At 41.8% G+C, this 72089-nt stretch overlaps 1 protein-coding gene and 1 pseudogene across 4 annotated transcripts; both read left to right on the top strand.

Moving 5' to 3' along the window:
• TMEM192 (transmembrane protein 192) lies at positions 34649-69678 on the top strand. 3 transcript variants are annotated; one of them, XM_018061630.1, is made up of 6 exons: positions 34649-34750; positions 44137-44283; positions 49185-49449; positions 58941-59075; positions 65074-65176; positions 65495-69678. In XM_018061630.1, the coding sequence occupies exons 1-6, from the start codon at positions 34742-34744 to the stop codon at positions 65631-65633; spliced, it is 798 nt and encodes a 265-aa protein (XP_017917119.1). In that variant the 5' UTR covers positions 34649-34741; the 3' UTR covers positions 65634-69678. The 3 variants fall into 3 exon arrangements, with proteins under 3 accessions (XP_017917119.1, XP_017917120.1, XP_017917118.1); XM_018061629.1 differs by lacking the exon at positions 34649-34750 and adding an exon at positions 35965-36467; XM_018061631.1 differs by lacking the exons at positions 34649-34750; positions 58941-59075 and adding an exon at positions 35962-36467.
• Positions 54581-57606, top strand: LOC102179121 (annotated as a pseudogene). Its single transcript, XR_001296679.2, has one exon. The product of XR_001296679.2 is annotated as a serine/arginine repetitive matrix protein 1 pseudogene (transcript).

Genomic DNA, 72089 nt, shown 5'->3' with positions numbered 1-72089 from the left:
AGTGACTTAGCAACAGGTTTGTCATAGCTCTTCTTCCAAGGAGCAAGAGTCTTTTAATTTGATGGCTGCAGTCACCACCTGCAGTGATTTTGGAGCCCAAGAAAAGAAAGCCTGTCACTGTTTCCATTGCTTCCCCATCTACTTGCCATGAAGTGATGGGGCCAGATGCCATGATCTTCATTTTGTGAATGTTGAATTTTAAGCCAGCTTTTTCACTCTTGTCTTTCTACCCTCCTAATATCTGCTGATGAGTCTGCAATAGATTTATATTGCTTTGCATTTAGTTTAAATCCTCAGTCATCTAAGATTTCTATAAAGGCAATCTATATTGAAGAAAATGGCTTAAAAAGAGAATGAATGTACAACACTGATTTTCTAGAAAACATAAACTTAAGTTTCCTAATTTTGCAATTTTTTAAAATAATTTCAAAGATTTGAAAACACTCAGTTCCATCAGAAATATCTGCCTTCTGTTTGTTGTTGCAGTGTGTATGTTTAGGCTAAAAAGTCATCACTCTGCTGTCATATATTTGAGTTTGGGCTTCCCAGGTGGCTCAGTGGGTAAAATCCTTGTCTGCAGTGCAGAAGACACCAGAGATATGGGGTTTGATTCCTGGATCAGGAAGATACCCCAGAGAAGGGCATGGCAAACCACTCCAGTATTCTTGCCTGGAGAATCCCAGGGACAGAGGAGTCTGGCAGGCTATAGTCCATTGGTAGCAAAGAGTCAGACAGGACTGAAGTGACTGAACACAGCACAGCACATATTTGAGTTTATACATTGGTGTAGGTATGTGACTTTAGCAAAGTCGTCTGGCTTGGTTTTCTTTTCTGTAAACTGAGCAAGCTGAAATCAAGATTGCCAGGAAAATATCAATAACCTCAGATATGCAAATGACACTACCCTTATGGCAGAAGGTAAAGAGGAACTAAAGAGCCTCTTGATGTAGGTAAAAAAAGTGAGTGGAAAAGCTGGCTTAAATCTTTTTTTTTTTTTTTAATTTGCAATATGCAAGTTTTCATTTGAATATGCAAATGTTTGCTTTTCTTCTCGAGCTGATATCATTTTTTTTACAATTTAATTTATTTTTTATTGAAGGATAATTGCTTTACAGAATTTTGCTGTTTTCTGTCAAACCTCAACATGAATCAGCCACAGGTATGCATATATCCCCTCCCTTTTGGAACTCAAAAAACAAAGATCATGGCATATGGTCCTATCACTTCATGGCAAATAGATGGAAAAAACAATGAAAACAGTGAGAGACTTTATTTTCTTGGGCTCCAAAATCACTACAGATGGTGACTTCAGCCATGAAATTAAAAGACCCTTGCTCTTTGGAGAAAAAAAAACTATGACAAACCTAGACAGCATATTAAAAAGCAGAGACATTACTTTCCCAACAAAGGTCCGTGTAGTCAAAGGTATGGTTTTTCCAGTAGTCATGTGTGGATGTGAGTTGGACCATAAAGAAGCGTGAGTCCCAAAGAATTGATGCTCTTTAACTGTGGTGTTTGAGAAGATTCTTGAGAGTTCCTTGGACTGCAAGGTGATCAAACCAGTCAATCCCAAATGAAATCAATCCTGAATATTCATTGGAAGGACTGATGTTGAAGCTGAAGCTACAATACTTTGGCCACCTGATGTGAAGAGTTGACTTATTGGAAAAGACCCTGATGCTAGGAAAGATTGAAGGCAGGAGAAAGGGATGAGAGAGGATGAGATGCTTGGACGGCATCACTGGCTCAGTGGACATGAGTTTGAGCAAACTCAGGAGATGGTGAAAGACAGGGAAGACTGGTGTGCTGCAATCCATGGAGTAACAAAGAGTCAGACATGACTGAGTGACTGAACAACAAAACTCAGCATAATATCACTTACCTCATAAGGTTATGAGGTTTAGTGAGGTAATTTTATAGAAATAACAACATAATACATAATGTACAGTGGTCATTTAATAAATATTAATCTCATTTCCCTGCTCTCCTTCTCAAGAAGAAAAGATTAAGACACCTGAATGCCTCTTCCAAAACTCACAGGTAAAGAATTTTGGTTCTGTTATCCGGTTCATGTTCCTGCCACCTGCACAAAGACAAGAGTATCCAAGTACATGGCAACAGCTTAATATAGAACTAAAGACTCCAGCCTTAGCGATAATGAAAATGATGATGATCATCATCACAGATGAGGTATGTTATTAAGGTCTCACATTTTAAAACTCTATCTTTAGATATTCTAGTATGTCAGTCTTTTAGCACAATGCCTGATGCATGCTAAGTGCTATTCAAATAATAGTTTGCTGTACTTATTTAGTGCCCACTAAAGAGCCTCTTCATGCATGTCATGAAAAGGAAACAAAATCTATCTTTCAACAATTAGCTAGAAACATTAAATATTTATCCATTTGATGAGAAAGATTACATTTTTAAGGGACGATTGCCCATTTACTAGTGGAGGAGCAGCACTGCTCAGCGGCCTGGATAAGAACTGCATCTCTAATTACAGGGGTGGACAGAGAACTTACAACTAGATTGCTTAGCTTTTGCGAAGCAAGTCAGTTCAGTAAGCTTCTGGATAGTGTTCAGTCTTTAATGCAATGAGATGAGTACTCCATCCTTCACAAACTTCACTGCTTGCTGCTAGGGGATAGCCACCTGAGTAGTGCAGAGGAGGGGTAGGAATTAAAGAGGAGGAGGAGGAGTGGTGAGGTAGAGAAGATTCCACACCACAGAATTTCTCCTAGGGAGTCCTGAGTTCAGAAGCTGCTAGGGAAGGAGGGCAGGGTCTTAAGAGCTTGATTGGACAACAAAAGATGTAAGCAAGGGTATACATGGAGCAAGAATGAGGGAAAGGGGCTGAGCCAGTAGGATGGCAGAAAGCCCACACTTCCTCAAAACCTCAGAGAATTCTACAACCTACAAACACCTGGTATAAATTGGTTTCTTGCAGAAAACAGTGAAGGGAGAAGGGCCAGGAGACCCCAGCTAACATCTGATTTGCTACTGAAAGCCTCGTCTCACCCTCCTGACCTCAAAGGAGCACTCCTGACCTTCGAAGGGGTGGCGACAATGAACAAGAGACAAGGAATTTCATCAGTCTAAGTAGACTTCAGCTTAACCTCTTTGTATCTATCTTATAACTACGTGGTCTAAGGGCAGGCCCTCAAGTTCTAGACATCTGACTGCACAGTGACATAGAAACAAAGTTGTGAGACTGGTGTGAGAAGTATCAGCCCATCTTGGGGAGAAATGAATTGAAGTATCATTATGTGACTTGCCAAAACAACACTTTGAATTAGCATTGGTGCCATTTGAATTTCTGCCCAGGAAAAACAGCTAATCAAGGTGATAGACAAAGTGCTTTTCACCTGCTATGATGCTGCTAAACTTAATAAAAAAGCATATGTGAAGTACTTAATTATGGGAGTTGCTATGCCCACAGACAGAACTATGTGCTCCTGGTCCCACCTTCAGCAGTTTACAGTATAGAGAAGTGGCCAGGATGGAGGGTGAGACATGAAGGAAGCTGTTGCTGCTGCTAAGTCACTTCAGTCGTGTCCGACTCTGTGCAACCCCAGAGATGGCAGCTCCCCCGTCCCTGGGATTCTCCAGGCAAGAACACTGGAGTGGGTTGCCATTTCCTTCTCCAATGCATGAAAGTGAAAAGTGAAAGTGAAGTCGCTCAGTCACATCCGATTGTTTGCGACCCCATGGACTGCAGCCTACCAGGCTTTTCCATCCATGGGATTTTCCAGGTAAGAGTGCTGTAGTGGGGTGCCATTGCCTTCTTCGAAGGAAGCTGTTAGGTAGTTAGAATAGGAAAAAGGAGTCCAAAGTGGTGGTGGCTAAAAGACTCTGAACTGTAACATTGGTCCACCATTTCAAATCTTTGCTGCAGTGAGACCAAACCGAGGAAATTACACACTCTCCGGACATATCTGGTGCCAAGACTCTGATGTAACCTGGCTGAAGCAACCTTGCTTTGGCCCCAGTGAGACAGAGATCAAGCACAGCAGAAGCCCAGCTTTGCAAAAGTTCATGCTGTGTAAGCTGAACACCAAGGAAACCCAGTGCAGTGGAAGAAACCCAGAGTGCTGGAAACCAGGACAGCAGAGACAAACTCAGCAGAAAGCTCACACGGCTCAGTCTCAGATTCCAGGAAGTCCTTGCCCCTATGGCTGGAAGGACATATGACTAACAAAATCTTAATTCCTTTACAGTTTCCTTACAATCCTTTACAATTCTTGAAATGTATGGTTAGTTTTTGTGAGCTGGGTGATTTCATATGCTAATCAGTGGGCAGATCATTCCAACAATTGGGGAGCCACCCATTCCTTGGTCTTTTGATAGTTGCTTGGAACAGTCATGGGTGTGTCATTTAGCTTGCAGACTGAGAATCAAGGTTTACCTGAATTTGCCATTTCTACTCATTTGATTTTAATCAGTTTATGTTATGCCCTTGGGCTATGTCATTCTTTCAAAGTTATGCCCTGTACTCTTCCCTCCTGCTTCATGCTCTTTTCATGAGCCCCATCTGGGACCACAGTGTTGTCTCTACAATCTTCTTGCAGGACAACCAGAAAATACCTGTCCCTTGGGAGGGAAATACTTTATAATATATAATCGCTGTAGAGATTCAGGCCTTCATCTTCCATGTTTCCTACAACATGTCTGACAACAGCACCTCTCAGTGCATGCACTAGGGCAGGTGACAGGCACACAATGCCTGCTAGAAATCCATCTGTTGGTGGTATCCCTTCAAGGGCAATTGGACTACCAGGGACAATGTTTGACACTTTGGGAGTTAGCCATGCAGGCCATTTGGGCCCAAACCCTTCCCACCCTTCTCCTAAAGCCGCAAACATATCCCCCCAGACTGAATCTGTTGCCTTATCATTTTTTTTTCCTTAACCCCTTATTAACTCCTACAACCACGACCCTGCTCCCTCTGTAGACAGCATCGCTCTACCCAGCCTAATACTAAGTACTCTTAACTCCCTTAACAGGACCAGATAACCCTCTCCTTTGCCATTACTTCTATTACTACCTAGAATGGGTCTATGACAATGGAATATTTACCATTGGAGACACCCTAAACTACTCTTATGGAGGATTAGGGGAGGAAATCAGTGACTTACATTATCTCAGAGCAATAAGTTCAATTCAGTTCAGTCACTCAGTCATGTCTGACTCTTTGCAAACCCCATGGACTGCAGCATACCAGCCTTCTCTGTCCATCACCAACTCCTGGAGTTTACTCAAACTCATGCCCATTGAGTCAGTGATGACATCCAACCATCTCATCCTCTGTCATCCCCTTCTCCTGCCACCTTTAAACTTTCCCAGCATCAGGGTCTTTTCCAATGAGTCAGCTCTTTGCATCAGGTGGCCAAAGTATTGGAGTTTCAGCTTCAACATCAGTATTTCCAATGAATATTCAATACTGATTTCCTTTAGGATTGACTGGTTTGGATCTTGCAGTGCAAGGAACTCTCAAGAGTCTTCTCCAACACCACAGTTCAAAAGCATCAGTCCTTCAGTGACCACTTTTCTTTATAGTCCAACTCTCACATGCATACATGATTACTTTAAAAACCATAGCCTTGACTAGACGGACCTTTGTTGGCAAAGCAATGTGTCTGCTTTTTAATATGCTGTCTAGGTTGGTCATAACGTTTCTTCCAAGGAGTACGTGTCTTTTAATTTCATGGCCGCAGTCACCATCTGCAGTGATTTTGGAGCATCCAAAAATGAAGTCAGAGCAATAAGAGGATAAGGCTTTTATGGCTATTTCTCCAGGTTCTCAGTTTCAGGGCACAGACTTGGATTGCTTTACGTCATGGTATCTATTCCCATTCATGGTGGACAAACAAGCAATGTGTTAAGATTCAGTTCAGTTTAGTTCAGTTCAGTTCATTCGCTCAGTCCTGTTCGACTCTTTGCGACCCCGTGGATCGCAGCACGCCAGGCCTCCCTGTTCATCACCATCTCCCGGACTTCACTCAGACTCATGTCCATCAAGTCCGTGATGCCATCCAGCCATCTCATCCTCGGTCGTCCCCTTCTCCTCCTGGCCCCAATCCGTCCCAGCATCAGAGTCTTTTCCAATGAGTCAGCTCTTCGCATGAGGTGGCCAAAGTACTGGAGCTTCAGCTTTAGCATCATTCCTTCCAAAGAAATCCCAGGGCTGATCTCCTTCAGAATGGACAGGTTGGATATCCTTGCAGTCCAAGGGACTCTCAAGAGTCTTCTCCAACGCCACAGTTCAAAAGCATCATTATTCAGCGCTCAGCCTTCTTCACAGTCCAACTCTCACATCCATACATGACCACTGGAAAAACCATAGCCTTGACTCGACGGACCTTAGTAGGCAAAGTATGTCTCTGCTTTTAAATATACTATCTAGGTTGGTCATAACTTTTCTTCCAAGGAGTAAGTATGTCCGTCTTTTAATTTCATGGCTGCAATCACCATCTGCAGTGATTTTGGAGACCCCCAAAATAAAGTCTGACACTGTTTTCCCTGTTTCCCCATCTATTTCCCATGAAGTGATGGGACCAGATGCCATGATCTTTGTTTTCTGAATGTGGAGCTTTAAGCCAACTTTTTCACTCTCCACTTTCACTTTCATCAAGAGGCTTTTTAGCTCCTCTTCACTTTCTGCCATAAGAGTGGTGTCATCTGCATATCTGAGGTTATTGATATTTCTCCTGACAATCTTGATTCCAGCTTGTGTTTCTTCCAGTCCAGTGTTTCTCATGATGTACTCGAGTTAAGATTACCACCCTCTAATCCTACCCAGCACAAGTCATGCTGGAGAACTTGGGGATGGCTAACTCCTGTCTGGGGATCCCAGGAGGTCAACCTGCCTTGACCTGCCTAAGGATCTGGTCTCCAGGAGGTTGTCATGCCTCAATCTACTCAGTGATCCGCCAGTCCATGGATCTCAGGAGGTCAACATGCCTTGACCTGTCCAGGGACCCAATTCTCTGGAAGGCAACATGCCTCAACCTGCACAGGATTCGATCTCTTGGAGGATGTCATACCTCAGACTGCCTGGGGAATCTGCACCTAGACCCAGGGACACCCAGTTCTCAGGTGCAACAGTACTCTGTAGGGTAAATTTCAGAAAGACTCAGCCCTAAGGAGGTCCACCCTTAGAAATAGGGGGCCTATTAGTTTTGTTTTTCTTCTCCCTGCTGTCACTGTCTTTCAGATGGGAAATAACCAATTCACTTCCCTACAGATGCATCCTTGATAACTGGAAGCTGTTTGATCCCCTAACTCTAAGGAGAAGTCACTTAAGATCCTTTTGTGCCACTGCATGGCCACAGTATCCTCTGGGGGACAAGGACCACTGGCCTGAGGATGGGAGTTTAAATTACAATACCATCCTGCAGCTAGACTTATTCTGTAAAAAGTAAGGGAAATAAGACAGAGACCCCCGGTTTGCAAACTTTCTTCTTACTAAGAGATATGAAGGAACTTTATCTTAGGTATGGGATTGTTGTATGCCCTAAAAGTGAGCCTCCTAGGCAAATGATGTTAGGCACAGACAACCAAGAGAAGGAACCCTGACGTGAAGGTTCACCTCCCATGGCTCCCGAATTGCCCAGTGTACCTTCCTCATACCCAAATGTGCCCCCATATCTGGGAGCACCCCCTCCACAAAAACCAACTTGAGTATGTCTCTAAGTTGAAACGAGGAGAATTTGGACTAACCCAGGACCATAAGCCCTTCTCCTTCTGAGAACTAAGACAGATCAAACAAAACCTAGGAAGCTATACAGATGACCCAGGTAAATATACAGATACATCCCAACATATTACCTTGGCCTTTGACTTGATGTGGAAGGACATCATGGTCATATTTGGTCAAACTTTATTTGACTCTGAGTCTTAGAAGTGTCCTAGGAGATCTGAAGATTGCCCCTGGTATTTAATGCTTCTGGACAGTCAATCTGCCACAGATTGAGGTGCCTTTTGAGAGTAAGGCTGCAAGGCTATGGCAGGATCCAAGAAACGGTGAAGAAACTGCAGCGATCAGTGGCAGGTCAGGGCCGCTAGCCATTGTCTTGCGGCCTGGTATCAATCTTCCATCACTGTGAGGACCGAGTGTCCAAGTGCTGGTGCCTCTCTTACCTTGCCTCTGGAACCTACATGACTCATCTCCCTGTGCCCCTACCAGCCCTTGGTGTTTCAGTAGATCTTCTCCACACCTTGAACTAATTAATGAGGGGTGTGGTGGCTCCCAGGTCAGCACCCCTCAGGACTCTCCCCACCGCTTTACTGCACCTCTGCTCAGCTGCCATGAGTGTTCTTTTCTGTTCCTCCACCGTCCCTCTCTCTCCTCCTCCTTCCCACAACTCTCCTTCTAACCCATCCTTCTTGATCATATTTTTCCCACTCTGATCTTCCAGCTGCATCTTGTTTTCTACTTTTTTCCACTCATTTCTCTTTGAGTTCATTTCAACCTCCATTTGTTGCATATTCAGTTCTGGGCTATGTGTGTGGATCACGTTTCAGAGTATCTGATGTTTGCAGGGCATGGGGCAGGGTGGTGTTGGCATGGGGTCGGGGGTCATAACCATGAAACTCAGCGATTACAGGAAACTCTTAATGGAATTCAGAAACATGGTGTGAACTGGGATCTAAAATATGAGAAAGGATTTGGTCTTCTTTTTTAACCCTCTAAACTCTAAATATCTGACTTGAAATTTGCTAATTTCTCACTTATTAAAGAATAAAGGTCAGTTTATATATACATATATAAAAATTACATATATATATAATGCATAACGGAAAATAAAATGCAAATATATGCTATAAAATATACAGAAAAATGTATAAAATATATGTTATAATGTGTAAGAAAAGGATACATTAATAAATAAATTCAGGTTTATTACTTTCAAGTGGCTGGAGAAAATCTCTTACTGAAAGAAGAGGATCCACGAATCAAGGAGCGTCAAGGAGCTGAAGGGCATCAGCGCATCTTTCTGCCTAAATCCACCTGATCCTGACTGAGGAAAATCTTACTCTCCTTCCCCTTGTCTGTAATCCTGGAGGACTCCTACCCCCAGTCCTGTGGATGTTTGTTTTTGTTACATTATTTCTTTTTTTTTTTTTTATTTCTTTGGTTACAGTTTCCATCCTTGACTCAAAATACTTTATTCAAACTGTCTTTCAGATATGAGGTAGGTTTTTAAGTCACACCCACCCATTTTATTTCTCTTGAATACTTTCCAATGATGCATAAAAAGACATCTTCATCCTTTAAATATATCATCTATTTATATTGCTGGATATTTATGCCTGAACTTTCCAAATTTGTGTCTTCTAGCTTTCCAAAGCATAATTCTTTTCAAAATATATTTAATTGTAAAAATAACATACATATCTGTTCCAGAAAATTCATTAAGAGGCACACACGTCCTTTAAGAAGGAAGTAGAAAAACATTCATTTTTTGCATTGTTTGAAATATCAAATGAAACAAGCTAAATATCCATCATTTGAGGATATATATTATTTGAATTTATATACTATGTGAGGATATATATTATTTGAGGTTAAATAGACTATGATATTCATAATTAAATTACTACTCAACAATTTTTAAATAATAATACATTAACCAAAAAAATCAGTTCAATGTATAAGAAATAATTATTATATATCATTTCATTCATGAAAAATGTATATGTAATAGAAAAATCAAACCCAAATGTATGCTATAAAAGTATACAGAAAAACATCTGCAAGAATACACATGACAAACTGCTCATGATGTAGTTATGGATTACCTGATTAATGAAACATTTAAAAGTTAAAGCGTTAAAAGTCACATATAGTAAACATTTTACACTGTGGAAAAATTTAACCTGAAAAGAAAACATTCTTCAACACCTTTATTCTTAATTCAGTAGAGTAACTTGACAGACATATATGTAATATATATGATTGCAAATTGGAGACTTTTTCCTTAGATACACCATTCTAGAGCATTTGTAGATCAGCGGATTTTGACCTACCCCTATGCTTTTTAATGATAAGTTTCATTGGTGCAGCATTTTATTTAACTAGTCTCCTACTGGTGGACATTCAGATTGTTGCTGTTTTTAATAAAGAGGAGAATTTAGAAACAATGTTCCAACAAATATCCATAAACAAATATCTTTTTTGCCTTTTCTCCCACAACATCAGGAAAACCCCCTAGAGTCAAAGGATAAACATTTAAAACTTGGATTTGATTTGGCAAGTTAGACAGATTTGGCCAAATTTTTCTCAGAACGGTGTGGTATTGCATGTTGTCTCTAACAGGGTGTGAATATTTCCCACAGTCTCAACCAGATTGTTCAACTTCATCAGTCTGATACATAAGATGACATCATTTCTTGTTTTAATTTGCGTTTTAAAAATTATGGATGAAACTGACCATATTTTTCCTATGTTGTTTGTATTTCTGTTTCAGTGAACCACTTGCTATTATCATTTGTACCCCCCGTTTTTTTCCAATATATTGTTTAACAGTGACTTGAAGCACTCTTTGTATAATAAGGAAATTAACTTTTTATTATAAATCAAAATTAGAATCCTGCAATGATCCATAATTGAGTAAACAGCTCTGTGTGTGTATTCCAGATTTTTTATTAACTATATTCTTATTTTGGTAAAATATTTATAGCATATCATTTGCCATGTTCCCCATTTTTAAGTGTGCCATTCAGTGGAATTAATTATATTCACAATATTATGCAACCATCACCACTATTTATTTCCAAAAACAGAAATCTTTACCCATTAAACAATAATTCCCTACTTCCTCCTTTCTCCAGACCCCTGGTAATCTCATGGCAACTTGATCTGACCTGGTAAGATCATGGCATCCAGTCCCATCACTTCATGGCAAATAGATGGGGAAACAATGGAAACAGCGACAGACTTTATTTTCTCGGGCTCCAAAATCACTGCAGATGGTGACTGCAGCTATGAAATTAAAAGATGCTTGCTCCTTGAAAGAAAAACAATGACAAACCTAGATGACAAAGCAGAGATATTACTTTGCCAACAAAGGTCTGTCTAGTCAAATCTATGGTTTTTCCAGTAGTCATGTATGGATGTGAAAGTTGGACTATAAAAGAAGCTGAGCACTGAAGAATCGATGCTTTTGAACTGTGGTGTTGGAGAAGACTCTTGAAAGCCCCTTACACTACAAGGAGTTCAAACCAGTCCATCCTAAAAGAAATCAGTCCTGAATAATCATCAGAAGAACTGATGCTGAAACTAAAGCTCCAATACCAATACTTTAGCCACGTGATATGAAGAACTGACTCATTTGAAAAGACCCTGGCATTGGGAAAGATTGAAGGCAGGAGGAGAAGGGGACCACAGAGAATGAGATGGTTGAATGCCATCACCGACTCAATGGACATCAGTTGGAGCAAGCTCTGAGTTGGTGATGGACAGGGAAGCCTGGAGTGTCAATGGGGTCACAAAGAGTTTGACGTGACTGAGCAACTGAACTGAACTGAACTGGTAACCTCTGATCTATTTTCTATCTCTATGAATTTGCTTATTCTAGATGTTTCATATAAGTGGGATCTTATGATTTGTACTTTTAATCAGGTTTATTTCACTTAGCATGTTTCAAGGTTCGTCCATGTTGTAGCATGTATCAGAACTTTATTTCTTTAAATAGCTGGATAATATTTCATTGTATTTCATTGTATTTGATAATATTTCATCAGTTCAGTTCAGTTCAGTCACTCAGTCATGTCCGACTCTTTGCAGCCCCATGAATTGCAGCACGCCAGGCCCCTCTGTCCATCACCAACTCCTGGAGTTCACCCAAACTCACGTCCATCGAGGTGGTGATGCCATCCAGCCATGTCATCCTCTGTCATCCCCTTCTCCTCCTGCCCCCAATCCCTCCCAGCATCAGAGTCTTTTCCAATGAGTCAACTCTTCACATGAGGTGGCCAAGGTATTGCAGTTTCAGCCTCAGCATCAGTCCTTCCAATGAACACCCAGGACTGGTTTCCTTTAGGATGGACTGGTTGGGTCTCCTTGCAGTCCAAGGGACTCACAAGTGTCTTTTCCGGCACCACAGTTCAAAAGCATCAATTCTTCAGCGCTCAGCTTTCTTTACAGTCCAACTCTCACATCCATACATGACCACTGGAAAAACCATAGCCTTGACTAGACGGAGATCAAACTTATTTATCCAGTCATCTATTGATGGACACTGGAGTTGTGAGTGAAGGGAGGTGCTGGAATGGAGAGACCTGGCCTTCACATCCTCACCCCTGCAGAGAGAGGCTTGTGACCGCAAGAAGCCCAAAGAGTTCAAGCATTTGCTATGGACCAGACTGGCACTGCTGCTGCTACTGCTAAGTTGCTTCAGTCGTGTCTGACTCTGTGCAATCCCATAGACGGCAGCCTACCAGGCTCCCCCATCCCTGGGATTCTCCAGGCAAGAACACTGGAGTGGGTTGCCATTTCCTTCTCCAATGCATGAAAGTGAAAAGTAAAAATGAAGCCACTCAGTCGTGTCTGACTCTTAGCAACCCCATGGACTGCACCCCACCAGGCTCCTCCATCCATGGGATTTTCCAGGCAAGAGTACTGGAGTGGGGTGCCATCGCCTTCTCCACAGACTGGCACAGTAATTGCTAAAAATGGAGTTGTAAACAGTGGACTTGGTGGGCAATTATGTGCATGATATGACTTCCCTGTGTGTCTCTCCATAGCCTGTGAGGAACAGCTCCGCTCTGAAGCTCCTGGTTCCATTGGTTTACATTTGTGGTGCTTTTAGAGCCTCATCTGTCTATTTTCTTAAATTTCAGTGGCAGGAAATCATAACTCCCACTGCAAATTACAGAGATTTAAGTTCCCTGACTCATTTCATATGTAAATATGTAATATCAATCCTATGTGTGTGTATGCATGCATGCATACTCAATTGCTCAATTGCGTCTGACTCTTTGTGACCCTATGGACTCTAGCCTGCCAGGCTCCTCTGCCCAGGGGATTTTCTAGGCAAGAATACAGGAGTGGGTTGCCGTGCTCTCCTCCATGGGATCTTCCCCACCCAGGGACTGAACCTGTGTCTCTTACATAGCACCGCCAGTTCAGTCACTTAGTCATGTCCAACTTTTTGCAACCCCATGGACTGCAGCACTCCAGGCTTCCCTGTCCATCACCAACTCCCAGAGCTTGCTAAAACTCATGTCCTTTGAGTCAGTGATGCCATCCAATCATCTCATTCTCTGTCATCCCTTCTCTTCTTGCCTTCAGTCTTTCCCAGCATCAGAGTCTTTTCAAATGAGTCAGCTCTTCGCGTCAGGTGGTCAAAGTAATGGAGCTTCAGCTTCAGCATCAGTCCTTCCAGTGAATATTTAGGACAAATTTCCTTTAGGGTTTACTGGTTTGATCTCTTTGCAGTCCAAGGAACTCTCAAGAGTCTTTTCCAACACCACAGTTCAAAAGCATCAATTCTTTGGTGCTCAGCTTTCTTTATAGTCCAACTTTCACATCCATACATGACTACAGGAAAAACCACAGCTTTGACTAGATGGACCTTGGTCAGCAAAGTAATATCTCTGCTTTTTAATATGATATCTAGGTTTGTCATAGCTTCTCTTCCAAAGAGCAAGCACCTTTTAATTTCATGGTGGCAGTCACCATCTGCAGTGATTTAGGAGCCCAAGAAAAGCTTGTCAGTGTTTCCATTGTTTCCCCATCTATTTGCCGTGAAGTGATGGGACCAGATGCCATGATCTTAGTTTTTTGAATGTTGGGTTTTAAGCTAGCTTTTGCACTCTCCTCTTTCACTTTCATCAAGAGCTCTTTAGTTCCTCTTTACTTTCTGCCATAAGGGTGGTGTCATCTGTGTATCTGAGGTTATTGATATTTCTCCTGGCAATCTTGATTCTAGCTTGGGCTTCATCCAACCCAGCATTTCACATGATGTTCTCTGCATATAAGTTAAATAAGCAGAGTGACAATATACAGCTTTGTATATACTACAATATGTATATATATATATATATATGTACAGTATGTGTGTATGTGTGTGTGTATAACCATTTTTGCCTTTAACCAGAATGCTACTCATCCTATTTAATAATGTTTATATTTCCTATATGTAATTCCACAATAAACATGGAGATGTGCAAAACAACAACAGCAACAAAACATAAAGAAAAAGGAGTGTTCCACGTTTTGACTATTGTGAACAATTCTGCAGTGGACATTGTCAGGTAAGTACCTGTCTCAGTGCCTGCTTTCAGTCCTCTTGGTTGTGTACCTACAAGAGGAATACCTGTGTCTTATAGTAACTCTGTTTAACTTTTTGAGGAAATGCCAAACTGATTTCAGCTACATTATTTTATATTTCCACAAGCAATGTTTGGGATTCCAATTTGCCCACATTGTTATTTGCTGTTTTCTTTTTCTGAATGTAATAGATATGATGTGGCATTTCATTGGGGTTTTTTGACTTGCATTTCTCTGATGACTAATGATGTTGAGCACTTTTTCATGTACCTGTTGTCTATTTGTATGTTTTCTGCAGAGAAATGTCTTTTGAAATTCTTTATACATTTTATTTTAAATTTTCAATGTTTTTGAGCTGTGAAAGTGAAAGTGAAGTCACTCAGTCGTGTCTAACTCTTTGTGACCCCATGGACTGTAGTCACCCAGGTTCCTCCATCCATGGGATTCTCCAGGCAAGAAAACTGGAGTGGGTTGCCATTTCCTTCTGCAGGGGATCTTCCCAACCCAGGGATCTGTTGAGTTGTAGGAGTTCTTTATATATTCTGGATATTAAACCCTTATTACATATGTGAGCATCAAATATTTTTCATTCTCTCTTTTCACTTTCTTGATATCATCTTTTGGTGAACAAAGGTTTTCATTTTAATCAAGTCCAGTTTATCTTTTCATTCTTTTGTTCTCTGTGCTTTTGATATCATATTTTTAAAAACTGCCAGATTCAAGGTCATGTAGGTTTGACTCTACATTTTCTTCTAATAGTTTTACAGTTTTAGTTCTTAAATTTAGATTTTAATCCATTTTCTGTAATTTTTTCTTTCATTGAATGATCTTGGAATCTTTGTTGAAAATCAATTGATTATTAATGTGTGGGTTATTGCTGGGATTTCAGTTCTGTCTTTACTGGTCTAAAGCCTAGCTGTATGCTGGTATCATACTATTTTAATTACTATAGCTTTGTAGCAAGTTTTCAAATCAGGAAAAATATGAGTCTTCCAAATTTGTTCTTCTCTTTCAAGATTATTTTGGCTGTTCTGGGTCACCTAAAGTTCCATATGATGTTTAGGATGAGGGTTTCCATTTCTGAAAAAATACTGTTAGGATTTTCATAGTGATTTCATTGAAACTGTTTGTCATTTTGGATAGTATTGTCATCTTAGCAATATTGTCTTGCAGTCAATGAACATAAGATGTCTTCCCATTTATTTAGGTCTTGTTTAATTTTTTTCAGCAATGTTCTTCAGCTTTTAGTGTACAAGTCTTGCACTTTATTGGTTAAATTTATTCCTAGGTATTTTATTCTTTTGATGCTATTGTAAGTGTAATTATTTTTGGAATTTCTTTTATTCTGACTCCAGAACAAACACTCATTTGTTGCTAATGTTTAGAACTGAAAGTCATTTTGTGAGTAGTTGTGTATCCTGAGACTGTACTAAATCTGTTTATTAGCTCAAGTGGTGTATTTATGCATTCCCTAAGGTTTTCTAGATGTAATATCATGACATCTATGAATAGAGATAGTTTTACTTCTTTCATCTTTATTTGAATGCCTTTTATTTCTTTTTCTTGCCTAATTTCTCTTGCTCTGTATCTGTTCATAACATATATTTACTCATCAAAATATTTATGTTTTGCATTATCTATGTACTCTTTTTTATGGAAAAATTTATAAAAGACTATTATTTTGCTATCTGCTTTCATGACACACAGTCAAAGGCTTTAGCATAGTTAATGAAGAGAGGTGGATATTTTTCTGGAATTCTCTTGCTTTTCCTATGATCCAGCCAATGTTGTCAATTTGATCTCTGGTTCCTTTTCATTTTCTAAATCTAGCGGGGACACCTGGAAGTTCTTGGTTTGCATAATGCTGAAGTTTGGATGCAAGATTTTAAGCATGACTTTACTAGCATGGGAGATGAGTGTAATTGTCTGATGGTTAGCACATTCTTTAGTACTACCCTTCTTGGGAATCGGGATGAGGATTGACCTTTTCCAGTCCTGTGGCCACTGCTGGGTCTCCCAGCTTTGCTGACATATTGACTGTAACACCTGATGGCATCATCCTTTAGGGTTTTGAATAGCTCTGCTGGAATTCCATTGCATCCACTAGCTCTATTAGCAACAGGGCTTCCTAAGGCCCACTTGACTTCACACTCCAGAAAGTCTGGTTCTGGGTGGCTGACCACACTGTAGTAACTCGGTTTATTAAGATATTTTTTGTACAGTTCTTCCAGGTATTCTTTCCATCTCTTCTTGATCTCTTCAGTGTGTACTAGTTTCCTACTGTTTCTGTCCTTTAATGTGCCCATCTTTGGGTGAAATATTCCCTTGATATTTCCAATTTTCCTGAAGAGATCTCTAGTCTTTCACATTCTGTTATTTTCTCATCTAGTTTTAGGCACTGTTCATTGAAGAAGGCCTTCTTGTTTCTCCATGCTCTTCTTTGGAACTCTGCATTTAGTTGGATATACCTTTCCCTTTATCCCTTGCTTTTTGCTTCTCTTCTTTCTTCAGCTACTTGTAAAGCCTCCTCAGGCAACCACTTTGCCTTCTCGCTTTTCTTTTTCTTTGGGGTGATTTTGTTCACTGCCTACTTTTTTTTAAGTTGTGAGAAATATTTATTAATGATATTTAAGTATATATGTGGCAATGTTCACTGCCTCCTGTACAATATTACTGACCTCGGTTATTTCCAATTATGTGGCATTTATATTTTAACTTTATGTTTTTTTTCTCCTTATGCAGTAGTCTCAAACCTTTTATGTATTCAAATTCATTACATTTTTTTCCTTTGGTGCTTCTGGGTTTGGGGTTATACATGGAAAGTCTTTCTTTATATAACTTAGCATAAAATAAAACTAATATAAATATATGTTAAAAACAATTCTTTGTTCTAGAGCACTTATCGATTTATCTTATGTTTCAATCTTTAGAAGTTAGGAACTTATTCTGTCTTAAGGAACGTGGGAGTGATCAGTTTCATTTTCTTCTAAATGACTATCTGTTTTTCCCAACATCATTCATTAAATAATCTATCAACTGGGAGGTACTTATAAAAGAAATATAAAGTTCAAGTTAAAAAATGACTAGGGCATTTTTACTCCCATAAGGTTTTAAAGGTTTAGTCTAAAGCATGAGTCTCGTGACAGAAAACTACTTATCCTTCAGAACTGAATTGGAGCCAGATTAGGGAACTACTGCCAGCCCAGTGTGTGATACTATGGTTTCTAATTTGGGTTCTTTGCTCCTTCCCTTTAATTCAAATATCCCTCTCTTTCTACTTTTCTCCGTGAAATCTAACTCAGTTGCTACCTCAACCATAATGAAATATTTATAAGTTCTCCAAAAGTTTCTGTCTTTTGTCCTGCTCCATTTCAAACACACATATCAGAACATCCAGGAATCATTTTCAACTGTCAGCTGAGAATAGAAAGCTGAAAATGGGAAGGGGTTGAAAGGAGACCAGAGAATTGGGCTTATGCTGGAAACTAGAACATCATGCAAGAAAATAATTGGGAGAGTTATGGACATTTGTGAGTATAGTGTACTCAGTGCACGTAGAGAGTAAGCCTCAAAACAGGAGTCTAAGGACAAACCTTAGAGCAGACTTTATAATGATTAGCCAAGAGACAAGGAATAGAACATCAAGACTGTATTTTGTTACTCTGCTTATTTAACTTATATGCAGAGTATATCATGCAAAATGTCAGGCTGAAAGAAGCACAAACGAATCAGATTGCCAGGAGAAATATCAATAACCTCAGATATGCAGATGACATCACCCTTATGGCAGAAATCGAAGAGAAACTAAAGAGCCTCTTGGTGAGGGTGAAAGAGGAGAGTGAAACAGCTGGATTAAAACTCAACATTCAGAAGTCTAAGATCATGGCATCCAGTCCCATCACTTCATGGCAAATAGATGAGGAAGAAAATTACAACAGTGAGAGACTTTATTTTCTTGGGCTCCAAAATTATTGTGGATGGTGACTGCAGCCATGAAATTAAAAGATGCTTCCTCCTTGGAAGAAGAGCCATGACAAACCTGGACAGCATACTAAAAAGCAAAGACATTACTTTGCTAACAACAATGGTCAGTATAGTCAAAGCTGTGGTTTTTCCAGTAGTCATGTATGAATGTGAGAGTTGGACCATAAGGAAGGCTGAGTGCCCAAAATTGATGCTTTTGAACTGTGAAGACTCCTGTGAGCCCCTTGGACTACAAGGAATATTCATTGGAAGGATTGATACTGAAGCTGAAGCGCCAATCTTTGGCCACCTGATGTGAAGAACTGACTCCTTGGAAAAGATTCTGATGCTGGGAAAGATTGAGACAGGAGGAGAAGGGGGAAACAGAGAATGAGATGCTTGGGTGGGATCACCGGCTCAATAGATATGAGTTTAAGCAAGCTCAGGGAAGCCTGGAGTGCTGCAGTTCATGGGGTTGCAAGGAGTCAGACATGGCTGAGTGGCTAAACAACAACAACAAAGGAATAGAAACAAGGAAACATAGGTGATTTTATTTTAGTTTCCCATATTTTCCACCAGTGTCCCACACTGGAGGACTTTAGTAAATAATTATTAATGAATGAATAAATGAATGAGGGAGTGCTAAACATACACTCAAACTCTAGTCTCCCTGTGATCTTGGGAAAGTCATTTAAACACTCTTACCAGTTTTCTGAACTGTAAAATGCAAGCAATAGTATTTTACAAGCCCAACTCTGAGGATTGTTATCAAGACCGAAATAGAAATGTTGCTTGAAAATGTGTAAAGGCTTTGTAAATTGTCACGCCCACATAAAAGCTGTACATAGGATCCTTCTTAGAGAGAGGTAGGATATACACATGTCCATGTATAAATGTACATGTTATTACTTTGTGTCTTCTGTTTTTTCTCCTTTATTACACTCCAAGTAACTTAATTTTCATTTATTTTAAAGAATAAATTCATCTCTAGCTTATATTAACAAGAATGCATTAATAGCAAATCATCACATGTCCTGTTTTATGTCACCTTTGTACAAATAACTTCAGAGACTGAAACTACAAACTTTTCTAAACATTGGAAAATCAAAATAATTATTTTATAAGTTGTTGGAAGATACTTTCAAATGTCTTTTAAACCTCAGCACACAAAATTATGAATTATATTTTAAAAGAAAAATTTTCCTTCTTAAAGCCTAGAACGTAATTAAATGAGATATCACTGCTGAAAGATGAAAGCCCCATCTTCTGGTTATTTGTGAAATAAGGAAATCCTCCATGGAAATACTAAGAACTAACCTGGCTGGATTTCAGGGCCTGGGACTTAGCTTTAGAGTTGAATCAGGCAGGAGCAGAGATCAGATGAGACCAGCTCTAAATTACTGAGTAGTAGCCATGATTTGGGGGACTTCCCTGGTGGCTCAGACGGTAAAGCGTCTGTCTACAGTGTGGGAGACCCGGGTTCGAGCCCTGGGTTGGGAAGATCCCCTGGAGAAGGAAATGGCAATCCACTCCAGTACTATTGCCTAGAAAATCCCATGGACAGAGGAGCCTGGTAGGCCCCAGTCTATGGGGTTGCAAAGAGTCGGACACGACTGAGCGAGAAGGAAATGGCAACCCACTCCAGTGTTCTTGCCTGGAGAAACCCAGGGACAGGGGAGCCTGGTGAGCTGCCATCTATGGGGTTGCACAGAATCGGACACAACTGAAGCGACTTAGCAGCAGCAGCAGCAGCAGCAGCAGCCATGATTTCCATGAAGTGTACAAAATTAATTTCACCCTGAGTTTCTGTAAATGGTTTTTCTAAACTTTCAGAGAAATTTTGCTTTTGGTCTAAGTCTTCACATTTTGGTGTCTATCCAAGGAAAAATTATATTTGGAAGTTTTAGCAAATTTTTTCTCCCACTCTGAATTAGTCAGCGAAACTGATATAAAATTTTTCTGTCTTCAAAAACAAGTGTGTTTTTAAATGTCAGGCACAAGAACTCCTGGATAACACAAACCAATAACTTGGGAGAAAGTGCTGGATAAAGTCTGAAATTTCATAGGTGCTAAGGACCTCAAATAGAACACTTTCACCCAAATTTGAAAAGTTTTGTTACAGTTGGATTCTATTTGTGGTACACAGTGCTCTGAAAGATACATTTACGGAACAAATAAATAGAAACTGCAGAATATTTCCAATTGCTTACAATATCCTTAAATTTCTTTCTAGGAAAAGTTTATGAGTCAAAAATAATTTGACACACTAAAATAACTGTTGACTTAGTTTTTCTGACTGTTGATTGAAAGGAAAAATTTCAGTGACACTTCTCTGGGGATCTAAGAGAGATTTAGCTACAAAGCTTTATTTCAAAGCTTGAATTTGGAATATATGCATTCCTGATAAAGGTACAGGGAAACTTAAGAGATTTGTAAAAAGGTCAAATTTGAAATTTGGTTTACAGCCAAGGTAGAAATCAGTATTGGCTTTCCTGGTGCCTCAGTGGTAAGTAATCCACCTGCTAATGCAGATCATTCTCTGATCAGGAGTGAGTCCACATGCTGTGGAGCAACTAAGCCTGTGCACCACAACTACCGAGCCTGTGCTTTTAAGCCCAGGAGCCACAAGTACTGAGCCCATGTGCCACAACCACTGAAGCCTGTGAGCCCTAGAACCTATGCTCCACAACAAAAGAAGCCACCACGATGAGAAGCCAGAACACAGTAACTAGAGAGTAGACCCTTCTCTCCACAACTAAAGAAAGCCCATACACAGCAATAAAGACCAAATGCAGACAAAAATAAATAAATTTTTAAAAACTATCAATAAAAGTGTTAGCTGCTTAGTCGTGTCCAACACTTTGCGACCCCATGGACTGTAGCCCACCTGCCAGGCTCCTCTTCCCATGGAATTTTCCAGGCAAGTATACTAAAGTGGGTAGCCATTCCCTTCTCAGGGGGTCTTCTGGACCCAGGGGTCAAACTGGGGTCTTCTGCATTGCAGGCAAATTCTTTATTGTCTGAGCTACCAGGGAAGCCCAAAACAATCTCCAGTATCAGTAGCTAAAGTGAATGAGAGTGAATAAAGAGATCTCACTTTAAAATCAATAATAAATGTTAAGTAGGCACCTATTGTTTGCACCTGTAGGGAGTAAGATGGAAGAATAGAAGGACATGCGCTGATCTTCTGCAAGAACACCAAAGTCGCAACTAGCTGCTGAACAACCATCAACAGGAGAATATTGAAATCCAACAAGAAAAAAGATACCCCACATCCAAGGACAAAGGAAAGGCGTCAACAAGGTGGTAGGAAGGGCACACAATCACGTTAAAATCAAACCTCATACCCGCCAGAGTCTCTTGGAGGGCACAAATAAAACCAGGACCAGGGGAAAGGAACAGTGACCTCCCCCCCAGGAGACTGAGCCAGACCTGCCTATAAGTGTTTGAAGGTCTCCTGCAGAGGCATGGGTCAGCAGTGGCCGGCTGCAGGAACAGGGGTACTGGCAACAGCAGTGTGGGGAGACATGGCTTGTTGGCCTAATTCCTCTTGGAGAAGGTCACCATTAGCTCTACCATTGGAGCTGACCCTGCACCTCTTTTTTTCAAACAAAAAGTTGATGGTATTACCAAGTTCAAGGTTGTACTGCTCACTGCACAACAGGACAATAAGTTGAGAGACAAGTTGTTGGGGCAAGGAATACCAACTTTATTCAGAAAACCAGCAGACCAAGAAGATGGTGGACTAATGTCCAAAGAACCATTTTCTCTGAGTTAGAATTCAGGCTTCTTTGATAACAAAATGAGAGGGAGTAAAGTCAAACATTTCCTGGTTGCAATAAGCCTTCAAAGGGGATGTGTTAATTTCTTCTTTCCTGCAGTTTTCACAGGTGGGTCTGGTCTGGATGTTTCCTATGAGTAAAACAAAGCTAAATGTTCATTATCTGGGAGGTAGGATTCCCATGGATGAGTCATTATGTATAATTGAGCTTACAGGCAAATCATTTTAATGACTAACTTGTCATTAAAGTTTGACTTCTGTTGAATACAAAGGTTCCTATTGCATGTGTGGTAAGTTGCTTCAGTTGTGTCCCACTCTGCAACCCTATGGACGGTAGCCCACCAGGTTCCTCTGTCCGTGGGATTCTCCAGGAAAGAATATTGTAGTGCACTGCCATGCCTGTCTCCAGGAGATCTTCCCAACCTGGGATTTGTCTCCTGCATTGGCAGGCAGGTTCTTTACCTCTAGTGCCACCTGGGAAACCCTCTTCTCTATTATAGGGAGACAAAGATGATGTGTAATCACAGATGATTTCTACCCTAAAGTGTAAGTAAGTCCTTTAGCCTACCAAGTACACTATCATCATACCAGGTCCTTCCAATGAATATTCATTGATTGAATCCTAGAGGGTTGATTTCAAAAGCATCAGTTCTTTGGCACTCAACCTTCTTTATGGTCCAACTCTCACATCTATACATGACTACTGGAAGAACCATAGCTTTGACTATATGGACTTCTGCTGGCAAAGTAATGTCTCTGTTTTATAATATGCTGTCTAGGTTTGTCATTTCTTTTCTTCCAAGGAGCAAAAAAGGCGTCTTTTAATTTCATGGCTGCAGTCACCATCCACAGTGATTTTGGATCCCAAGAAAACAAAAGCCTGTACTGTTTCCATTGTTTCCCCATTTATGGTCACCACCAGACATATCCACAACTGGCCATCATTTCCACTTTGGCTCAGCCTCTTCAATCTTTCTGGAGCTAATTCTCTGCTCTTCTCCAGTAACATAATGAACACCTAACAACCTGGCAGGCTCATTACCCAGTTTCATACTTTTTTGACGTTTCATACTGTTTATGGGGTTCTCAAGTCAACAATACTGAAGGGGTTTGCCATTCTCTTCTCCAGTGGGTCAGGTTTCATCAGAACTCTCCACCATGACCCATCCATTTTGGGTGGCCCTGCAAGGCATGGCTCATAGTTTCATTGAGTTACACAAGGCTGTGATCCATGTGTTCAGTTTGGTTGTTGTTGTTCAGTTGCTCAGTCATATCTGACTCTTTGTAATCCCATGGACTGCAGCACACCAGGCTTCCTTGTCCTTAACCATCTCCTGAAGCTTACTCAAGCTCAGTTTGGTTAGCTTTCCATGATTGTGGTTTTTGTTCTGTCTGCCTTCTGATGGATAAGGATAAGAGGCTTGAGAAAGCTTCCTGATGGGAGAGACTGGCTGTGGGGCAAACTGAGTCTCGCTCTGATGGGTGGGACCATGCTCAGTAAACCTTTAATCCAAATTTTCTGCTGAAGGGGAGGTGCTGTGTTCCTTCTCCGTAGTTTAGCCTGAGGCCAATTATGATAGGGGTAATGGTGATAATGGTGACCTCTTTCAAAAGGACTTATACCAGCATGTGTGGCTCTCAGGAATGTTGTATTCAGTGCCCCTGACCCCGTGGCAGGCCACTGTCACCCATGCCTCTGCCGCAGACTCCTGGACACACACAGGAAAGTCTGGCTCATTCTTTTGTAGGGTCACTGCTTTTTTTTTTTTTTTCCCCCTGGGTCCTGGTGCTCACAAGGTTTTGTTTGTGCCCTTCAAGAGTCTGTTTCCACAGTCCTATGCAAGTTCTGTAATCAAATCCCACTGGCCTTCAAGGTCAAATTCCTTGGGGTTCTCAGTCCTTTTGCCAGATTTCCATGTTGGGAAATCTATTGTGGGCCCTAGAACTTTTGCAACATTCCAAGAACTTCTTTGTATAATTGTTCTCCAGTTTGTGGGCATTCTGCTCAGAGGCTTTATGGTGGGGCTAATGACCACCTCCTCCAAGAGGACACTATGCCTCATGCCTTGCCTCCCAGGTCTGCTGCAGCCAGAGCCCTTGTCCCCCTGGCAGGCTGCTGCTGACCCACGCCTCTGCAGGAGACACTCAGACACTTAAAGGAAGGTCTGGTTCAATCTCTTGTGGGGTCCCTGGGTCCTGGTGCACAAGGTTTTGTCTGCACCCTCTGAGTGTCTCTGGCAAGCATGAGGTTTGAATCTAAATATGATTTCACCCCTTCTACCATCTTGTTGGGGGTTCTCCTTTCCCCTTGGGCATGAGGTATCTTTTTTTGGTGGGATCCAATATGTTCCTGCTGATGGTTTTTCAGTTTCCTGCTGATGATAGTTGCCCTTTTGGAGTTCTCATGGGAGAAGATGAGCACATGTCCTTCTGCTCTACCATCTTGAAAGCAATATACTGCACACATTGACATAATAACTAAATGTTGTATGTGAACCTTGATTGTGTTAAGTAGTTAGAATAAAAAAAAAAGAGTCCAAAATGTGGTGGCTAAAAAACAAAGGGGAAAAGCCCAGGTAAAGGGAACAAAGAAAAAATCCACAGATTGGAGTGAGAACCTCAGGTGAAACAAACACTCCCCCTTCCTGGCTAGCCCTGATTTGCATAGGGAAGGCTCAGAGGGGAGGAGACAAAATGTGTAAAATGAGGAAGTCAAGCTGGGTTGGGGCCTTGGCTCTCTTTTGGGGTCACCCTGCACTCACACCTTGAGGGTGTACTTTGCTTGTGGAATAAAACTCTGAGCTGTAACCAAGCTGTACCACTGGTCCACTGTTTCAGATCTTTGCTGCAATGAGACAGAACTGAGGAAATTATACACTCTTCCTACATATCTGGTGCTATGACCTGGATGTTATCTAGCTGAAGTAACCTTGGCTCGGCTCCAGTGAGGCAGAGACAAAGCACAGCAGAAGCCCAACTTGGCAAAAGTTGATGCTGTGGAAACTGCAGAAAAAGAAACCCAGTGCAGGGGAAGTGACAAGAAGCCCAGCGTGCTGGAAATCAGGACAGCAAACACAAACTCAGCAGAAAGCTCATACGGCTCAGTCTCAGATTCCAGAAGACCTCCAGTTAAGGTAAGAAGTCTTCACCCCTATGGCTGCAAGGACATATGGCTAACAAAATCAATTCTTTTACAATCTCTCATTTCTTGTTTCCTCAAACCTTCTGCAAACAGTGGGCACAATTGTGGGACTCTGGTAGGGGCTACAACCCAATGTGTCCTGAAGGCTCCACTATCTTCTGTGCCCTAGTAACTGTTGCCCAAGCAAGTGAGAGTTCTCTCCTTAATCTCCTTTGTCTCAAGGATCAGGCCAATGAAAGCTGTGGGCACAGGTCAGGCATCTAGCAGTTTTTCCAGCAGGTTATGAAGGGGATTCTTTGGCACGTTCTTCCCACTGCTTTTTCTTCCCATCCTTCAGCTCCTCTCTTCATCTATAGCACTGTTTGCAAAGTATTGGGCAGGTCATCATCTTTCCATTTCCAAAAGTTGTGCTTGAAACCATTTACCTAAGACTGGAATCACATCACTTGAATCCATGTGACCGGGACTCTGTGCTGTGTTGTGCTTAGTTGCTCAGTCATGTCCTACCAGGATTCCAGCCTGGCCAAAACCCAGGGTGCCTGGTTTCAGGGCCTAATGAAGCTCAGGTTCTTGATGTCTCATTGCAGAAAGAATTCAATGAGAGACACAGGGATAGGTAAGAGGTAGATTTGTTTGGAATCAGAGAGAAACACACTCCACAGAGTGTGAGCAATCCCAGAGGCTGAGTGTGGTGGCTGTGAAATGTGGTGTGGTTAGTTTTTAAGGGCTGGGTAACTTCATATGCTAATAAGTGGGAAGATCATTCTAACTATTGGGGAACTGCCCACTCTTTGTCTTTTGATAAATGCCTTGGAACTGTCCTGGCACCTCTGAGTGTGTCATTTTAACTGGAAGATTGAGGATCAAGGCTTAGTTGAAGTCAACTTGTCTGCCCTCTTGGACTCATTTGATTTAATTGGTTTATGTTATGTTCTTGGGTTATGTCATTCTCTCAAAAGTTGTGCCCGGCCCCCTTCCTTCCTGTCTCATGCTCTTTTTGTGAGCCCTGTCTGGGACAACAATGTTGCCTCTACAATCTTCTGGCAGGACAATCAAAAAATAAGAAGTTCCAAAAGGGAAGGGTTATATATGTACCTGGGAAAAGGAGTACGTCAAGGCTGTATATTGTCACCCTGCTTATTTAACTTCTATGCAGAGTACATCATGAGAAACGCTGGACTGGAAGAAGCACAAGCTGGAATCAAGATTGCTGGGAGAAATATTAATAACCTCAGATATGCAGATAACACCACCCTTATGGCAGAAAGTGAAGAGGAACTAAAAAGCCTCTTGATGAAAGTGAAACTGGAGAGTGAAAAAGCTGGGTTAAAGCTCAACATTCAGAAAACAAAGATCATGGCATCTGGTCCCATCACTTCATGGGAAATAGATGGGGAAACAGTGGAAACAGTGTCAGACTTTATTTTGGGGGGCTCCAAAATCACTGGAGATGGTGACTGCAGCCATGAAATTAAAAGACGCTTACTCTTTGGAAGAAAAGTTATGACCAACCTAGATAGCATATTGAAAAGCAGAGACATTACTTTCCCAACAAAGGTGTGTCTAGTCAAGGCTATGGTTTTTCCAGTGGTCATGTATGGATGTGAGAGTTGGACTGTGAAGAAAGCTGAGTGCTGAAGAATTGATGCTTCTGAACTGTGGTGTTGGAGAAGACTCTTGAGAGTCCCTTGGACTGCAAGGAGATCCAACCAGTCCATTCTGAAGGAGATCAGCCCTGGGATTTCTTTGGAGGGAATGATGCTGAAGCTGAAACTCCAGTACTTTGGCCACCTCATGCGAAGAGTTGACTCATTGGAAAAGACTCTAATGCTGAGAGGGATTGGGGGCAAGAGGAGAAGGGGACAACAGAGAATGAGATGGCTGGATGGCATCACTGACTCGATGGACATGAGTCTGAGTGAGCTCTAGGTGTTGGTGATGGACAGGGAGGACTGGCGTGCTGCGATTCATGGGGTGGCAAAGAGTCAGACACGACTGAGCGACTGAATTGAACTGAACTGAACTGAACTGATGGTTGATTCATGTTGAGATTTGACAGAAAACAGCAAAATTCTGTAAAGCAACTATCCTTCAATAAAGTAAAAAAAAAATAAATAAAAGAAAATAGCTGGCACTTGTGTGGGAAAGATGGTATAATAAGCAATCCCTGTAGAGATTCAGGCCTTCGTCTTCCATGTTTCCTACAACATGTGCGACAACAACAGCACCTTTCAGTGGATGCACTTGGGGGTGGGGGTGGGGGTGACAGGCACACAATGCCTGCTAGAAGTCCATCTTTTGGTGGCAGCCCTTCAAGGGCAATTGGGCTACCAGGGACAATGTTTGTCACTTTGGGAGTTAGCCAGGAAGGCCATTTGAGCCCAAACCCTTACCACCCTTCTCTTCAAGCTGTGAATGTACTCCCTGGATCAAATCTCCACTCCACTTTATTGAAAATCAGTCTGTTGCTTCTTGTCATTTTGTCCTTAGGCCACTTTGCCTCAACTCCTACAACCACAACCCTGCCCCTTCTGTAGGCAACATCACTCCACCCAGCCAATAACCCACTCCTTTATCATTACTTCTGTTATTACCTAGAGTGGATCTATGACAATGAAATGTTTCTCTTATGGAAGACTAGGGGATGGAATCAGGGACTTACATTCCCACACAAGGGTTAAGAGAATTAGCCTTGTGGCTGTTTTGCCAGGTTCCCAGTCTCAGGGCACAGGCTTAGATTGCTTTATATCATGGTGGACAAACTGACAATGAGTTAAGATTACAACCCCTTAATCCTACCCAGCACTAGTTATGCTGAAGACGTTGGAGACACCCAACTCCATCCCAGGGGGCCCAAGAGGTTGACCCTCAGAGGCCAATATGCCTTGACCTGCCCAGGGATTCGATCTCCAGGAGGTTGACATGCTTCAACCTGCCTGGATCTGCACTCTGACCCGGGGATGCCCAGCTCCCAGGTTGCAACATTACTGGGTAGGATAAGCTTCAGAAAGACTCATCCCTAAGGAAGTCCACCCATGGATATAGTAGGAAGCATATTAGTTGTGGTGCTGTGCCCAGTCTCAGCAACAACTCAGGAGCCCAACAAGAACCTGATTGCCTTTCTGGAAAGGCTAAAAGAGGCCCTCCAAAAGTTTACCAATCTGGACTGACACTCTTACAAGAGACAGGTGATTTTAAAGGACAAATTCTTGTCCTAATATGCATCAGATACAAGGATAAAGCTTCAACAACTACAGCAAGAGAACCTTGCTGCCACTTTAGACAAGATGGTCCAGATGGCCACCAATACCTTTTACAACAGAACATAAGAGGGAAGCCAAGGCCCAGCAAAGGGAGAGAAAGAGAGACTAGGCATGCCCAGGTGTTGGATGCCCTCCAGGGAAGTGCTATGGCAAACCCCAAGTCTTTGAAGGACAAGGCACGATATGAATACCTAATCTGTAGACAGGCAGGACATTGGGCCAAAGATTGTCCAAATCATGGAAAGCTTCCTAAAACAACTTGCTACAAATGCTGTCATTTGGGACACTGGGCAGTACAGTCTCAAGGTTGAGTGACAAGCCTTCCCTCACGATGGTTCAACAGGACTGAAATGGCCCGCTCAAGCCAGCCTGCCTATCACAGATAACCATCACAGGGCTGGAGCCAAGGGTACAACTGGATGTGGCAGGTACATCCAAGAATTCTTTTGGTTGACACAGAGGCTACCCACTCTATCCTGACTTCCTACTCCAGAGCCTTCTCCCCCCAAACCTATACCATTTTGGGTGCTACAGGAAAACAATTACAAAAAAAATCACGTGAGCACTTCTTTGTTACTGGGATGGACAAATATTTTCCCACCAGTTTCTGGTGGTGCCTGAGTGTCCTACTCCCTTATTGGGAAGAGATATACTCACTAAGCTGGGAACCACCCTTGTGATGGGAAGATTTTCAGCCCCTAGAGCCCTACAGCTTCTGGTTACTGCTGAGGAACCCGTTACTCCCTCTCCAATAGGGAGAGACCAAAATCAATTGGAGACTCCAGGAGAAAAACAACAAATAACCTGAACATTATTACATCAGCGGTTCAGAGATAGTCCCCACCTGTTTGCACAGGCTCTTAGCTGTGATTTCCTAGATCTGGATCTGGGACCAAGTGGGAAAATATTACAATATGTAGATGACCTAATCTGTAGATGAGGGAAATGCCCAATAAAATGTGATTCAAATTCTAAACTTTTTGGCAAAGAGGGGATATAAAGTCTGTTGTGCTAAGGCATAGATGGTCCAGACAAGGGTTACTTACTTGGGAGTTCAGATTATGCATGGGTCCAGGAGGCTGTCCACCCACCGAGAACAAAGAATCCTGCAGTTGCCTTCCCTCACAACTCTAAAACAATAGTAAGCTAACCAGATATTGTAGAATCTGGATATCCAACTATGGTCTATTGCCCAGCCCTTATAGGACAGCTTAAAGGAACTGGATGATTCAATCCCATTGACGAGGGGAACTCCTCAAAAGGAGGTAGAGGCTACTTTAGTGTACAAGCCTTAACTCAAGCACCCACCTTGAGGTTGCCAGACCCAGAAAAAGCATTCCAACTATATGTCCACAAAAAGGATGGAATAGGCTTGGAAGTGTTAAGTCAAAGGTTGGGACCTGAGCCCCAGCCAGTAGCTTACTTATCCAAGAGGTTTGACCCAACCACTGAGGCTGGCCTCCATGCCTTTGAAATCTTGCAGCTACTGCAGTCCTGTTAGAAGATGCTTCAAAACTCTCTCTTGGGGGAAAACTATTTTTACCAGCCACCAAGCGAAACAACTCCTGAATGGGAAAGGCCATTTATGGAAATCCGATCAAAGGATCCTCAGATATCAAGTAGTGCTGATGAAAATCCAGGCCTGACTATATCCCCTTGTGAGACTCTTAACTCAGCTACCCTCCTGCCTACCCCTGAGGGCTCTCTCACCTTTCACTGTTGCCTAGAAACTTTGGACCATTGGACAAAACCCTGAAAGGGACTGACTGAACCTAGATAGCATATTCAAAAGCAGAGACATTACTTTGCCGACTAAGGTCCGTCAAGTCAAGGCCATGGTTTTTCCAGTGGTCATGTATGGATGTGAGAGTTGGACTGTGGAGAAAGCTGAGCGCCGAAGAATGATGCTTTTGAACTGTGGTGTTGGAGAAGACTCTTGAGAGACCCTTGGACTGCAAAGAGATCGAACCAGTCCATTCTGAAGGAGATCAGCCCTGGGATTTCTTTGGAAGGAATGATGCTAAAGCTGAAACTCCAGTACTTTGGCCACCTCATGCGAAGAGTTGACTCATTGGAAAAGACCCTGATGCTGGAGGGATTGGGGGCAGGAGGAGAAGGGGACGACAGAGAATGAGCTGGCTGGATGGCATCACTGACTCGATGGACGTGAGTCTGAGTGAACTCCGGGAGTTGGTGATGGACAGGGAGGCCTGTCGTGCTGCAATTCATGGGGTCACAAAGAGTCAGACACGACTGAGCAACTGAACTGAACTGAACTGAAGATCCTCTGACTAATCCTGAGGAAGTCTGATACATTGATAGAAGCAGCTTTGTCTTAGATGGAAAAAGAAGAGCCGGATATGCAGTAGTCTCCAGTTTCAAGACCATAGAGGCTAACTGTTGCCACAAGGTACTTCAGCCCAATTGGCTGATCTCATAGCTCTGACTCGAGCTTTAAAGCTGGGAAAAGGAAAAAGAGTAGCCATTTACACTGACTCCAAGTATGCCTTTCTGGTGCTACATGCACATGCTGCTATTTGTAATGGAAGAGGCCACTTGACCACCAGAGGGTCCTCCATCAAGTATGGTGATCAAATCCTTATGCTCTTGGAGGCAGTCCATCTGCCTGCTGAGGTTTCAGTCTCCCACTATGCTGCTGCTGCTGCTAAGTCACTTCAGTCGTGTCCGACTCTGTGTGACCCATAGACAGCAGCCCACCAGGCTCCCCCGTCACCAAAAAGGGAGCACGGAAGTGGCACAAGGGAATCAAGCAGCCGATTAGGCGGCTGAAAGAGCAGCATTACAAAACAATGACCTAATAGGGGTTGCCACCCTAGTTCCACAGATTAATTTACCAGAAATTCCTTATACTGAAGGTGAAACTCTTAAAGCTAAGAGTAAGGGTTTTCAAGAAGATAATATGAGGTGGTTCCAAAAGGAGGTACTTGGGCCATCTTAAATGAGATGTGTTGTTTCTGGCTAAACACCTCCAGCCAAGTTGGAGAAAGTCTCACAATCCTCAAGAAAAATATTCATATTCTACAGGATCTCAAAGAACGAGCTGGAGAGTCCTCAGGGTGTCTATAATCTCTCCTTGGGGATCTTTCTCCCGGTGAGGGGGGATTTGGAGTTGACTAATATCCCTACTAACCCCTGTTAGCACCATATTGATACTGCTTATAATTGTTCCATGTAGTATCAGTTATTTAACTCATTTTGTCTCTGATCAGGTCAACAAGCTACAAAATGCAGTGCTAGTTCAATAAGGATATATAAAACTACACCAACCACAGAAAACATCTATCACTCACTCTTAGACGGATACCACTACAAGGACTCTGAGGCTTGAGACTAGCAAGAGGGAAGGTCCAATGCCCCTTGCCAACCCAGCTTAGCAGGAAGTAGCCAGAGAGATCTCGGTGCCCCTATTCCCAAGGAATTGGGCCTCCCATCTTTTGAGGAGGGAATTTTAGGTAGTTAGAATAGGAGAAGGCAATGGCACCCCACTCCAGTACTCTTGCCTGGAAAATCGCATGGACGGAGGAGCCTGGTAGGCACCAGTCCATGGGGTCGCTAAGATTCGGACACGACTGAGCGAGTTCACTTTCACTTTTCACTTTGATGCATTGGAGAAGGAAAAGGCAACCCACTCCAATGTTCTTGCCTGGAGAATCCCAGGGACGGGGGAGCCTGGTGGGCTGCTGTCTATGGGATAGCACAGAGTCGGACACGACTGAAGTGACTTAGCAGCAGCAGCAGCAGCAGCAGAATAGGAAAAAGGAGTCTAAAGTGGTGGTGGCAAAAAGACAAAGAAAGGGAAAAGCCCATACAAAGAGAACAAAGGAAAAATACGCAGACTGGAATGAGAACCAAAGGTGAAACAAACACACCCCTTTCCTGGCTAGCCTTAATTTGCATAGTACAGGCTCAGAGGGTGAGGAGACAAAACACTTAAAAAGAGGGAGCTAAGATGGGCTGGAGCTTCTCCTTTGGGTTCCGTCTGCCCTCACACCTCGAGGGTGTACTATCCTTTGTCTGTGGGATAAAACTCTGAGCTGTAGTGGAGCTGTAACACTGGTCCACTGTTCAAACCTTTGCTGTGGTGTGACAGAACTGAGGAGATTACACTCTTTCCTGACAATTGGATCCTATGTGGTTGGGTGAAGGGAAGCAGCAAAACATACATTTGCAGGACAATTTGGAAATTTTTGCCATGGATTTGCAAATATGGAATTACTATTGGTTTCCTTAAGTATAATCATATCATTATAGTTAAGAAGGAAAGTGAAAGTCGCTCAGTTGTGATAAACTCTTTGTGACCCCATGGTCTGGAGCCTGCCAGGCTCCTCTGTCCATGGAATTCTCCAGGCAAGAATAGTGGAGTGGGTTGCCATTCCCTTCTCCTGGAGATCTTCCCAACCAGAGATGGAAACCAGGTCTCTTGCAGGTGGATTCTTTATCATCTGAGCCACCAGGGAAACCTGCAGTTAACATGAAAATATCCTTCCTTTTAGGCAATGAACTATCTAGAAACAGCTTCATTTTGGACTCAATCTACTTTCAGATGGTTCAATTTAAAAACATGTGACACACACATAAGCACGAATCCTCACACAAAGCAACTAACTGTTGAGATAATGTTAACCACTGTTGAATCAATGTGAGAGGTACATAGGTGTTCTCCGTACTAGTTTTTCAAAGTTTCCCAGGTTTGAAAACTTTTAAAATAAAATGTTGAGGGGAAATGCACATCTAGACAAAGCTCTTGAGATATAATTCATAGTGTCTCAGAAAATTTTAAAGATTTAAAGTTGCCTTGAGATTTTAAAGATCAAAAGCTCATCTTTTATTTTGTTGTTGCTCAGTTGCTAAGTTCAGCTGTCTGTGACCTCATGGACAGCAGAAAGCTGGGCTACCCTGTCCTTCACTACATCCCTGAATTTGTTCAAACTCATAGCTATCAAGTTAGTGATGCCATCCAACTATCTCACCCTCTGTTGCCCCCTTCTCCTCCTGCTCTCAATCTTTTCCAGCATCAGAATCTTTTCTAATGAGTTGGCTCTTCACACCAGGTGATCAAACTGTTGGAGCTTCAGCTTCAGCATCAGTCTTTCCAATGAATATTCAGGTTGATTTCCTTTAGGATTGACTGGCTTGATCTGCTTGCTCTTCCATCTTTTTCTTGGCTGATACGTAAATAATTTTATTTCAACAATGGTATAAACAAGATTACACCATACACAATGTACAAATAAGCATTAAAAAGTATGAAAGTTTATTACTACAATATAACAATAGAATGGAGGCTGATATTGACAAAATTTTAAACTTTCTTTACACTTTAACCAGGCTTCCCTGGTGGCTCAGAGGTTAAAGCGTCTGCCTCCAATGTGGGAGACCTGGGTTTGATCCCTGGGCTGGGAGTTCCCCTGGAGAAGGAAACAGCAACCCACTCCAGTATTCTTGCCTGGAGAATCCCATGGTTGGAGGAGCCTGGTAGGCTACAGTTCACGGGGTCGCAAAGAGTCAGATACGACTGAGCAACTTCACTTTCACGTTTTAACAAACGATAGTGTAGTCTCAGAAAAATGCCATAAAATTTCTTGTTCAATTTCACTTGGAATAAAAAGTCCAACCCGCCCCCCCCCCCGAAAAAAAGCCCTTATTTCCTCCTTTCCCACTGGTGAAATCATTGACTGTGTCCTCGAAAACAGTTTTTATTCTGTTTGTGTTCCTCTGATAGTGGAGTTTTGTGCTATCACTGAAAATCTGGGATTCTACCGCGGGTCCTATGCACAGACCTACGCTGCAAACAATAACTAAAGAAAGCCGAGAAAAAATAATGCTTTATAAAGAAGCAGCTGACGGCCAAAAATAGTTCAATTATTGGACTTAGAACGCATCCATTAGCGCCCAAATCTCTGGCCAACCTAGGACACTAGCGCAGGTTTCGCAGTCCATAGGCACCGCAGCGTTCCCAGAGCCAGCGGCCTCCCAGGGAGGGACTTCGGGAAAGGTCACTCCCCCTTTCTCCTCGGCCATTCGGGATAGAGGTATTGGATCAGCCCCCTCAGAGTCTACCAATAGTAAGCAAGAGGCGGGACCAATCACTCCTGCCCCTCTGCCAATCGAGGGCGAGGGGCGGGCCTGGGACGGCCGCCGGAAGCAGGGCCCTGGAGCGAGGAGGAGGGGCCCGCCTCTACGCTTCGGCCAATTGAAAGCAAAGGGTGCGTCCCAGGGCGTGTCCCGGAAGGCGGCGCGGGCTCAGGTGCGGAGGCCGGGCGGCCCGGCTGCGGCCTCCGGCGGCCGGCAGTATGGAGGACGTGAGTGCTCAGTGGCAGGTGGCGAGCGACCGGCCCGCATCCCCCTCCTCTGATGCTGGGCGCCCTGGGCAGAGACGGGGTTGGGAACAGACTTGGCGGAGGGGATCCTTCTGCGCGCGGCTACCGGGCTGCGGTTTGTGGGAGGAGGCGCAGGGACGCCGGCTGGGTCCGCGCCTTGCTGGCCCTGGGCTTATTTTCTCGTCACAGGAGGCAGGAGGGGCGCCCAGCCCTTGCGGTCGCGTGTCGGGTCCCGGAACTGGGGAGGCCAGCGATGCGCGCATGGCCTCGGGCGCAGGAGCGAGTCCACCTCCTTTTGGCCTCCGGCCTTGGCTCTGAGGGCAGATCTGTCGCTATCATCACACGGAAACCCGCATTGGAGACAAACAATATGATGTTTTAAATGAAGGCCTGGTAGGAGTGAAGGGATTTTTAAATCTTACTTAAGTGGATCCAAACAGGATTATTAAGAAGCCACTGCACTAGTTACAGTGTACAGAGTGCAGCGTTACAGAATGCAGCGTAACTGTAAAAGTCTTTGCTTGAGTGTATTAAAACATTTTTAGGAAAAGCATGTATTTGTGCCCAGAATTAACTGGATTACCCATTGAATTACAAAATTCTTGCTCTTGAGAAAATGCAAAGTTGATAGTTATATGAAAGCACTGATTTGAGTTAATAAATTAATAGGCATATTACTGTGATCCTGCCACTGAATGAGATGCATCACGCAAGACACTTGAAAAACAATTCCAGCCCTACAATAGCTTAGATTCTTGTGCAAATAGTGACCATAGTTCAATTATCTTGACTAAATAAAGACCAAACAATTTCTAATGATAGGACTAAAACCCATGTTTTTACACTATGAGAAAGTGGAAAGCTAACTGTAACACCTGTAAGTAGATTTGAGATTCATATATTTATAGAAAAATTGATTGTTTTTGAATTTTTAAAGGGTGAGATTCATGAATTGAAAATATGTGGAGAAAATGAGTATCTAAATGGAAAATGAGACTCATAAGAATGTGTGCAGTAAATGCTTCTTGCTTGGTGCTAAGCTGCCTCCAGGTTCTTGGATCTGTAACTTTTAGCTTTAGGATTAGTACAATCCTAGAAATTTGTTTCACCAAAAGATTGGAGAGTAATGTTTCACCAATAGCTACATAGCTAGGTCACTTTAGGTATGAACAATTGCCTACCCTTGGTATTTGTGGATATGATTTCTCCCACCCAAGAGAAAGCTAAAAACTATGTGCCATGTCCTAGGCCCAGACACCTAAATGAATTAAGAGGCAAAAACTTTTTAGTTTGGGTTCTTTGTTTGCAAGCGGGCAAACCAATTTTGGCTACTTTAAGGAAGAAAGGGATTTATTTGAAAGAATATAGGGTAGATGAACACATAATTCTCTGAAAGGATTCAAACCAGGGCTCCTTAAGGGATCCAGTGACAGGAGTCCTTTCAGAATCCCAGAGTCTCTTCTGGGATGGATCTATCTCAACCATGGCCTTTTGTTTGCTTTGTTACTCTAAGAGAGAGTTAGATTGGCCTAACCCTCTTTGGTTTCATGACCATCCTTAGATCAGAGGAAGGTGAAGAGCACTGAAGGATGTTCCCCTTGAGATTGCAGAGGTAGACTTTGGGTCCCCAAAGGGAAAGTAATAATTGTGACAAAAAAGGGAGGAGATGATGTGGACAAACAACAGGTATCTTTTCCAGGTAAGCAGTGTGATTATTTTAAGAGTCTTATTCCTTTCACCGTTCTCTTGCAGATGACAAGTTACAGAGAGAGACAGGATGCTGTTTGTATAGTTTTCCTACATTTCTTATAGGATCCGAAGGACAGTGTATTTGATATAGTCACCAAACACATTGTATTTCATGAACATTGAATAAGTGACAGAAACCATATTGTCCCCGACCCCTTCAGTGTAGTGAGGGAGAACAAAAGGCATATACATAAATGAAACAATACAAGTCAGCACATGAAATGCAATACCTTTTTTGGTTTTAAAGTAGAAAGAAAACACTTGGCAAGACAAGTTTTATAGAGGATGGAAATTCTGTTGGACCTTGAAAGATGAGTTGGATGCTGAAAAAGATAAGAGAGGGTATTTGTGGGCACTCCAAAAAGCTCATGCAGACCAGAGGAGAAAGTGCATGAAAGGGACCAAGAGAGAGATAAAGTAGACTGCTGTCTTACAGTCAGGGTTTCAGTGCTGTCTTTTAAAAAATTCCTAGATCCCAACTGTTCAAGAAGTTGGGCCATCTTTCATTCACTCTACACACATATTGAGCACCTGCTGTGTGTTAGGTACTAAAGGTACAAAGAATAAAGTATAATGTAGAGTCCTGCCCTGTGAAGCACACCTGTTCCAACCACTTTCATACCTTGTGCTTCTTTCTGCCTGGAAGAACAAAATATCTGTATATGAAAGGACATTGTTTTGAGATAATAGACATCAAGCAATGAACTAGAGTGATCTTTGAGAGATAGGAAACAACACGAGCTGTGTAATTGCCAGCTCACTGCCTAAAGAGAGTTTGTGGGCTATGGCAGAGGTAGGGGCACCAGGTGGGCTTCAGTAGACCCTGAGTTGAGGAGGTGGAGCTGAATCTGGGGATACTGAAGCAACTTGGGTTCACCAGACAGAGAACCCAGAGAGCAGAGCACTGTACAGAGGGAGAGCTCCAAAGAGTGCAGAATCCCTGTTCAGCTAAGTCCTGTTCTGTATGCCTCTGAGGTAATGCCCTGACGACTGAGGGAAAAAAAAAAATGACCCAGAAGGACTAGAAGGAGCAGTACTCTCACAAGGACCAGGATTAGTGCTTGTTTTTCCAGCTAGACTGGAAACCTCATAATCACAGGGTGTTGAGTATTAGGAAAGGTCTTACTTCACTTGTAGGGAATATTTAGCACTAGACCAAACATGGTGTGGTCCCACCTAAGAAGCACCTTAAAAGAGTAAAGAGATCAAATTGTTTCCAGTGACTTAACTGAATCCAGAAAAAAGCTCAAGAATATTTACAGGAATACAAAAGTATCCAGCACCCAAAGAGTTAAATTTTTTTGCAGTGTCTGGCATCCAATCCAAAATTACCAGGCATTGCTAATTATGTGATATAATGGAGATGTTAAGTGATGCTATCATGGTAATCATTTTGCAGTATATAAGTGTATCAAATCAACTCATGATACACAAACTTACACAATGTGACGTGTTAATTATATCTCAATAAAGTGGAAAAAATGACCAAGCATGCAAAGAGGCAGGGAAATATGACATAATAAATCAATTAAAACTGATTAAAAAATGACATGAAATAGCAAACAAGGACATTTAAAAAAAACTACTATAACTTTTCTGTATGTTGCAAAGGTTAAAAAGACATGAGAGATATAAATAAACCCACTCAAACTTGTAGAAATAAAAACTACAGTGTCAAAATGAAAGAAAGGGCAGAGGGAACAGCATTGAGGCATCAGGGAAGGCGGCATGTTTGCAAGACAGGCGTTTGACAGGTGGGGAGGGATGAAGAGGCACAGAGATTGGAAAAATGGCCTCTGGAGGTGTGCATGGACATTAGCTAAGGGAATACCCAGGGAGGTGAGACAGCTGCTGAGGAAGCTAGAAGAATAGAAGTCATGAAGAAAACAGATATCATCAGAATTTCTCCTTGAGTTATGGCAAACTAATCAGGAAGCTATCTAGGCATTGAATTAAAAAAAAAAAAATTGTAGCAGTGTTGAATACCTGCTAGTGGAAATTGAGAAGCCCATCCCAGATCTGGTCATGTCCCAGACTTCTGTGTTATCTTTATAATCTCGGTGCCCAGAGCCCACCCTTACACCATTTGTCCCCCTCTCTACCCCATCCAAAGTAAATATATATATATTATATAATATATAAATGTTATATATATTTTATATATATATCTATATATATGAGTCATGCCCGACTCTTTGTGACCCCATGGATAGTAGCCTGCACCAAGTTCCTCTGTCCATGGGATTTTCAAGGCAAGAGTATTGGAGCGGGTTGCCATTTCCTTCTCCAGGGAACCTTCCTAACCCAGGGATCGAACCCAGGTCTCTCACTTTGTAAACAGACGCTTTACTGTCTGAGCCACCAGGGAAGTCTTTTAATATATATACTAAATATATATTAATATCAACTAACAACAGTCAATTATTAATAACTACAATTCAATTATATTAAATATATATGTATTTATACATTATATATATATTTACTTCGGAAGTAAATATATAAGTTAAGTCACTAACCCATGTCCAGCTCTTCACAACCCCATGGACTGTAGCCTGCCAGACTCCTCTGTCCTTGGGATTTCCCAGGCAAGAATACTGGAGTAGGTTGCCGTTTCCTTTACCAGGGGATCTTGCTGACCCAGGGATTGAACCTGCATCTCCTGCTTGGCAGATGAATTCTTTACCACTGAACCACCTGGGAAGCCTCACACACACACACACACACACACACACACACACACACGTATGTATGTATATATGCACATATGTGTGTGTGTGTGTGTGGTGCTGGTGCTAAGTCACTTCAGTTTGTATCAGACTTTTGGAGATCCTATGTACTGTAGCCCACCAGGTTTCTCTGTGCATAGGATTTTCCAGGCAAGTGGGTTGCCGTGCCCTCCTGCAGGGGGTCTTCCAGACCCAGGGATCCAGCCTAAGTCTCTTCTGTGTCCTACATGGCAGGTAGTTTCTTTACCACTAGAACCACATGGGAAGCCCTATATATTTATATATATACATACGTATATATGTGAACGGATGATGCTAACAGCCGATTCATTAGAAAAGTCCCTGATGCTGGGAAAGATTGAGGGGAGAAGGAGAAGAGGGTGTCAGAGGATGAAATGGCTGGAAGGCATCACTGATTTAATGGATATGAACTTGGGCAAACTTTGGGAGATAGTGAGGGACAGAGAGGCCTGGCGCATTGTGGTCCACAGGGTCGCCAAGAGTTGGACACGACTGGGTGACCGAACAACAACAACAGTATATATATATATATATACATACACATATCAATTAATTGATGCTTTTGAACTGTGGTGTTGGAGAAGACTCTTGAGAGTCCCTTGGATTGCAAGGAGATCTAACCAGTCCATTCTGAAGGAGATCAGCCCTGGGATTTCTTTGGAAGGAATGATGCTAAAGCTGAAACTCCAATACTTTGGCCACCTCATGCGAAGAGTTGACTCATTGGAAAAGACTCTGATGCTGGGAGGGATTGAGGGCAGGAGGAGAAGGGGACAATAGAAGATGAGATGGCTGGATGGCATCACTGACTCAATGGACGTGAGTCTGAGTGAACTCCGGGAGTTGGTGATGGACAGGGAGGCCTGGTGTGCTGTGATTCATGGGGTTGCAAAGAGTCAGACACGACTGAGCAACTGAACTGATGTATACATATATGTATAATGTTAAATCAGGAGATCAAATCAAGATGGTGGAGTAGAAGGACATGTGCTCATCTCCTCCTGTAAGAAGACCAAGATCACAACTAGCTGTTGTACAGCCATTAACAGGAGGATGCTAGAACTCACCCAAAAAGATACCCCATGTTCAAAGACAAAGGAGAGGCTGCAGTGAGACAATAGAAGGGGATACAATCATGATAAAATCAAATCCCATACCTTCTGGATGGGTGACCCACAAACTGGAGAAGAAGAATACTTAAGAAGTTCTCCCTCTGTTGTGAGGGTTCTGAGCTCTATGTCAGTCTTCCCAATATGGGAATCCAGGAAAGGGACTAGGAATCCACAGAGAATCTGACTTTGCAGGCCAGCAGGATTTGATTACAGGATTTCCACAAGACTGGAAGAAATAGATAATCCACTCTTGGAGGGCACAAGCAAACTCTTGCATACACCAGGACTCAGGGGAAAAGAGCAGTGACCCTATAGGAGACAGAACCAGACCTACCTGCTAGTGTTGGAGGGTCTCCTGTGGAGGTGTGGGTTGTCAGTGGCTCACTGTGGGGACAGGGGCACTGGCAGCAGCAGTCCTGGGAGGTGTTCCTTGGCAAGTGAGCCCTCTTGGAAGAGGCATTAGACCTACCATAGAGCCTGTAGACTCCAAGGCTGGGTTGCCCCAGGCCAAAATGCTAGTCCCACCTGTCCCATCAGCTGATAATTGGATTAAAGTTTTACCCAGCCCACAAGAATAAGACCCAGTTTTTCCCACCACCAGTCCCTCACATCAGCCTCATTCATCTGAGGGCAGAAGGAAGAAGCAGGAAGAACTACAATCCTGAAGCCTCTTGAATGAAAACCACAACCACAAAAGTTAACCGAAATGAAAAGGCAAATAATTATCTCCCAGATGAAAGAACAAGATAAAACCCCAGAAAAATAATGAAGTGGAGCTAGGTCCAGGAAAAGAATTCAAAATAATGATAGTGTAGATGATTCAGAATCTTGGGGAAAAAATGAAGCAGATGTAAGAAATGTTTACAAAAGACCTAGAAGAACTAAACAAACAAAACAGAGATGAACAATACACTAGAAGGAATAAGTAGAAGAATAACTGAGGCAGAGGAACAGATAAGTGACCTGGAAGACAGAATGTGGAGATCACTGCTGTAAAACAGAATATAGAAAAAAAATGAAAAAAAAAAAATGAAGTCAGCCTAAGAGTCCTCTGGGACAATGTTAAGTGCACCAACATTTGCATTATGGGTGTCTCAGAAGGAGAAGAGAGAGAGAAAGGATCCGAGAAAATATTTGAAGAGATGGTTTTAGTTGAAAACTTACCTAATATGGGAAAAGAAATAGTCAACCAATCCAGGAAGTGCAGAGAGTCCCAGGCAGGATAAACCTGAGGAGGAATACACCAAGACAATGTAATCAAACTGACAAATTAAAAACAAAGATAAAATATTAAAAAGTAATGGGGAAAATGACAACATACAAGAGAATTCCCATAAGATTTTTAGCTGATTTCTCAACAGAAGCTCAACAGAAATTCCCTTCAACAGAAGAGAATGGCATGATATATTTAAAATGATGAAAGGGAAGAATCTACAACCAAGAATACTCTACTCAGCAAGACTCTTGTTCAGATTTGATGGAGAAATCAAAAGCTTTCCAGACAAGCAAAAGTTAAGAGAATTCAGCATCACCAAACCAGCTTTACAATAAATTTTAAAGGAACTTCTCTTGGCAGGAAACGCAAGAGAAGGAAAAGACCTACAAAGAATTAACCCAAAACAATGAAGAAAATGGTAATAGGATCACACATATTGATAATTACCTTAAATATAAATGGATTAAATGCACACCAAAAGACATAAACTGGCTAAGTAGATGAAAACATATGCATGTATGCACTTCCACTTACCACGTCACTCTACTGAACTCCCCAAATTGTATGCAGTTATTTTATACTGTTAGGTTAATCATGTTTCCATTATGACTTGTAACTGTAAATATCTTTTTTGTGTGTATGACTATTAAATGTGGGAACTGATAAGCATCTTTTACTATTGTGAAAAAAATTATCTACTCTCTTCACAACACTCAAATATATATACATTACAGATAACTGTAGTCACTGGGCCACAAATTATGTTTCCCCAGGACTTATTTGCCATCAGATTTTTACATTTTGACCACTTTCACTCATTTCTCCTACTCTCCCATCCCCTTCCTGTGGCAGCCACCAATCTATTTTCTGTGTCTATCTTCAGTTTTTATAGATTCCACATAAAAGTGAGATCATACAGTAATTGTCTTTCTCTATTTGATTTATATTACTTGATATAATTCCTTCAAGATCCATCCATGTTGTTGCAAATGACAGGGCTTCATTCTTTTTTATGACTAAATAATAATTTGTTATATAAAAATATATTAGATTGTTTCCATGTCTTGGCTATTATGAATAATGCTGTGATGAGCATGGGAATACAGATATTTCTTTGAGATAAGATTTTGTATCCTTTGGATATACACCCAGAAGCAGATTTGCTGGGCCATATAATAATTCTATTTTTGATGTTTTGAGGCCCCTCCATACTGTTTTCCACAGTGGCTGTACCAATTTACATTCCCACCATCAATGCTCAAGGGTTCCCTTTTCTCCATATCTTCTCTAGCACATATTATCTCATCTTTTTGATAAAAGCCATGCTAATAAGTGTGAGTTAATAGCTCATCGCTGTTTTGATTCGCGTCTCCGTGGTGATCAGGGATCTAAGCATCTTTTTGTGCATCTGTTGGCCATCTGTATTTCTCTTTGAAAAAATGTCTATTTGGTTCCTTTGCCCATGTTTTAATTGAATTGTTTTTGGTTTTGTTTTTTTGCTATTGAGTTGTATGAAACAGCATTATTATTAATATACATTAATTTATAATGGTCAAACAAAATGTGATATATCCATATAATGAAATACCATATTCATCAATAAAAATGAACTGATTACTGATACATGCCACAACACAGATGAACTCTAAAACATATTCAGTACAAGAAGCAGGAAGGACTCAGCACACTTTTTATGATTTCATTTACATGAAATGTCAAAAAAAAAAAAAACAAACCAATCTATAAAGACAGATTATAGGTTACCTAGGTCTAGGGATAGAAATGGGGAGTGATTATAAATGGGCATGATTAGCATGTTGCAGGTGTTCTAAAATTGTTGTAATAGTTGCATAACTATAAATACACAGACATTTGTTGAATTGTATACTTAAGCTTGGAGAAGGCAATGGCACCCCACTCCAGTATGCTTGCCTGGAAAATCCCATGGATGGAGGAGCCTGGAAGGCTGTAGTCCATGGGGTCGCTGAGGGTCAGACATGACTGAGCGACTTCACTTTCACTTTTCACTTTCATGCGTTGGAGAAGGAAATGGCAACCCACTCCAGTGTTCTTGCCTGGAGAATCCCAGGGACGGGGGAGCCTGGTGGGCTGCCATCTCCGGGGTCGCACAGAGTTGGACACGACTGAAGTGACTTAGCAGCAGCATACTTAAGCTAGTATATTTTACGTTATATACATTATATCTCAATAAAGCTGTTGAATAAAGTATTTTAAAAATCAGTAAATTTTTAGGGCTTGAAGAAAATTATTTGCTTTAATCCCATTATGTATTACCTTATTTGGAGATAAAGAATCGATATTTCTTTTACTTCTTTTAATAATTGTTATTTTTACCAATTTATTTACAGTAGTTATTAAGAGGTTTATGATATTTTTTTCAAATTTGGCTTTAGGTAAGGAGTGTGGTTTCTTGTCTGTAATTTTTGTAATGAATTTTAAAGCTTTGCAGTTAGTAGTTTTTCTTGAAAACATAATCCAGAAAGTGGTGTTTATTGCTTGCTTCCGTTTTCTGTACCCCAGGGTTCCTTGGATCTCATCCAGAGTATTGAAGATGACCCTCTTCTGGACACCCAGCAGCTTCCACATCACTCTTTATATGCTCATTTTAGGCCCAGATTCCACCCTCTTCCTACTGTCATCATAGCAAATCTTCTCTTGCTGATACATGTAAGTTGGCTGGGGGAAAGTGGTCCATTTGGAGGTGATGTTTTTCTAGAGGTGATATTTCTAAAAAAAATTTATAACCTCCTCAGAGGCAGAGGGCAGTTTGGCTGTATCTATCAGCATTTAAAGAGTGCATACTTTTTTACTCATACTTCTACTTCAAAGAATTTATTGTAGACATATTTGCACACACGCAAGGATATTGTTTATGATAGCAATGTTGTCTGCAATATGAAGGAACTGCAAACTACCACTGCCCGGAAGATGTTTTGTATGTCCTTTCCATAGGAAGGAATATTAGAAGAGAAACTTAGAAGTTTGGGGTAGATGCATATGTATTTAAACTACTCTTCACGATTCATTGTTGAATGGAAAAAAATGGGGTTTACAATGGTGTGAACAGAATGTTCCTTTTGCATGTTTGCAAGGGAGTTGAGAGAGGTTTTGGACATGTGGGTGATATTGTGACTTATAAGAAACGTATTTGGTCATTCAGGTGATCAGAGTAGAGTTCTCAGGTGCACTGGGTCGTCATCCTTGGTTTCTGGCTCTCAGCTGCCAAAAACCCTGGGAATTTCCTGAGCAGTAAGAGCAATGGGAGTATCTTTTGTTACAATTTTTGGTCTTTTGTCTTCAGTTCCTAAAATCACTTCAGTGTCAAAAAGGTGAACTGGGTGTCTTGATATTCATAGCAAGCATCTTTCCACCATTTCTGTTTATGTTGATGAGTTGACTTTGAAAAGCACCTAAAGGATGGGGGCAACAGCCAGGGAAACTAAGCAGGGACAGAGGGTTGGAACATACCATCCCACCCTCTGACTTCTGGGGTTGGGAAAGGGGCTGGAGGTTGAATCATTCACTGACTGCCAGGGATTTAATCAACCAGGCCTATGTAGTGAAGCCTCCGTAAAAGCTCAAAAGGAAGGGGTTCAGACAGCTTCTAGGTTAGTGAGCCAGAACGCTTGTGATGTGCCATACAGCCAGGCCCCGAACTCCACCAGGACAGGAGCTCCTTTAGGACCTCACCCAGTGTGTCTTTTCATTGGGCTGTCGATGTGCATCCTTTAATAGCTTTTGTAATAAATTGGTAATCTGGAGAGTAAATAGGTTTCTTGTGTTCTGTGAGCCTGTCTAGCAAACTAATTGAGCCCAAGAGGGAGTTGGTGGGAATCTTTGATTTGTAGCCAGTGGGTAAGAAACACTGGTTACAAGCTAGACTTGCAATTAGCATCTGAAGTGGGGGTAGTCTTGTGGGACTGGGCCGATACCGAGGGAATCTGATACCTCGGTGGATAGTGGAAGTGATTTTAGGTGGATAGTGGATATACCAGGTAGATAGTGTCAGAATTGAGTTGAATGGCCCCCCACTCCAGTACTCTTGCCTGGAAAATCCTGTGGATGGAGGAGCCTGGTAGGCACCAGTCCCTGGGGTCGCTAAGAGTCGGACACGACTGAGCGACTTCACTTTCACTTTTCACTTTCATGCATTGGAGAAGGAAATGGCAACCCACTCCAGTGTTCTTGCCTGGAGAATCCCAGGGACAGGGGAGCCTGGTGGGCTATGGGGTCTTACAGAGTCGGACATGACCAAAGCAACTTAGCTGCAGCAGTAGTACATGCAGCTGGTGTTAAAGCTGGTGTTAAAGGCTTGCTCGCCTCCTGCTCACCCACCCCCTTGGAATTGGTATTGGAAACATTTAACATTTATTCTGTATTCTGTAATAGAGTATTTCCAGAAGCAGACATCTTTTTAATACTAGTTGCACTGAGCACCTCAATGGAATGGACACCTAATATGTTTTAATGTTTACCTTTTGTACTATTTGAAAAATTTTTTTTACCATATCACGTATTACTTTTTCAGTTCTAAAAACAACAAAAAAGATATAGATAAATCTATATGTTGACAGACATTTATCAATTTATTTACACCTAGGAAATAATGTTAAACAGAGAAATCAGTATAATGTTTTCCCATGTTTTATATGATAAAATTACAAATGTCTGGGGATTTTTAAAACATGTCAACCACAAGATAAATAAATCCTGGAGATCTAATGCATAGCATAGAGATTATAGTCAACACTATAATATTATAAATTTCAAAGTTGCTCGGAGACTAAATAATTGCTCTTACCACAAAAAAGAAATGGTAATTATATGATATGATACAGGTATTGGCTAAAGCTATGGTGGCCATCATTTTGCAACATATGAATTTTTCAAATCAACACATTTTATGTCAGTTATGTTCCTCAATAAAAAGAAATAAGTAAAGTTCAACATCATAAAAACAAGACACATGTATGGATGGTCTTGGAGGCTCGCTGGGGGCTCTGTTCCAAGTCTCTTCCTCATTTTGATGACTGTAGTCTCAAGCACCAGGGGCTGCAGTTGCTCTTTGCTGAAATGTGAAAAATCAAAAGAGGGCAAAATCTTGCCGCTTCTTGGGTATTCATGAGGAGAGTGGACGTGGTTGAGGACTGGCCCAGCTGCTGCTCCAGTGAGGTGCGCTGTGAGAGAACTGACTGCATTGAGGACAGAGGTATGCGTGTGCTCCTCTATACATCTAGCAAGTGGCCTGGTTCTGCCATGGCTTCCTAATTTCCAGACAGCAGCTGAAGCACTTCTTTCCTGGTGCCTTTTTATGTATTTTGTATTCATATTTTTTATGTATGTGATACATACATACACATACATGTACACAACACTTAAAAAAAATTGCCTGCCTTTGCTATTATGGCACTGATTGCCCTAATTTTAGGACTAAGATAATCTTGTGTTAAAGAACAAGAAAAATTAATGCCTTTATATGCTACTTTGTATAAAATGGTTCAGGTAGGTTCAATGTATAGTACATTACAGTAGAGGGAGTATGTTGACTTTTCCACTTTTGCTTTATGAGGATGTGCATAATATAGCAAATATTACTACTCTTGACAAATCACATACATTTTAAATAGATTTATTACATGATAAGACTCCCTGCTTGGTGATAGGTGCCTGCTTGGTGATGGATGCTAATGACAACATTTAAAATTTTCTTTAATATGATTTTTCAAAATATTACAGAATAATACTTCCTTTTATAACAAGTAAAACACAGTATACCGAGATATAATCTTCCCATTTCTCTGCTTCACCCCTTCTCCCTGAGTTAATAAATATATCTCAGAGTTTGTTGTATTTCTTGCAGTATCTTTTGTTCAGTTCAGTTCAGTTCAGTCGCTCAGTTATGTCCGACTCTTTGCAACCCCATGAATTGCAGCACGCCAGGCCTCCCTGTCCATCACCAACTCTCGGAGTTCACTCAGACTCACGTCCATCGAGTCAGTGATGCCATCCAGCCATCTCATCCTCTGTTGGCCCCTTCTCCTCCTGCCCCCAATCCCTCCCAGCATCAGAGTCTTTTCCAATGAGTCAACTTTTGCATGAGGTGGCCAAAGTACTGGAGTTTCAGCTTTAGCATCATTCCTTCCAAAGAAATCCCAGGGCTGATCTCCTTCAGAATGGACTGGGTCGATCTCCTTGCAGTCCAAGGAACTCTCAACAGTCTTCTCCAACACCACAGTTCAAAAGCATCCATTCTTCGGCGCTCAGCTTTCTTCACAGTCCAACTCTCACATCCATACATGACTACTGGAAAAACCAGAGCCTTGACTAGACGGACCTTAGTCGGCAAAGTAATGTCTCTGCTTTTGATATGGTATCTAGGTTGGTCATAACTTTTCTTCTAAGGAGTAAGCGTCTTTTAATTTCATGGCTGCAGTCACCATCTGCAGTGATTTGGGAGCCCGAAAAAAATAAAGTCTGACACTGTTTACACTGTTTCCCCATCTATTTCCCATGAAGTGATGGGAACGGATGCCATGATCTAAGTTCATACAAATATATACAAAAAGATTACCACACTGTAAAAGGAGGTCTCCCATTTCCAAGGAAAAAAAAATAGATACTACAGTATTTATTTCTAAACAACATTTCTCAAACTTGAACATACATCAGACCCCCTGACAGGCTTATTACACCACAGGCTTCTGACTGCTCCCCCAGAGGTGTTGATTTGGGGCTTGAGAGTTTGCATTTCTAACTGGTCTGGAGACCGCACTTTCAACTACTACTTTAAACATTAGTGTTTTTAAATCTTAACATGTCATAGATATCTACCCAAACTAATAGATAGAACTTCAATTAATTCTTTTATAGCTGAATAACATTCTATTATGTGAGTGGGTATACCTTAATTTATTCAAATATTCTGCTTTGGATACACACATATACTTGGGCAGTTTACATTTTTTTCTTTTAAAATACAGAGAAAACTGAAGTAAAATATCTTTTACTTCTGCTTTTACTTCTGAGTGACTGGGTCTTAAGATAGAATTTCTCAGTCAAGATATTTCCAAATTATTTTCAACAATACATCCCAGACCAGTCAGCATTTTGTAAGACCGTTTGCCCATATTTTGATACCAGTCTTTAAAATTTTGTCAATCTAATTGGACAATTATTTTAGTTCTCTTAAAACTGAAATTAGAAATAAACTTTAATGCATGATGTTTATTAGTTACTTTTGAGGTGCTGAATTAATTGTTTTTACTCTTTTTAATAAAAGAAGTGGACAGGAAACTGCATTTAACATTGAAGTACTCATCTCTAGCAGATGGGATTTAGGGTGGTTTTTATTTTCTTATTTGGAATTTGTTTTTTCCCCAAATTTTCTGCAAAATTTTCTCCAGGTTATCTGTTTAAAAAGTTTGTAAAAATAGCAAAAATCCATTTTTAAATTCATAAAAAATAGGATAGTGAAAGTCACAGGTATAAGAGTATGTGCTGGGCATGAACCTTATTGTTTCTTAAATCCAAATATTGAATGTTAATCCTACTGTTTTCTTTTCTACCAGCTTGTGTTTGTTATTTTAGCATTTTTAACAGGTGTGCTTTGTTCTTACCCCAATCCAATGGAGGACAAGTGCCCAGGAAACTATACCAACCCACTGAAAGTTCAGACAGTCATAATCCTTGGAAAAGTTATTTTGTGGATTCTGTATTTCCTTCTTGAACGATACATCCAGTATCACCATTGCAAAGTAAGAAACCGAGGCTATAACAAGATCTACCGGTCAACAAGACATCTGAAAAGACTTCCACTGATGATACACTCCACTGGTAAGTTCAGTTGTCTCACTCAGCCCTTTGGCAGCTTGCTTGAGTGGCATAAATGACAGCAGAATAAGGTGTTAAGTTTGGTTTTATAATCAAATATATGCTGTTGTTTCTGTGAGAGTGATGTGGCCACTAAAATTCATATCACTTTAATGTCTTGAAATTTTTCTTGTATTTCCCTTAGAAATCTGTATTTGTTATATAGAAGAGGAAAAATATTTTCTCTTCCCTTCTAGGTTTTTAGCTGAGATTCCACCAAAAAAAGACAGGTTAACAGAAGAAAAAAAAAAAAGTTTAATAACATTATACTTCCTGTATACAAGGGAGATGCTTCCCTGGTGTCTCAGTGGTAAAGAACTTGTTTACCAGTGCAGGAGATGCAATCAGTCCTTGGGTTGGAAGACGCCTGGAGAAGGAAATGGCAACCCATTCCAGTATGATTGCCTGGGAAATCCCATTTATAGAAGAGTCTGGTGGGCTATAGTCCATGGGGTCACAGAAGAGTCAGACACAGCAACTAAACAACAATATACAAGAGAGAGACCCAAGAGAACTGAGTGACTCGAAAATGGCCTAAGCCACCTACTTCAATAACATCTACAGCTAAAGACCAAAGAAGATGGGAAAGATTGCAGGGGGCAGTAATTCTGAGAGGTGACCAGGAGAAGTGCAATAAGCAATGGTAAGGTTGTTAAGCAGATTTCCATTGATTTCTTGCCTTCTCCATGATTAGAGTTTCTAGAGAGTTAGAGTCATTGTGGTATTTGTTATTGTTCAGTCCCTTAGTCGTGTCCAACTCTTTGCGACCCCATGGACTGCAGCACACTAGGCTTCCCTGTCCTTCACTGTCTCCCAGAGCTTGCTCCAACTCATGTCCAATGAGTCAGTGATGCCATCTAACCATCTTGTCCTCTGTTATCCCCTTCTCTGCCTACTTACTATCTTTTCTAGCATCAAGGTCTTTTCTGATGAGTCGGCTTTTCGCATCAGGTGGCCAGAGTATTGGAGCTTCAGTTTGAGCATCAGTCCTTCCAATGAATATTCAAGGTTGATTTCCTTTAGGATTTACTGGTTGGATCTCCTGCTGTCCAAAGGATTCTCAAGAGTCTTCTCAAACACCACAGTTCGAAAGCATCAATTCTTTGGTGCTCAGCATTCTTTATGTTCCAACTCTCACATCCATACATGACTACTGGAAGAACCATAGCTTTGACTATACAGACATTTATTGGCAAAGTGATGTCTCTGCTTTTTAATATACTATCTAGGTTTGTCATAGCTTTACTTCCAAGGAGGAAGCATCTTTTAATTTTATGGCTGCAGTCACCATCTGCAGTGATTTTGGAGCCCAAGAAAATAAAGTCTCTCACTGTTTACATTTTTTCCCCATCTATTTGCCATGAAGTGATGGGACCGGATACCATGATCTTAGTTTTTTGAATGTTGAGTTTTAAGCCAACTTTTTCACTCTCCTCTTTCACTTTCATCAAGAGGCTCTTTAGTTCCTCTTCACTTTCTGCCATAATGGTGGTATCATCTGCATATCTGAGGTTACTGATATTTCTCCCTGCAATCTTGATTCCAGCTTGTGCTTTATCCAGCCTGGTATTTCATATGATGTGCTCTGCATATAAATTAAATAAGCAAGGTGACAGTATACAGCCTTGTATACTCTTTTCCCAATTTGGAACCAGTCTGTTGTTCCATGTGCGGTTCAACTGTTGCCTCTTAACCTGCATACAGGTTCCTCAGGAGGCAGGTAAGGTGGTCTGGTATCCTCATCTCTTTTAAGAATTTTCCACAGTTGTGATCCACACAGTCAAAGGCTTTAGAGTACAAAATGAAGCAGAAGTAGATGTTTTTCTGGAATTCTCTTGCTTTTCCTACGATCCAGCGGATGTTGTCAATTTGATCTCTGGTTCCACTGCCTTTTCTAAATCCAGCTTGTACATCTGGAAGTTTTTGGTTCACATACTATTGAAGCCCAGCTTGGAGAATTTTGAGCATGACCTTGCTAGCATGTGAAATTAGTGCAATTATGCAGTAGTTTGAGCATTCTTTAGCATTGTCCTTCTTCAGGATTAGAATGAAAACTGACCTTTTCCAGTCTTGTTGGCACTGCTGAGTTTTCCAAAATTTGCTCGCATATTGAGTGCAGCACTTTAACAGCATCATCTTTTAGGATTTGAAATAGCTCAGCTGGAATTCCATCACCTTCAGTAGCTTTGTTTGTAGTGATGTTTTCTAAGCCCCACTTTACTTCGCATTCCAGGATGTTTGTCTCCTGGTGAGTGATCACACCAGCATGGTTGTCTGGATTATTAAGATCTTTTTTGTATAGTTCTTTTGTGTATTCTTCCCACCTCTTCTTATTATCTTCTGCTTCTTTTAGGTCCATACTGTTTCTATCCTTTATTGTACCCATCTTTGCATGAAATGTTCCCTTGATATCTCTAATTTTCTTGAAGAGATCTCTAGTCTTCCCATTCTATTATTTTCCTCTACTTCTTTGCTTTGTTCACTTAGGAAGGCTCTCTTATTTCATCCTGATATATAGAGGGATATCACCTTATCAATGGAGATTTCCCTTATAAATGTAAATGCCTCTCATAAAAGCTAACCCCTAGTTGTTTTTCAGAACTTCATCTTTGTCTACCATTTCTTAAAACTAATCAGCTTAAAACAACCTTTATGACAAAAAGGCATATTTTACTGTGGCACTTAATTGTGAGCAAGGAAGGCCTGGGTGAAATGTGACTCCCTTCATTCCTCTTGCTACTAGCAGTCTTGTTTATCTCAAGGAGATATAAAGCTGATGCTAGTTTATACTTGTAGGATAAGAGAGAGTTATTTTATTTTACACGAAGCTTCATGCTTTTCTTACCCACTGCAATATCCTTTCCTGGGAAAGCCCATGGACAGAGGCTCCATAGCATCACAAAGAGTCGGACACAACTTCGTGACTAAACAACAGCATAATGCTTTTCTTGTAGTAAGAGAGAGACTGTTTTATAATAAGATGTATTATTTAAAACAGAAATGTGGAAAGCAATTTATGAATGCAAGATCAGAAAGTCCATCGAGGACTTTGAACATATGCCTACCTGCTTTTCTTTATTGCTGCAGACATTTTAAAGGCTTAATGGAATTAATTTGAACTCTCATGTATTTTTGCCTAATTGTCAAAGTTTCTACCTTTTTTTTTTTTAAAAAAAGCCCTCTGTTTCAATTTGAGTCCAGAATAAATGATTAAACATTTTGAAGCCAAATTAGAAATTAATCTTTTCACAGAAAAACAGCTCTATAGAATTTAATTTTTTTTTCTTCTGTATTCTGTAGTGCCTTTTCTTAAAAGTCAGGCTGCAAGTTCATCTGCTCAGTGAGGTTCTCAGTGGGGGTGGAGGGCCCAGGGATTGCAGAGAAAGAAGCATTGTAGTGGGATGACTAGTCCTGATACATCTCCAAGGGGGTGGCCTTAACTCCTTCTCCAGAGGAAGAGCTGTTTCTGCTTTCTACTGCTCATGTGTGGGCTTCCCTGATAGCTCAGTAAAGAATCCACCTGCAATGCAGGAGACCCTGGTTCAATCCCTGGGTTGGGAAGATCCCCTGAAGAGAAGATAGGCTACCCATTCTAGTATTCTTTGGCTTCCCTTGTGGCTCAGCTGATAAAGATTCTGCCTGCAATGCAGGAGACCTGTATTCTATTCCTGGGGGAGAAGGTCCCCTTGAGAAGGGAAAGGCTACCCACTCCAGTATTCTGGCCTGGAAATTCCGTGGATTGTATAGTCCATGGGGTCCCAAAGAATTGGACAGGGCTGAGTGACCTTCACTTTCACTTCATGGCTAATGTGCGGTGCTTGTGTTTGGCCAGAAGATGTCACTTATACTCTGTGCCTGTGACAAAGCAAAAGTGGAATCTTGTCTATATACTGACCTGTATGCTGACTGTATGTTCAGTTTCTCCAGTGCTGGTCTGGAAATAGTATTGAAATCACCAAGAGATTGTCTAATCTTTTTTTAAAATTAATTTATTTTAATTGAAGGCTAATTACTTCACAGTATTGTGGTGGTTTTGGCCATACATTGACATGAATCAGCCATGGGTACACATATGTCCCCCATCCTGAACCCCCCTGCCTCCTCCCTCACCATCCCATCCCTCTGGCGCACCAGCCCTGAGCAGCTGTCTCATGTATCAAACTTGGACTGGTGATCTATTTCATATATGATAGTATACATGTTTCAATGCTGTTTTCTCAAATCATCTCACCCTCCCCTTCTCCCACAGAGTCCAAAAGTCTGTTCTTTACATCTGTGTCTCTTTTGCTGTCTTGCATATAGGGTCATCATTACCATCTTTCTAAATTTAATATATATGTGTTAATATACTGTATTGGTGTTTTTCTTTCTGACTTACTTCACTCTGTATAATAGGCTTCAGTTTCATCCACCTCATTAGAACTGATTGAAGTGCCTTCTTTTTAATAGCTGAGTAATATTCCATTGTGTATATGTACCACAACTTTCTTATCCATTCATCTGCTGACGGACATCTAGGTTGCTTCCATTTTCTAGCCATTTTTTGCCTTTCTTTTGACTTTGAAATTATTGCTACATGTATGACCCTTAATCACAACCTGTTTCTAAACAATCACAGAAGGCTTCACTTTCAAGTTGCTTATATAAGGAACCAGAAAATCCAAGAGATTGGGGCAGATGTTTACTCTGTTTCTGTTTTCTTTAAATATATATTTTTTCTAATTTGAAGAAAAATAACATAAATCTATGAGGATATAGAACTTCCAGTTAATCTGAAGGGTGTAACCATTCTTTTTTTTTGGCCTATGATAGTATTTCTGGGTATTGTTTAGCTTCATCTTGACACTTGTTTTTCTCTGCAGAGAGAAAAATAAATTGATTTGACTTTATTTTGTGGAGATGGGAAAAAGGGCTTTGGTTTCCTTCCAGTAAGCTGAAAGTATTTATCTGATTTTTCTCTTCTCCTTCCTTAATCTTGAACTCTTTCAAATATTACTAGCTACATAACAAGTTGCACGTTTAGTTGTTTTTTTCATCGATTTGAAAACTTAACCCTTCACTGAAACATGGGCAGAGTGGGTGGGGTGCTCTCGTGTCTACAGTGTTTGTTATCAGGAGAATGTCTTACTTCAGCAGTCTCTGCTGCTGCGTGCAGGTTCACCCCATGTCCTGCCACCTTGCTGACATAGACCTTCTCAGGATATCAAAAGTCCTTTGGAAACTGTGTTCACTTTCCCTGCAGAGGTTTTCCTCTAGTTTTTTCCTCTTCCTAAAGCTGTAAAATTAAATTTTCCTTGTACGGGGAGCGATCTCCGAGCGAGGCAGCAAGATGCACGCGGGATTCTTCCGCGGAACAAGTGCAGAACAGGATAATCGGTTCAGCAACAAACAGAAGAAGCTACTGAAGCAGCTGAAATTCGCAGAATGCCTAGAGAAAAAGGTGGACATGAGCAAAGTAAATTTGGAGGTTATAAAGCCTTGGATAACAAAACGAGTAACGGAAATCCTTGGGTTTGAAGATGATGTTGTGATTGAGTTTATATTCAACCAGTTGGAAGTGAAGAATCCAGATTCGAAAATGATGCAAATCAACCTGACCGGGTTTTTGAATGGAAAAAATGCTAGAGAATTTATGGGAGAACTGTGGCCCCTACTCTTAAGTGCACAAGAAAACATCGCTGGAATCCCTTCTGCTTTCCTAGAACTGAAGAAGGAAGAAATAAAACAGAGACAGATTGAACAAGAAAAGTTGGCATCTATGAAAAAGCAAGATGAAGACAAGGATAAGAGGGATAAAGAAGAAAAAGAAAGCAGCAGAGAAAAAAGGGAGCAGTCTCGAAGCCCAAGAAGACGCAAGTCCAGATCTCCTTCCCCTAGAAGACGATCTTCCCCTGTCAGGAGAGAGAGAAAGCGCAGTCATTCTCGGTCTCCCCGTCACAGAACCAAAAGCCGGAGTCCTTCCCCTGCTCCAGAGAAGAAGGAAAAAACTCCAGAGCTCCCAGAGCCATCAGTGAAAGTAAAAGAAGCTTCAGTACAAGAGGCCACTTCTACTAGTGACATCCTGAAAGTTCCCAAGACTGAACCAGTACTAGAGCCTAAAGAACATTCTCCAGAGAAAAACTCAAAAAAGGAAAAGGAGAAGACCCGACCAAGATCTCGGTCACGTTCCAAGTCAAGATCCCGGACACGTTCTGGCTCTTCTTCTCATACTAGACCAAGAAGGCACCATAGATCTCGATCAAGATCTTACTCACCTAGAAGGCGGCCAAGCCCAAGAAGACGGCCATCTCCTCGAAGAAGGACCCCACCGAGACGAATGCCTCCTCCACCAAGGCATAGAAGGAGTAGATCTCCAGTGAGACGAAGAAGGCGTTCGTCAGCATCCTTGTCTGGGGGTAGTTCATCATCTTTTTCGTCTCGTTCCCGGTCACCGCCAAAGAAGCCTCCGAAGATGACATCCAGCCCTCCTCCAAAAACTCGTAGGTTATCGCCTTCAGCAAGTCCTCCGAGGCGAAGGCATAGGCCATCACCTCCAGCTACTCCACCGCCAAAAACTCGTCATTCCCCAACACCCCAGCAGTCAAACCATACAAGGAAAAGTCGTGTTTCTGTCTCTCCAGGGAGAACTTCAGGTAAAGTGACAAAACATAAAGGTACTGAGAAAAGAGAATCCCCTTCACCAGCACCGAAGCCTCGGAAAGTAGAGTTATCTGAATCGGAAGAAGATAAAGGTGGCAAAATGGCTGCAGCAGATTCTGGGCAGCAGAGGCGCCAGTATAGACGACAGAACCAGCAGTCTTCGTCTGATTCTGGCTCCTCCTCTTCCTCAGAAGATGAACGACCCAAAAGGTCCCATGTGAAGAATGGTGAGGTAGGCAGGCGACGGAGACATTCCCCTGCCCGGAGTGCCTCTCCATCACCTCGAAAGCGCCAGAAGGAGGCTTCCCCTCGTGGTAGACGGAGAAGTCCCTCCCCACCGCCCGCCAGAAGGCGACGTTCTCCTTCTCCTGCTCCTCCGCCTCGTCGACGCAGGTCTCCCACACCACCACCACGACGAAGGACTCCGTCTCCTCCACGTCGTCGCTCACCTTCCCCAAGAAGATACTCTCCTCCAATACAGAGGAGATACTCTCCTTCTCCACCTCCAAAGAGAAGAACGGCTTCGCCCCCTCCCCCTCCTAAACGAAGGGCATCACCATCTCCACCACCAAAGCGTCGGGTCTCCCATTCACCACCTCCCAAACAAAGAAGCCCCCCAGTCACCAAGAGACGTTCGCCTTCATTGTCATCAAAGCATAGGAAAGGGTCTTCCCCAAGCCGATCTGCCCGGGAGGCCCGGTCACCGCAGCCAAACAAACGGCATTCGCCCTCACCATGGCCTCGCGCTCCTCAGACCTCAAGTCCTCCACCTGTTCGAAGAGGAGCATCATCGTCACCCCAAAGAAGGCAGTCCCCATCTCCAGGTTCTAGGCCCATTAGGAGAGTCTCCAGGACTCCGGAACCCCAAAAGATAAAAAAAGCTGCCTCACCAAGCCCTCAGTCGGTAAGGAGGGTCTCATCTTCCCGATCTGTCTCGGGATCTCCTGAGCCAGCAGCTGAAAAGCCCCCAGCACCTCCGTCACCTGTCCAGTCTCAGTCACCCTCCACCAACTGGTCACCAGCGGTACCGGTTAAAAAGGCTAAAAGCCCAACACCAAGCCCATCACCGGCAAGGAATTCAGACCCAGAAGGAGGTGGAAAGAAAAAGAAGAAAAAGAAGGACAAGAAACACAAAAAGGATAAGAAGCACAAAAAGCACAAAAAACACAAGAAGGAGAAGGCTGTAGCTGCCGCTGCTGCGGCTGCTGTAACCCCTGCAGCTGTAGCTGCTCCCACAACCACATCAGCACAGGAAGAACCAGAGGCAGAGCCAGAGCCTAAGAAGGAGACTGAAAGTGAGGCTGAAGATAACCTTGATGACTTAGAAAAGCACCTGCGTGAAAAGGCCCTGAGATCAATGTGGAAGGCTCAAGTGTCCCCACAGTCCTAGGTGGAAATGTTTGTTACGATGTAAATTTTATTTGGTTTGTACGCAGTTCAATTTCAAAATTGCTAAAATGTGTTTGAGCTTTAGACTATAACATTTGTAATAATTGCTAGGTTGAAGTTCACCATGTAAAAAAAAGGGCATGGATTTACATTGCAAAAGGTGTCCACAGTGTATTAGTGACATTCTTTCATTGACAGCTGACATAAATTCGTTTAGAGTGAAATATTTTAAGCCAAAAAAAATCCCCTTTTTAAAAAAGGGGGTTTAAATATTGTTGGCATTCTTATGGTTCCTTTTTTTTTTTTTAACTAAAGCTATATAAAGCTTGTGGATTAAACAGAATAAATTTCTAAATTAAAAAAAAATTTTCCTTGTACATAAAGCTAATTTATAAATTGAGCTCTTGGTCAACATGCTAAGACACTGACATTTGTGAGTGTAAGGAGAGGCCTTAGGGATTTGTGCTAGACTATTACTTTGTGTAGAGAGACTTCTGATAGGTTATTTAAAATCATGGCTCAAAATAATCCCATTGTACCAAGAAATAGAAGGTAAGTCAAATAAGCATCTCCCCAGCCATGATCAGATTTAGATAAATGTGTTAGTTTTAGGAAATTCTAAGATAAAACACTATAAGAATGATTTCTGCCCCTAAACTTTTCTTTGATGCATGAGCATGCTCAGTCACATCCAACTCTTTGTGACCCCGTGGACTGCAGCCCTCCAGGCTCCTCTGTCCACAGAATCCTCCAGACAAGAATACTGGAGTGGGTTACCAGTTCCTCTACCAGGGGATCTTCCCAACTTGAAGATCAAACTCACAACTCCTCCAGCTCCTGAATTGGCAGGCTGATTCTTTATCACTGAGCCACCTGGGAAGCCCAGACTTTTCTTTGACAGTCTTCAAAATAAAAGTATAGGATGAAGTTAAAATGATCTTCAAAAATAAATAATGGATATCTGAGCAGGGGGGAACAGCTCATATTTATTGAATACTCACAGGCTAGGCATCATGCTAAGTGTTTTTCACACACAAACTTATTTACTCCTCACAGCAGCTCTGTGAGGAAGGTACCGTCATCCCATATGTCACAGTAAGTAGAGGTGTTGGATCATCTGTCCAAGGTCAGCAGCGTGTCCTGGGTTTTTCTGGACCCTCGCTCTGCCCTTGACTGTGGTGCATGACCAGAAGGGGCCACTGGGTCCTTGTAGAAACTTACTCCTTGAGTTTTAAGAAAGTCCAGATTCTTCTCTATTTGTGTTATGGACATCATTTACTTTTGGCAGTGTTGTTTATTTGTGTTTGATTTCCATCCTCTAACTTCCTTCTTGCCGAATAACTGGGGGTGCATGCCCCTGCTGTGGTGGTGGCCGGGGTGCTTGGATCCCGGCTGTGCCCCGACCTGTGTACATCTCCTCCCTGCAGGCAGCACGGCACTCCTCCTTCTCCTCTGCCTGCAGCACTCCTTCCCTGAGCCCAGCACATGGTACCTGAACCTCATTTTGGCCACCCTGGCCCTGGAGCTGATCTGTTCCCTGACGTGCCTGCTTGTGTACACAGGTGAGCATGACAACTAGCCTGTTAGAACTGAGAAAGGTCTTTAACTGCAGGTCCCATCCCCACCTGAAGTCCAGCCTGTTTACCTTTCTGGCATGAAAGCTTTTCTATGTGGCTGAGACCCTATTGAGCACCCATGTCTCTCATTGCTAACCACATCCAAACTCCTCTAATTTCAAACCACTAGGAACATACCAGTGAGTCATATTTCTAGATTTATGTCATCAACAAATTCTTGTTAAATAGAGTGAAGGCTTTTCATTAAAAAACAGAAATGATAAGTCCATAAATTCTGAGTCCTCAAAGGCAACTGAGATGTAAGTCTGGCTTTAAATTAGAAAATAACAAAATGTAGGACTTGTCTGGCAGTCATGCTGGTTAAGACTCTTTAACTTCCACTGCAGAGGCATGGGTTCTATCCCTCATCCAGAAATTAAGATCCCAGGTGCTGGTGGGGTCAAAATTGTAATAAAAAATGAAAGTAAATAAGTTAGTACATGAAAACTGTATTTAAACCAAACTTGTTTTTGATAAACCATTTAAGAATCTACTTCTTTCTAAATTTAGAATTGTCTAAGGATTGCTCTGTACAGCTAGCTGTCTCTCAAAATCTGAGGGGTAAAATTAAATAAGCTTTAAGTATGTTAACAGGAAAAATAGGTGGAAGGATTCTTGAAGAGAAAAAATTCCAAAGCTGATAGAAATCAAGGTTTCATTCCTGTTGCAATATTGACATGCACCAAAATCTGTAATACAGCTAATTTGGTATTATTGATCGACAGTTGTTTTGTGACAATAAAATACCCTATCTGTCCTATTTGAAAGAGATAATTCTTCAGTTATGAAGGAAAAGTCACATGGGCCAAAACTCATGTTCCATTTTACTATTTTGTGCCTCTGATTGAGACTTCTAGGGCAAATATTGCTTTTGTTATGATACACTGAAGTGTATCACAAAAAATTTAAGGTTAATCTCCTGATACATACATTTTTCCTCCCTATATTAAAAAGATTTAAAAGATATCTAGTTTTGGTAATGTGAATAGTAACTCTTCATGACATAATTCTTTGATACACTAATTCTAACCTAAACTTGACTGACTTGTCTGTAGTAAAGTAGTTAATCTCTGGAAATACAGATGGACTTTTTCACTGAGCACTGGACTGCCTCGGTTGGAAAAAATTAGGAACATGAAACTTAAAAGCTTTGTGATTTGATTGGCTCACCATTTGTTTAAAAACAATCCAAGCTTCAAAAAATGCTACTCAGTTACCAGTCTTCTAGCAGTCCTGATGTTCTGGCTTCAGCTCGGGAGGAAAGGAGTGTAAGGGCAGCAGGCCCATGTCCCATGTCCTGCAGTTTAGTGAGAGCTCTCCTGGGCTTATTGTAGCAGAAAGAAAGAGTAGATTTCTTGTTCTATGTAGATTGCACTCATGGTGTTGCCTGGCCTGCGATCTGTAAAATGCTAACTGCATGCAGCTTATTTTAAAAACCACAAACAGCAGAAACTATCACAACATTGTAAATCAACTATACTTAAATTTAAAAAGTGGAACATCTTCAGGAAAAAAAAAACCTACAAAGATGAGTCTGATAGTTGGACATTGTTAAATTGTCGAGCTACGTGTTTTATTTCTGCCTCTTAACTTTTATTTTTGTACCGTGTTAAGTGTTATTTCTGTTCCCAAGTTCAAGAAACTTAAACTTGTTCCAAGTTTCTCCATTTATCTAGGAGTTTTTATGTGGAAGACAACATTATAAGGAGATGCCATATGAACATAACTCCAATTCAGGAGCAAACCTCCTGGGACAGTCAGGTCTCATCCTTTATCTCCAAAGTGGCACTGGACATGGTGGTTTGCTCCCTCCTCGAGATGTATTCTTTACTTCCCCTGGGACCCTGGCTTCTTGGGATCCTGCCTGCCCCCTTGGTGGCCTCATCTTTTTGCTGAACTCTCCCAGCCTTCATGGTGGCGCCCAGTGCTCAGTCCCTATCTGCTCTTGGATGAGGGTGCTGTGCTTATGCCATTGGAAGCCAAGGGGCTGTTCATATCTTTTTTTTTTTCACTGAAGTGTAGTTGATTCACAATGTTGTATTAGTTTCAGGTGTACAGCAAAGTGATTCAGATATATATACTCTTTTTAAGATTCTCTTCCATTATAAGTTATTATAAGATATTGAATATAGTTCTTTATGCCATATAGTAAGTCTTCATTGTTTATCTATTTTATGTATGGTAGTGTATATCTATTAATTCCAAACTCCTAATTTATCCCTCCCTCTGCACCCCATTTCCCCTTCGGAAATCCTAGTTTGTTTTCTGTGTCTGTAAGTCTATTTCTGTTTTGTAAATAAGTTGATTTGCATCATATTTTAGTTTCCATATATAAGTGATATCATATATTTGTCTTTCTCTGACTTATTTCACTCAGTATGATAATCACTAGATCCATCCATGTTGCCACAAATGGCATTATTTCATTCTTTTTTTTTATTATTTCATTCTTTTTAATGACTGACTAGTATTCCATTGGAGAAGGAAATGGCAACCCACTCCAATATTCTTGCCTGGAGAATCCCAGGGATGGAGGAGCCTGGTGGGCTGCAGTCTATGGGGTTGCACAGAGTCGGACACGACTGATGCGACTTAGCAGCAGCAGCAGCAGTATTCCATTGTATATATGCATCACATCTTTTCCTCCGTCAGTGAAGATGTAGGTTGCTTCCTTGTCTTGTCTATTGTAAACAGTGCTGCAATGAACATTGAGGTGGATGTACCCTTTCAAACCATGTTTTTCTTCCAGATATATGCCTAAGAATGGGATTTTTGGGTCATATGGTAACTGTTTTTAGTTTTTTAATAAACTTCCATACTGTTTCCCATCGGAGAAGGCAATGGCAACCCACTCCAGTACTCTTGTCTGGAAAATCCTATGGACAGAGGACCCCATGGATGGGGTCGCTAGGAGTCAGACACAACTGAGCGACTTCAACTTTCGCTTTTCACTTTCATGCATTGGAGAAGGAAATGGCAACCCACTCCAGTGTTCCTGCCTGGAGAATCCCAGGGACGGGGGAGCCTGGTAGGCTGCCGTCTCTGGGGTTGCACAGATTCGGACACGACTGAAGCGACTTAGCAGCAGCAGCAGCATACTGTTTCCCATAGTGGCTGCACCAATTTACATTCCCACCAATAGTGTGAGAGGGTTTCCTTTTCTCCACACCCTCTCCAGCATTTATTATTTGTAGACTTTTTGATGATGGCTGTTCTGACTGGTGTGAGGCAATACTTCATTATAGTTTTGATTTGCATTTCTCTAATTAGTGATGCTAAGTATCTTTTCATGTCTGTTGATCATTTTGATGTCTTCTTGGAGACATGTCTATTTAGGAATTTTGCCTATTTTTGTTTGGGTTGTTTGTTTTTTTGATATTGAACTGTATGAACTGAAATTAATCCCTGTTGGTGTCATGGTTTAGTTTGGAAATATTTTCTCCCATTCTTTAGGTTTTCTTTTTTTGTTTATCATTTCCTTTGCTGTGCAAAAGCTTTTAAGTTTAATTATGTTCCATTTGTTTATTTTTGCTTTTATTTCCATTACTGTAAGAGATAGATCCCCCCAAAATTGTTGTGAATGGCACCCCACTCCAGTACTCTTGCCTGGAAAATCCTATGGACGGAGGAGCCTGGTAGGCTGCAGTCCATGGGGTCGCGGGGAGTTGGATACGACTGAGTGACTTCACTTTCACTTTTCATTTTCATGCATTGGAGAAGGAAATGGCAACCCACTCCAGTATTCTTGCTTAGAGAATCCCAGGGATGGGGAAGCCTGGTGGGCTGCCATCTATGGGGTCGCACAGAGTCGGACACAACTGAAATGACTTAGCAGCTTAGCAGCATGCTACCTATGTTTTCCTCTAGCAGTTTTATAGTTTCCACCCTTACATTTAGATCTTTAATCCATTTTGAGTTTATTTTTGCATATGGTGTTAGAGAATGTTATAATTTTATTTTTTACATGTAGCTGTCCAGTTTTCCCAGCCCCTCTTATTGAAGTTCAAATTTTCTTTTCTCCATTGTATTCTCTTGCCTCCTTTGTCATAGATTAATTGATCATAAGTGTGTAGGCTTATTTCTGGGCTCTCTATCCTGCTGCATTGATCTATGTGTCTGTTTTTGTGTGAGAGGCTTCTCATTTCTAATTCTCTTGACCATCTCCTGAAAGTCAAGGGCTTCTCGTTACATTCCCTCACTTCATTCTTTTGGCATCTCACTTCCTTCTGGTCCTTTCTGGTGAACCCTCTGCATATCTCCTAACCTTCCCACATTTCTCTTTAACTTCATTGCTTAAGCTTCTTTTGCCTTGTTCTCAGCTGAGAGTCACATGAAAATCATCTGTGGGTTCTGGTGGTTCCATGACAGATTGAACATATGACTCAGCACATGCACTTCTGGGTATCTGCCTACTTCTACACTTTGTGTTCCAAGTGGCATTGTTTATAGTATGGATTGGGAAGATCCTTTGGAGAAGGGAATGGCAACCCACTCCAGTATTCTTGCCTGGATAATTCGATGGACAGAAGAACCTGGCAGGCTACAGCCCCTGGGGTTGCAAAAAGTCAGATGCCACTGAGCAACTAACACACACACACACAGAAGTAGGAACAACCCAAAAGGCATAAAGTGATGACTAGACCAACAAAAGATAGTCTGTCTATACAGAGAATAGTGTTCAGTCACAAAAAAAGGAGTACATGGAGTGAAGCTTGAAAGCATTATGCCCATAGGAAAAGCAGTTATAAATATTATATGATTCTATAATACTTGAAATGACTAGAACAGGCACATCTATAGAGAAAGAGAATGTGTAAGTGTTGCCTAGTCCTAGAGGCTGAGCTACATGAAGAATGACTGCTCAAGGAACCCAAGCTTCTTTTTGGGGTGGTAAGATGTTCTAAAATTGATGGTGGAGATAGTTGCACAACACTTTGACTGTATTGAACCATTGAATTGTACACAGTAAAGGAATTACATGTGAACTGCATCACATGTAAATTATATCTCAAGGGTCATTATGGGAAAGGAAAGAATCCTGTGGAGTTTTTAAAAATTGTGCCAGGGCCTAACTCACCTTCTCTCTCCTCCACACATGCTGAATACTCCACCCATTTCAAGCTGCAGAAATAATTCTCAAGGGCAGTCACTGCCTGTCACAGAGACCTGCCTCAGCCTCTGTCTCCTTGTACCATCTCTGGTGGGAATACTCATTCCAGCCATGTCCTGGGGTTGTTATACAGTTGGAGTAGGTGCCTGGACAGTGGCTGTTATTCAGACATGCAGGTGTGTAGACAGATCGGAGGTTGGGAGCAGCAGCCTTGTGTTTGCAGCTGACTTCTCCCAGTGGCATTAGTCTTCTGGGGCTTCTAGAACTGGATGACTAAGACACATAAACTTAGTTATTCAGTTCTGGAGACTGGACATCTGAGATTGGGGGGGGGGGGCAAGGATGACTTTCCTGAGGCCTCTCCCTTGGGATATAGGTGGCTGCCCTCTCACTGTGTTCTTATGTGGCCTTGGCTCTGTGTACGTGTATCCCTGGTGTCTCTTCATGTATCAGATCAGCAATCCCTTTTGTTTTTACCTTGATTACTTCACCAAAGGTACTGTCTCCAAGGACAGTCATGTTGGGATTAGGGCTTCAAGTTCATCAGTGGTCTCCAGGTCATCAAACTCTGGCTCCTCTATATAGGTGTCTTCACTTCCTGGCAGTGACCACTGATGGCTGTTTCCTGATTCTACTCCTGCCTCTCTGCATCAGCATTTCCATTCCATTTTAGTCAGTTTTTCCCATTTTTGTGTATTCACTTTATGAAGTGCTTTTTTTTTTTTTTACATTTTATTTGAAAAGAATAGGCAATTCCTAATGTAATTTGAATAAATGGAATTAGAAATTTTTTTGTGATTGGATAACCTGATAATAATGACTTTCTTATTTTAGTGAAAATTCAAAAATTTAATAAAGCCAAGCCACAGCCTGATGTACTTGAAGAAGAAAAAATCTATGCTTACTCCAACAATGTTACCTCGGAGACTGGATTCAGGTATGTGCAGAGTGAAAGAGTAGAGAAAGAGAATTAAAAGTTTTTTCATCTAAAAATCTAGAGACCATTCTGATGCTTGGAGTTTAGGACTCTGCATATGTTAGAATATGTTTACGACTGTGTTTGATTTGTTTCTTTCCTCTCAGCTGTGGTGAAACTAAGTCTAAAGAAAGAATCTCATTTGGGGATATTGCTTTGGCTTATGATGTCTAAGAAAAATAACAAATGTAATATGCTTTACTGAAAAGTAGTAGGGCTCCATTAGCAAAGAGACTGTTGGTGAACGTGTGTAATCATGGCCACCTTGGTTCTGTGCAGGCCTCTCTCGAGCCTGGAGGAGCTTGTGGAGAAGCAGGGAGACATCATAGGGTACTTGAAGCGGCACAACGCGCTCCTCTGTCAGCGGCTGCTGGCCGTCTCGTCCTCTGACCTCGGCTCGCAGCCAAGTGGGATTTGACAGCAATTCCAGAGGAACCAGAGTCACTTAAGACTGATCAACTCCCTGACAAGGTGTCACAGGAGATTGCAGCTTTGCCAAGTAACATTCTACAGTTTCTGTTGGAAACCTGAATCTGATTCTCACCTGTGTGACTGTTTAACAAGTAGGACTCATGGATCATTTGAAAGGCACTTTGAAGAGCCTTGATAACTCATGGAAAATATATCTTTTGCACGTTTTGAAATTATTTAACCACTTGGTTTATCCTAGGTCAAAGTGTAGTTTAAACATCTCCTTGGCCAACACTTCTTCCGTACTCTTTGAAACCTGGTGATAATTTGTCTTTTGTAAAGAAAGTCTGACATGACAACCTACTTAAAATGGGGTTTTGATCAAATGAGTTTTTCCCACTTTTATACAGGTGAGAGAAGTCATCATTTCTCATGTTTAGTGGTTTTTTCCATGGAGCCTATGCATTTATATGCTTCTGTGGTACTGGATATCCTTGGCCCTTATAGTCTTTTATAAAGAATTTTCCACTAGGTGACTTACCTTCCAAACCTTACAGTTTTCCATCCTCCAGAAGTAAGATTTGAAGTTTGCTTGGACCAGTGTTAGGCCAACCAGTGCTGCCTGTGGCAGCAGCAGGGCCTGTGATTGGCAGCAGCTGAAATGGAGAACACTTTAGGCTTTCTCTTTCTTTACTTTGACCCTTCTTTGAGAGATTGCTGTTTCAGTATTGACCAGTTGTCATTGAATCAATAAGTTCACTGATTTAAAAGGAATCTTCTGTGGCTTTAAGTTTGTCTGAAAGAAAAAAAAGAACTTTTTTTTAGTCTTGGATTATACTTAAAAATTATGATGGGAAAAAAATGTATTAACTGTTTATATACAGATATTAAACATATCTAATTCTTCAGATAAAATGAAGCATTTTTATGTGTAAATGGCATTTTTTTCTCCATTTTTCCTACTTTGCCCTTTACATTTATCAGTTTGCTTTTGGCACCTTTCCATGCTGCCTCAGCAAACTTCTTTGTTGAATGCTTAACATGAGAGAGGAGATATTTGTGATTACGTATGCTGCTAAAAATCTTTTTTGTATTTAGCTGAATAATGAATATTTGATTTAAAAATCTTTGAGCTATACATAACTGTTTGACAAGGAATGTCTTCAGTGGATCATACCATACTTATGAAATGGCAAATGTCTGTTTCCTTCAGATACAGCCCTTTCAGAGCACTCAGAATTTTCTGTTGAGGACAGGTGATTGATTGCTTGTCACTTGCAGTCAACCCCATTGAGTCCCCCAAAATGACAGCATTCACAAACTAAAGCCAAAATTGTATTTTTAAAGTTAAAATTGAATCCAGGTTTCCTGACTTTCTCTTCCTCCCTTTTTTTGTTTTTCCCTTCCTTTTTGTATGTCTCAAAGCCATTGCATTGTGTGGAAATTTGTCTCCGTGCCCTGGAGAGCTTTTGCCTTTAGCTGTTTTCCTTAAGGAAAGCACTGGTGGTAGGTCATTAATGCTCATTTATTTTTAAAATTCAATTTGTATCTCTCATCAGTTTCTAAGGTTATGAGATGAACTTTGGTTTACAGAGAAAAGTATAGTTTAAAAGTTAGAACACTCAAGTTCTGATGAGATATCTGTATAATCACCAACACACTTTTCTAAACAGAATGCTGAACATTTCAAACAATAAAATAAATTTTAAAAAGAATGAACAAAACAGTTTAAATATTAATCATTCTATGCACCAGAGACACTTTGCTAGCACCATGGATAGAAAAATTAGTGAGACAGTCCTAGTTTAAAACTTACACTCTAAGGAGAGGACTAGGATTTCCAGGCTCTGTGCTATGTGAGATGATGGCAGCAGCCCCAAGATACCATAGGGGCTCCAGGTCAGAGGATTCTCTGGCGGGGAGGGGGGAGGACAAAGCTTTAGGAATTCCAGGGAAATTCATGAGCAAACAAGAAGTGCGACAGCTACTGATGACCATACGTGCTGTGTATAACTTGAGCGCAAAGTGTGAGGCAGGACTGGGAGGAGGAACAACCAAGATTCTGGGCACCCTGACCTTGTAGGCCAAGGGGCCTGTGCTGGAATGGGTCCGGCTAAAGAGTTCTAGGCAAGGAAGTGGCAGTTGGTTTTAGTTTCAGGAGGATTGGACTGTCAGCGTGGAATGGGAAAATGGGTGGCAGAGTACATGGTACTGAATGAACAAAGGCAGGTGGAGTAACATTTTATCGTGTGTGTATATTTATATCTGTGATGTATTTCTATATTGTTTATTTGAAAATTGTATTTCAAATGACAGTAGCATCATGATTTACTGCATTTCTTTGAATATTAATGAGGTTGACTTTTTTTTTTTTTCATTCCTTGTCCTTTTACAAATCTTTTATGATAAACATGTGTAAGTCTTTTGCTTATTATTCTCCTAGGATATTCTTTTTCTTTTTTTTTTTTGATATTCTTTTTCTTAACAAACATGATCTTCCTTTCTATATCAGGATAGTCTTCAGTTTATATTTGTTTGGAATATTTTCTACTTTGTTTGGGGTACTTTTGCCATGTACTCTTCAACTACAGGCTGGATTCTGTCCCTGCAGCCTTGGTGGGACTGACACAAATAGATCCCTAAAGTACATCGGATAAAAGCCAGGAGTATCTTGAGGGAATTTTAATATACCCAGACTCGGGAATTCCCTGGAGATCCAATGATTAGGACTCTTTGCTTTCACTACTGAGAGCCCAGGTTTAATCCCTGATCAGGGAATGAAGATCCCACAAGCTGCACAGCAAGGCCAAATGTATATGTATACACATACACACAGGCTTCTGCTGGAGGCCTTTGTCTTCATCCAGAGATTCAAATAGAGGTCTTATATGAATTGAGTTAATTCTTTTTCCTTTTTTCTCTAAGAGGATTCTCCATCCTTGGCGCTATGGCCATTTTAAGTTATATAATCTTTGTTTCAGGGACTGTTTCTTTGTTTTCACAGGGTGAAATCTTTGTTTCACCCTGTGCATCATAGGGTGTTTAGCAGTATGACTACTGGGATGCCTGTAGCAACCTCTAGTTGTAACAACCAAAAATGTCTCCATGTAATAGCAGGATGAGCACAGCCCTTAGCAGGCAGCCATTGCTGTGCCTTATTATTCCATACCCTGTTACTAGGCAACAGATGTTGGTTGGTACCTCAGTAGGTCCTGCCCACAAGCAAGCATCAATGAGCGGCTGTTAGTTGCCCTGTCCAGCTATTGGTCAGAACCACAGTGGGCCCTGCCCACAAGGAACTGTCAGTGAGGGACCATTAGGGAAGCGATTCAGCCAGGGTCAGTGGTGTGGTGGTCATCAGGTGGAGAGTGAGGTAAGAGGCAGATTCAGGCCTTCTCCTAGAGGCCCTCCAGCTTACCCAGCCTTGGGCCAACTGGTAAGCTGGCGGGCCCAGGGAGCAGGCTGTACACTCTGTCCTGCTGGGCTCCAGAGTCCTCACTCAGGCCCTCCATGCTGAGGCCCAGGCCTTGAGGCAGCAGTGAACGTGTCTGTGACCTAATAGCAGTGCCCGTTTGTCTGGGTCACAGTCTGTGAGACCTGGTCTCCCTTACTTGGGCAGCCTGAGGAGACTGAGGGCCAGTTGGGTTGGATGCCCGGCTCCCTCAGGGATGACAGGTGGGCAGAGAGTGGGGAACCTGGCCGTGAGGAGCTGTAGCTGAGCTCTGCCTCCTCTTAGCCAGGACTGGGACCTCAGAGGGTGAAAGTTGTGCCTTGGGACTTTGCCCTTTCTTGTCAGGACAGAGTAACATTATTCTGTTAACAATAAACAAATAACATTCATTTGGTAGAGCTTTACAGGAAAGTCATTACCAAACCATGACCTGACCACAAAGATTCTGATACCAAGAAGTTTGCAACAACTCACCACAACATTCCCTCACCTTTTGCTCTTAAAGGGGCTTGCTAAAAGTTTTCAGTAATTTTGGGGTTCTTAGGACATGAGCCGCCCATTTCCCTGTATGAATGTGTAATAAACTTTTCTCGGTTCCAAACTCTGATGTTTTAATATTGATGGGTCTTACTGTGTATCGGGCACATGGACTTGCGATTCTGTAACGTCTGTACACAGGCATTTCATTTCATTTCATACTTACATTCTGTGGGAGCTGGTGTGCACCAGGACGTGTTGTAGGTGTTCGCAACAGGGGTCAGTTAGACAGAGATGGTTTCTGTTGTCATGGAACCTACATTCTGGGGTGGGGTTGGGAGGAGTAAGATAGAGGGAGGGTGGAAGTGAATGCATAGACAAACAAGCCAGTATCTGGTTTGAAGAATACAATTCTTTTTCTGTAAATCAGGCCTCATGGAGATTTTAATGTTAATATGACTTATGGAAAGAATTTAGCTTTAGTATCCTGTAAACATTCAGAAAACTGAATGGCAGAGAAAATGAACATTATGTCTGCTTCATACTTTTTACAGAAGATACCAGTGTTTCGTGGTCTTACAGCCTGATCAGAAATGCTCTTGTGAGCCTTGAATACAAAACTCCCATCCCAGCCTCTTGAATTCTTGAGGAAACAAACCTCAAATATACGACAATCACAAATCACAAAAATCTCAAGACATTTCCTAGGTTTTCTAAAGAAGACTGTAGTAAACATGTCTTTAAATTGTCCCTTCCCATTCTTTCTGTTCTGACCCAGCTTTTTACCCAGCTACTCTACTGGAACTTCTTATCAAGGCAAAGGGTAGGATATCTCTTACCTGGAACTGAGTATACCTCCTCGGCCTGCCTGCCGTGGTCCTCTCAGTTCCCTGCTCTCTCCTCACTTGATTTTCTTTACTCTGGCTTCCAGGACACTGCAACCTCCTAATTTTCCTTTTCAGTGGCCTGTCCTATCTCCTTTGCAGGCTACTTTTCTTGATGTTAGTGTCTCCTGGTCCTCTTTCGTCTCCATCAGTTCTTGCTCTTGTTGACTTCATGGCTACAGCAGAATGTACAAGCTGGCCACTTCCAGGTGTGTCCTCCCTGACCTCCAGATGCATATCCCCAGCTGCTCCTCTAGATCCCCACTGCAATGCCTGAAAGGCATTTTGCAAAACTAAGCCCTCCAACACAGCCTTCTCTATCTCCACCAGGGTAACTCCTCTTCCTCTCACATGCCCATAGAATCTATCAGCAAACCTTGCTGGCTTTTCCTTTAAAATAGAGCCAGAATCCATCACCTCACATGGATTGTTGAAATAGTCTCTTTACATGGCCTTTCAGCTTCTAACCAATGCTCTTCCCCCACATATCCCCACCCCAAACATCAACATTTAGTGCAGCGGCCAAGGAGGTCATGCTAAAGCACGCATATACCATGCAACGCTGGTGTCTCCCTGCTGCTTAGCTGCTTCATTCCTCCGACTTCTTGTGAGCCCATCGACTGCAGCCCGCCAGGCTCCTCTGTCCAGGGGATTCTCCAGGCAAGAGTACTAGAGTGGGTTGCCATGCCCTTCTCCAGGGGATCTTCCTGACCCACGGGGCGAACCCAGGTCTCCTGCATTGCAGGCAGATTCTTTACTGCTGAACCACCAGGGGAGTCCTAAATGTTCAATAAAAATCCAAGTCCCTGGCAGTGACCTCCAGGGCTCTAGAAAATCAGCTCCCACCCACCTCTGCTTTTCCTTCACTTTCTCTGCTCCGGTCATGTTTCTGGACACATCCCCAGCTCAGGACTTTGCACCCCTGTTCCCTCTGTCCGGAAAGATTGACTCCTATGGAACTTTACCTCCTTCAAGTATGTGTTCACATGTCTCTTGTTTATTAAGGTCTCCCGCTCACACTCAGCCCCTCTATCTCCCTTATGTTGTAGGAGTTCCGAATATATGTCCCCTCGAAATTGTCAGTTTGGCATATTGGTTATTTTGAACTAAAGTTATCGAGAAACAATCACTTACAAAAAAGTAAGCTCCTGGGACTGACCAGGTGGTCAGTTGAGTAGTTTATACTCTACCTTCTACCTCAGGGGGCATGGGTTTGAACCCTGGATGGGGAACTAAGATCCCACATGCTGCATGGCCCAGCAAAAAAAGAACCCCTGCAGGAAAGAACCCACAAGAGAAAACCCACCACTCTTATAAAAGAGTCACTTAAAAAAAAGAAGTAAGCTCTTACTCTCCTTTGTCTCTGTGAAAGCAGGAGATAAAACTGCCATGTAAAAGGTATCGTCCCCTCAGCAGTGAAACAGTAGGACCCTGTATGGCCCTCCTGGATTCAAAAGACCCTCTATGTCCCCTGTTTCTTGTTTATATAGAAAAAAGGCTTTAGTCTCCTAAGCCTTCCCTGCTTTCCAAAGAGCAGGCACAAGAAGTTACTAATTAGTGGAGAGAGGGAATACAGACACGAAAAGCAGTCAAGAAACAATCATCATCATCAGTGTTAGTCACTCAGTTGTGTCCGACTCTGACCCATGGA

The sequence above is a fragment of the Capra hircus genome, chromosome 17 (genome assembly GCF_001704415.2).
Source record: "Capra hircus breed San Clemente chromosome 17, ASM170441v1, whole genome shotgun sequence".
NCBI lineage: Eukaryota > Metazoa > Chordata > Mammalia > Artiodactyla > Bovidae > Capra > Capra hircus.
This window is presented reverse-complemented; position numbering and strand designations above follow the sequence as displayed.

Bases quoted from the DNA above. Each gene is read 5' to 3' on its own strand.
- TMEM192 (XM_018061629.1), top strand. From the start codon at position 36,435: ATGATGTGGACAAACAACAGGTATCTTTTCCAG. The intron at 49,450-58,940 runs GTAAGTTCAGTT...TCCTCCCTGCAG, and splicing joins ACTGATGATACACTCCACTG to GCAGCACGGCACTCCTCCTT. The intron at 65,177-65,494 runs GTATGTGCAGAG...GGTTCTGTGCAG, and splicing joins ACCTCGGAGACTGGATTCAG to GCCTCTCTCGAGCCTGGAGG.